At 45.2% G+C, this 72,089-nt stretch overlaps 2 protein-coding genes and 1 pseudogene across 2 annotated transcripts; all 3 read right to left on the reverse strand.

Annotated features, from left to right (window-relative positions):
• Positions 1-13,464: 13,464 nt before the first annotated feature.
• LOC124708252 (NF-X1-type zinc finger protein NFXL1-like) lies at positions 13,465-16,803 on the reverse strand. The gene has a single exon (XM_047239939.1). The coding sequence runs from the start codon at positions 16,801-16,803 to the stop codon at positions 13,465-13,467; it is 3,339 nt and encodes a 1,112-aa protein (XP_047095895.1).
• Positions 16,804-40,877: 24,074 nt separating this feature from the next.
• Positions 40,878-57,076, reverse strand: LOC124708263 (annotated as a pseudogene).
• A 380-nt stretch (positions 57,077-57,456) lies between these two features.
• LOC124708274 (GDSL esterase/lipase At5g45910-like) lies at positions 57,457-58,916 on the reverse strand. The gene is made up of 5 exons (XM_047239958.1): positions 58,667-58,916; positions 58,367-58,591; positions 58,152-58,297; positions 57,783-58,062; positions 57,457-57,689 (listed from the first exon to the last, which is right to left on the reverse strand). The coding sequence occupies exons 1-5, from the start codon at positions 58,914-58,916 to the stop codon at positions 57,457-57,459; spliced, it is 1,134 nt and encodes a 377-aa protein (XP_047095914.1).
• Positions 58,917-72,089: the final 13,173 nt, after the last annotated feature.

Genomic DNA, 72,089 nt, shown 5'->3' on the forward strand with positions numbered 1-72,089 from the left:
GCTCGGACGGAAGGAATCCGTTAAGTTGACCGTTCCGTGCTGACGAGTGGGGTCGTGTCGTTTGTGGGGTCGCGTCGTGTGGGACCGCGTCGTGTGGGGCTGGTAGGAAGGGACCGTGTGGGACAGGACGAGGCCGTGTTTGTGTGGCCGTGGCGTGTGGGGCCGTAGCGTGTGGAGCCGTGTGGGTCCGGGACGGGGGCACGAGTGGTTTCGTCTCTTTCGCCCGGATTAGCAGTTTTCAATGTACCTTTTTCCTCTCTATCGCTCGATCTCATTCATATTTGATAGCCCAAATTGGTAGCAAATCTAGAGCAGCTTCTCCTTCTGTTTTTTAACGCCATTCATTTCTTTATGCCTTCGTTTTTACCCAATCAGGTAGGAAATCTAGGGCACAAATCCGAGAGAAAAATATAGGATAAGCTGCATACAAGCAACCAACATAGCATAGATATATTCAGGACAGATCCAAAAGTAGTACCGATAGATCCAACATAAGCTACATTTTACATGAAATTAAGCTGCTCTGACGATAGAGCAGTCACATACAGAGAGTACAAGTAGGGCACGTTCAACGCCTCCGAGTAGCGCGTGTGACTCGCTTGGAGGTTGCGCAGTGAATCCCAAGTGCTTTGTGTTTGGCCATGTACGCATGCACGTTCACGGTCCTTCCAACTCTAGCGCCACATCCGCCAATGGATTCAGCATGGTTCACCAGGGAGTTGAAGTCGGTGGCGCGGAGCTTCCTCGTTGCGTAAGGGGCACTTGTAAATGCCTCGAGCAAAAGGGCCATCGTAATGGCCGGACTGCAGCCTCCCGAGGACGTGACGAGTCTTGGTGTGGAAGGACTCGTCGTCGCTCGTCGACGTCGCTGCTCCGCACTCGTCACGTAGCACCAAAGATCGTGCAAAAACACGGAGTCAATTGCAACGATGATGGAACAGAGAGTGAACAAAAAATCATGCATGATAATATGGGCTCGAAAAAAGAGGTAGCCTCGATTACATTGGACACACTTATATCCGAGGATTTGAGTCAAGCAAACCAAAGATCATGCACAACAAATTTGTACACACCAATTGTTTACCGACCAAACCCTGAATCAATTTATGCCCAAATATTCATCATCATCGGCACAAATCTTAAACAAAAGCAAATCACAAACACTAATAACACAAGATCTAACACAAAAGGATCGAACTAGGAACAGACGAACAGTAATAACGCAAGATCTAACAAAAAAGGATTGAACTAGGAACAGACGAACCGTAATAACGGTAGATCTAACACAAAATGATTGAAATGAGATAAGAACAAGGGAACAAAGGGTTACCTCCGGCTCATTGTCGACGATGGTGGTGTCGTAGGGGTTCTCCGGCGCGTCGTACCGCACCGGTTCGTACGGGTCCCAATCGACGGGGACCGGACGGTGGCGGCGGCCGATGCGCCGGCTGCTACGTTGGAAGCAGCGACACGGGCCCGGACGGGGCGGCGGCCGATGCGCCGGCTGCTACGTTGGAAGCAGCGACAGGGGCCTGGACGGGGCGGCGGCCGATGCGCCGGCCGCTACGATGGAAGCGGCGACAGGGGCCCGGACGGGGCGGCGGCTGATGTGCCGACAATGGGCATCTCATTCTTCTCCATCGCCGGCGGTTTTCTTCGGGGTTTTTTCTTCGGTTGTGGAGAAGATGATGGGACAGAGAGGCGGTTGCGGTGAGCCGGTGAGAACGTGCGTCGAGGGAGAGAAAGAGGGGCTCTATAAAGACGAAGGTGGCGTGTACCGCAACACGCGTCCGCTATGCACGGCAACACGCGTCCGCTATGCACGGGTGCAGCGTGCACCGCTACCCGAGTCTAACCCCGGGACGTTTGGTGTACTCGGTTATAACCTCGGGCCTTATACAGAAATTTTATCTCGTACTCAGTTTTCCCCTCGAGGACTTAGACCGGCAAGTGCAATATACTCAGTTTTACCCTCAAGTAGCTGGTCAACGAGAGAGTCCACAAATGAGATTAACATAGCTAATTGAGTCATTTCATGCGCAAAAAATCCAAAAAATAAAAACATAGTGGCAACTACTCATGGAGTCTTCCTACGCAACTCCGCCACCTAGAAAACCTTAACAAACATATATAAATCAAGTTTTACCACAAATTGCCACTTCTCAGAATCACTAGTGTAGCTATGAAGATGCATGGTTTTCCACCCAAACCCCTTTGCAAAACATCTTTCCCAAAACATAGATTGTCTAAATGATGCCATAACTGTCACACTCATGTATATTTGAATTGCAAATAATTTGATGTAGCCCAATATGAATTATATTGTACAAAACACACATTTTTCATTTTGTAATTCTTTTGTTTGAATCCCTTAGTCTATTTACTATTTATGTGCCCTTGGATTCTTAGTACTACTCGGTTTTGCCCTCAAGTACTCGTCACAAATGCTCCGAGAAGCCCAAACTTATCCTGATTGGTTGAGCCGTTGTCACACGGATCGACTCCACGAACCGTTGATCCACTGATCTAACGGGCAGTATACCCCTATCCATCTCTTCGTGGCAACCTCTCTCTCTCTCTCTCTTCGTGGCCACTCATCTCTCTCTCTCTCTGTCGGTGGAGAATGCAATGACGAGTTTGCCACTTAATATATAGTATTGGTATAAACATGAGGCATACATATTTGCGGATTTCGGTGATTGCATTATTTGTCAGCCCTCTAACAATTATCAACTATCTTGAGCTGTCCCTTTCTTTTAGGGAATATAGTTTGGGATATAGTATTGGTATTTTGAAACGGCCTAAAAGTGGTATAATTTTGTTATAAACATGAGGCATACATTTTTGCGGATTTCGGCGATTGCATTATTTGTCACCCCTCTAACAATTATCAACTATCTTTAGTCTGTCCTTTTCTTTTAGGGAATATAGTTTGGGATATGGTATTGGTATTTTGGAAAGGCCTAAAAGTGGTATAATTTTGGTATAAACATGAGGCATACATTTTTGCGGATTTCGGCGATTGCATTATTTGTCACCCCTCTAACAATTATCAACTATCTTTAGCTGTCCTTTTCTTTTAGGGAATATAGTTTGGGATATGGTATTGGTATTTTGGAAAGGCCTAAAAGTGGTATAATTTTGGTATAAACATGAGGCATACATATTTGCGGATTTCGGGGATTGCATTATTTGTCACCCCTCTAACAATTATCAACTATCTTGAGCTGTCCTTTTCTTTTAGGGAATATAGTTTGGGATATAGTATTGGTATTTTGAAACGGCCTAAAAGTGGTATAATTTTGTTATAAACATGAGGCATACATTTTTGCGAATTTCGGCGATTGCATTATTTGTCACCCCTCTAACAATTATCAACTATCTTTAGTTGTCCTTTTCTTTTAGGGAATATAGTTTGGTAATTTCGGTGAATGCACACACTAACTTTGAAAACAACTACAAGTACATGTAACTGAATAATGGATTTGTAACTAGGTATCCCTTGTAACAACTTCTAGCGCCTGGTGAGCAATGATAAGAATCCGATCGTAATTATACAACAAAAAAAACAACCAGCCATCAGATTAGCTTGCTTCTTCAACTCGATCAGTTGCCTTAACTCGCTTGTTCATTTTCTTCGAGTTCTCCCTTCACTTCCACCAGTTCCGCATTGGGAGCATTAGGCATAATCGGAAGGTCCCTAATCGGAACGGCTCCTCTCTCCGCCGCATTCTCTACAGCAAGTCCCCCCTCCCAAATTGCGCCCCCAATAGCGCCAATTGATTCCTGCAACCGAAGCCTCCGAACGTACACATCGATCCACTCGAAATGCCTGCATTTCTTCAAGATCTGAAAACGACAACGTGAACCCTAAATCCCAAATTCGAGGGAATAACAAGAAAATCGAGAGAAAACGAGAGAAATTGGAGCGAGATCTAACCTTATCCCCCTCTCTATATGGCAAGCTCTCGCATGCAACGAACTCACGTCCACGGTTGCCGTTCTCGTCCGTCTTACGGATCGACCGCTTCGGAGGCTCCTGGCGTGGGCGGTCGGGGCATCTTGTCAAAGGCACGGGTCCATACTGCGGCCATGAAGAACGGGAGGTCGAAGAGAAACTAGACATCACCCGCGTGCCGGAGAAGGGCTGCCGCTGGCGGAGAAGAAGAACAATGGGGCGCGGAGAAAGAAAGGGGAAGCAATGGCACGGGCACGGGGCTAGCTCGGGCTCCCATTTTGCAACGGTCACCTGGGTAAGCTGTGGGTCCGGCGCGCTCACGTGGACAAGTTGTGGGTCCCACGATGATCTAGATAAGTGGAGACGTGTCCACTGCGGGGCACCAACAGCGGCCCCACTTGCCAGCACCAACCAACGTCAACTAAACGGGATTCCTTCCGTCCGAGCTCTTTCTGCGGGTTATAGACAAGAAGTTGGGGAAAACTGAGGAAAAACTAAGGAGCTGGGGAAAACTGAGTACAACTAAGGACCCGAGGGCACGAAAATAGAAATCCCTATTATATAATTCAATAAGCTCCAAATAGGTTGTAGGTTCTCCCATAGCAACAATTTTTAATTTTTAGGTTTTTCAAATTTTTATGGATTTTTGGGTATATGAGGAAAATAAAACAAAACAAAAAGAAACTAGACAAAAGTAAACTAAACAAAATAAAACTAGACAGAAATAAACTAAGCACAAATAAACTAGACAAAAGTAAACTAAGCAAAACAAAATAAAATAAAACAAAAACAGAAAGAGAGGTAGAGTGTACTCCCCAGGTGAACTTATGAGTAGAGCTATGCCTCCCGACAACGGCGCCGAGAAAATAGTCTTGATAACCCACAAGTATAGGGGATCGCAACGAGTCTTCGAGGGAAGTAAAACCCAAATTTATTGATTCGACACAAGGGGAGGTAAAGAATACTTATAAGCCTTAACAAGCGAGTTGTCAATTCAGCTGCACTGGAAAAGCACTAGTAACAGGGGTGATGTGAAAGTAATGATGATATGAGAGCAGTAGTAACGATAACACGACAGCGGTAATAGTAGTATGAGAGCAATGGCACCAGAAAATAGTTGATAATACTTCCAATGACATGTAGAACGAGTATATGATGATGAAATATGGACCGGGGTTCCCAACTATCTTCACTAGTGGTAACTCTCCAATAACAAGTGTTGGGTGAACAAATTACAGTTGGGCAATTGATAGGATTGAAATAGCATTAAGACAGAACATCAAGATTATTAATCATGTAGGCATGTTTCCCATATATAGTCATACGTGCTCGCAATGAGAAACTTGTACAACATCTTTTGTCCTACCAGCCGGTGGCAGCCGGGCCTCTAGGGAATCTATCGGAAATTAAGGTACTCCTTTTAATAGAGCACCGGAGCAAAGCATTAACACTCCGTGAAAACATGTGATCCTCATATCTAAGCCTTTCCCTCCGGTTGTCCCAATTTACGTCACTTTGGGGCCTTTGGTTCCGGACATAGACATGTGCATACAACTTGTAGATACAATCTAAGCAATAAGTATAGAGCTTAAATCTAAGATCATGCCACTCGGGCCCTAGTGACAAGCATTAAACATAACAAGATTGCAGCAACAATAACTTCACAACTTTATAGATAGACTAATCATAACGTAACAATCCATCGGATCCCGACAAACACAACACCGATTACATCAGATGAATCTCAATCATGTAAGGCAGCTCATGAGATCATTGTATTGAAGTACACGGGAGAGATGATACCAACTAGCTACAGCTAGAACCCGTAGTCCATGGGGGAACTACTCACGGAGCATGATGGAGGCGATGGCGTTGATGGAGATGGCTTCCGGGGGCACTTCCCCGTCGCGGCAGGGTGCCGGAATAGAGATTTCTGTCCCCCGAAACGGAGTTTCGCGATGGTGGCGGCGCCCCTGGAGTCTTTCTGGAGTTTCGTCAAAATTCCGAGAATATTGCCCGAACAGCCTTTCTGGAACCAAAAACAACAGAAAACAGCAACTGGCCCTTCGGCATCTCGTTAATAGGTTAGTTCCGAAAAATGCATAAAAACATTATAAAGTGCAAGCAAAACATGTAAGTATTGTCATAAAACAAGCATGGAACATCAGAAATTATAGGTACGTTGGAGACGTATCACTTAGCCCTACTCTTACCACCAATTTGTTTTGGGGCAGGTTGTTTTGCCTTGGGTTGAGTGGTCCTTTCTTCCGTTTTATGGGAGTTACTCCTAGGTGAGGCTTCTGTATGAGAATATGGAGTCTTACTTGCCTTTCTTATTTTTACCAACCTCTCGGCCTTTAAGGCTAGAGCTTGTGCTTGATCAAGGGACCAAATTTGCTGCATCATTAAACGATCCTGGATAACATCACTGAGACCATTGATGTACCTTGCAACTTGTTGATCCTCTGTTTCAGCAAGGTTGCACCTCACTTGTAGCCTTAGAAACTCCTCTGTATATTCTGAAACAATCCTATTTCCTTGGGCACAATTCTGAAATTGAATAAATAGGATCTGATCATAATCTGAAGGCAAAAATCTTCCCTTTAAAAGATTCTTCATTTGCCACCAAGATCGCACACGAGGTTCTCCTCTTAGCATGTGGTCTTCTTGAAGGCGATGCCACCATGCACCAGCTCCTCCTTTCAGCTTGTATGCTACCAAAGAGACTCTACGGTCCTCTGGAATATTCATGACCTCAAAGAAAGTCTCCACCTCGTACAACCAATCAAGGCACCCTTCAATATCAACATTTCCATTGAAAGTAGGGATCTCATCTTTCACCTTGTATGTATCCCTCGCATACGTAGTGTTTGGTACTCTTGGATGTGCATAGAGGTCGGGTTCTTCAAGGCCCTCATCATTTTCTTCATCTTAAGAAATTTCCTCATAAGTTGGCCTTCTTGAGGTACGCTGAACAACATGTGGTTGAGGTGTTTTTGCTCCAAGATGACCTCCCTTTCTTCTCCGCTGAGCTTCTTCTCCATCCTTTGATGATTCTTCATCATTGGCAGTAGGAGGAACACCCTTTCTGATCATCTCAACTAGCTGATCAAATCTCCGGTTAAGATCTTCACGCAACGCTTGGATTTGCTGTTCTGCAGCATCCATTCTCTTTCCCAACTCCTCCATTGCTTGTTGCAGCTCGCTCTCAACGAGGGAACCAACAACTTGAACGGCTCAGCAGGGCTATGATACCACCTGAAGCAGCACAAAGTTGTGGAGGAACAGCTCCACCGTGTTGCTACAATGTGGACAGCACAAAATGTTGAAGGAACCGCTTCAACGTGCTGCGCTAGATATCGCTCTAGGGGCGGGGCTGTCAAGAGTTCAATCCAAACTCTCAACACAAGATCTAATCCAAGATCTTAAAACAAGAACAAAAAATTCTCTTTATTGATAGGTAGATGGTACATAGTCTGGTTACATATGTAGAGGCTGGACCTCTATTTATAGGCTGCATGAGCCCTAACAAGTTAGCTCTACTCACAACTAGAACATTCTAGGGAACACTACTAAAGTTAGGAAAGAGATAATTTACAACTCATACCTAGAACACTCTAGAAACCCCTATAATACATCTGACTAAAGGATTATTTTATGTGGAATAATATAGAAGTGTGTAGAAGCTAGTACTAAAGTTTAGTTATGTTTTATTTTCTCTACTGTCCTCCATCATATGCCTTCTCTTAGTCTTCTACGTCATCTAGAGAAAGCCGTAGAGATAAGTCATACAGTGCATTATTTCTTATTGTCATCCCTAGCAATTAATGATAAATAATTAATTTTTAGTAAGAAATTAATTCGCTAAGGGAAGACATATCATACAACGCATAAAATAGCCTTCTTTTATTTTCTAAGAGATGATCTCTTAGCAGGGAAAACAACCTTCTCTTTCTTATTTCTCTCTCCTCCAACTAAGCAAAAATCCTCATTGTATATGCCCTTACATGGGATTGCCCCAGGGACGGAAATCAGTACTTCCGACCGAACAGCCAACAGGTAACAAAACAGGAACCTACTTGACAGAATACTGGTCTCGATATGGGTCCTATATTAAGGCCATCTCTAACGGACTGTTTGCCTATGCGGGGTAGAAAAATATCTTCGCAAAGTGTCCGCTCGCGTCTGGCGGACGTTTCGTCAGGCCCGCTGGCAACGATCCAGACTTGATGCGTTTTCTCAAGGCGCGCTAGTACTGGCGCCGAGGCGTCGCTTCAGCAGTCTGCGGCCGCGTAAATGGCGATGCCTCGCGTGGCGCGCGACCGTCGCCTCCCTCTGCGCACGAAGTAATGACGATGCCACACACACCGCGGCCGGCGCCTGCCTCCGGCCAATATAAAGAGGGGCGTGGGTATCTCATCTCCTCCCACACAAAACTCTAGCCGCCGCACAACCTCCACCGTAGCGCCGCCGCTGCTCAACCTCCACCTTTACCACCATGAGCAGTGCCGGCCGCGGCCAGGCTGCCGCGCCTCCACCTCCGACTCCACCTTCCCCGGTGTCAAGCTCCGACGAGGAGTTCGACAACGACGATGACAGCACCGACGACCTCCTCGACCCGGTCAGTGACGCGAAGTTCCTGGCTGACGCGGAGAAGGAAGCAGAGGAGGAGCGGGCGGCCCACGCGACGTTCAGCGCCGAGATGGAACGCCGCAGGGTAGCGGCCGCCGCAGAGGACGACTCCTCCGACATCTCATGGTCTTCTGATGACCCTGATGTGTCTACCCCAGGGGAGAAGGTGGCGGCGCAGAGGGCTCTCGTAGACTCCTTCGAGACGCTCAAGAAGGCCGAGGATGCCACGAACGAGACGCTGCGGCTGTGCCTGCTAGAGGACACGGCGGCGCACCGAGCTATAGCGGCCGCATGGGTGGCGGCAGAGAAGCAGATGAGGCAGGGATGCAACGATAGGGCTGAGCCGTCGGGCATCAAGTATTCTAGGCTTCTACCAACTGTAGTTTGTATAGTTTGTAGTACCTGCAAACAGTGGCGAAGGACGGAAAAGTTTTGAGGTAGGGCAAACTAAAAAAATGATGCAATTACCAAAATAGTCGTAAGACATGAACGTCATATGTGATTTTAACGAAATAACTTAGTATGGTAAAAACAAAGACATATTTGATATACGTAGAACCCAAAAAAACATAACAATAATGCCACCTCAATAACAAAGCTTTACTTTTTTCGTAAAAAGAATAATTTTATCGATTAAGACTTTTAAATATCCATCGTGAGCAACTAGGTCTTAATGATCTTTGTCGTCAAGAAACTCTTCCAATTCACCATCTCAATAATGTGATAATGTCTTTGATGAAATCATGATGTGTCTTTCAAATATCAAGAAATCTCTAAATTTTTAACTCTACACGTTTGAATAATGAACCTGCATATACTAAGATTTATATAAATTTCTATAATAGAAATATAGAATCATTGTTATTTACAATGAACCTAAAACATGAGTCTATGTTTAAGTTCATTTTACACAATGTTCACTTAAACAAGAATTTTCTCGGTTTTCGACGCACGACCACTCAAAATATTCAGAAGAAACATCTGCATCTAAATATAGTCATCAAAAATCAAGGTAGGGTGGCTGCCATACCTTGCCCTAAGGGGAGCTTCGCCCCTCCCTGTAAACTAAAAAATAGGTCGCCCCGCTGGAAGCATATCCAGACGTAACGCACGGTCAAAACATGTTCGCGGGGTGACGCAAGCGGATGCACGCGATCACTTTTAGACATTCGATATGGGTCGCCCGCTGGAGATACCCTAATCATAGGAAAATGAGAGAAAAATGATCTGTGTTGCCCCGCTGGAGATACCCTGAGATACTCTAATCATAGGAAAATGAGAGAAAAATGATCTGAAGTAAGAAAAGCCATCTTGACCAAACCGCCTCATCACTCCGCACGGTTCTTGGCCTTGCCTTGATTCTCAATAGATTTTCTTATGAACAAAAAAAAAACTGAAGTTCATTTGCCATAACCGAGCCAAACAATCATGATCTTGTATATAAAGCTCTTAACAAGACCTCGTCAGTACGGCGAGCATGTTCATTCCGGATTAAGTGTGCCTAGTAGGACCGTGCGAGTATGTACTTTACAGTAGGCCAGAGATATTAGCAAAACAGAATAGGGAGGAGGTGTTTTGGTTCATAGGAGCATTTGCTCCCATTATACAAAATAATTAAGACGACGTGGGCTTAGCCTAGTGGTTGAATTTCGGAATTGTCACGCCAAGTCCCGCTTCTACTATATCAAAAAGTGTCTAGTTCCTCCTAGACACGGTTTCATTTTTTTTATACAAAATAATTAAAAAACAATTTTAAAAATGTTTAAAAATTCTGACATAAATTTTTTGGTGTACATCGTAACATTCTATGTTCGTACATAAGTTTTCGTGAAAAAACAACATTTTATGTGGCATGCACAAGAAAGATAAAAAAAAAATTATCCTGCACGTAGTAATATTGGAGCATCAAAATTTATCTTTTTTACAGGAGACACAAAAAAATAAAAATTTCTAAAAACTTGTGTACGAACATAAAATGTCTAGATATACATGCAAAAAATTATTTTAGAACTTTTTGACACTTCAAAATGTATTTTCACAGAACATGTTTATATGCTCCTATATGTTTATATGCTCGTGAATTTCCCAACAGAAACACATATATAATCTTCCAAAACATTGTGACTGGACTAATGTTGTGCCTTTGCTGCTTATAGATCGAATATACTCCATTATTAGCAAAAACTAAAAGGTAGCTGCATTCCCTATTTGGGCATTTGGGGATTCTATTAAACAACCATGATATACTGATGTTTGCTTACCAAAAAGTGACCACAATAACGGGGAGTACTAAGGACTGATGAAAACTCAATATAACATGTACGTTGTGGCAGCACTTGACCCGATGTTTTAATTCAATGCATAAACCTAACAGTAAAGAAAAAGTGACAGAACCAAGCTGAGATTAGTAAAGCTATCGACATGTATCCTAGCTTTACTCCCAACGAAAGTGGACCTGCTAATCATGTGAATGGAAACATACTGTGAGAATTTCACTATTGATTTTCCACAATTTTTCTGCTCATCAAATTCAAAACCTATGAAATCATCATATGTCACTGAAACTCAGAAAGCTTCAGATGACCCATGGTGATTTGGCATCATCCTGATCTGTCTGGATAACCACCTAGAGAGCACTTTTTTCAAGAACCAATCACTGCATGGACAGGCCGAAATAATGCAGGAGCTCTAAGTGGCATTGTTCGTGTTCTTACCTTTTAAGATTTCAAATTTTTCGGGAATGAACGTGGTCAATAAGACAAACCCAGCGATAGGGAATCACAACTGACATCTAAAAAACACAACTGACAATGCTTTCCCCCTGCAAAAGAGAACCTGATCAAGAATCTGAAGAAAACATGACAAAACAGTATAACAAAAACATGATAAGAGATATTATATGTTAAGAGATATTTAACATAAACATGATAAATATCTATGGATATGCGACTATTTAATAGGCACTGATATGAAGTTTGGAAGAAAAAAAAAGACTGAAATGATATGACACAATAAATGGGCGAAGAACAAGAGCAATTACCTGAAGGCTGGATTTGCAGCTGATCGCTCAACGCCATCCCTTGTGGCTCAAAGAAGTACGACATGGACAACAAGGAAGAGGCTGGACGAGGAGACTGGCAAATCCAAGGATGCGTCGCAGCCATTCAGCCATATATTAAGTACAGAAGAGGCCAGCAAGCAGCATGGTGGACCTCCGGTGGCGACCAGTGTGTGGGAGAGGCTTGAGAGCCGACGGTGACCAAACAAGAACTCTGACAGGGAGGCCTCACCTTCCTTGCCTGCCACAGCCTAGCTTGCGTAAACCAGTGCCGGGATAGCAACGATAAGGGAAATGGAGGGAGAACGCGCATGAAGGGAAAATATTGCAAATACTACCTCCATTTCAATGAATAAGGCTAATATTTTTTTTCTAAAGGTCAAACTAGATTAATTTTGACCAAGTTTTTAGGAAAAATTGTTAATATGTACAATCCAAACTCAACACCGTTAGATGCATCATGAAATATATTTTCATATGATATCTACATAATATCGTGGTTCTTAATAGTTTTTTTTATAAAAGTTTGGTCAAATTTTACTTTGCTTGAATTTTCCAAAAAATTATAGGCCTTATTCTATGAAACGGAGGTAGCATCGTTTCGTGAGCGTTCTAGATGAAAAACATGCTGCAAAGGTGGGTGCAAAGATGTAGACATGTGTTCTAGAGAACGTTCTAGGATGCTAAATCTGACGTGCATTCTGATGGAAATCATTCCAAGGATATGTTGGATTGGACTTAGTAATGATCATAACATTTGTTATTAGATCCAACCAATTGTGCAGTTGTGATGTTGAAACAAACAAAGGTAAGCACATCTATTTTGTATTTAGTAATGTTTTTCAGTTACTCAAAGTATTCAGGAGAAGCTTGTTCTCACAAGGATTCACAGAATTATGAAGAGAAACAAACATGAATATGAAACATCTAGTAGATACTTGATACATTAGGAAATGAACAAAACTACGACATCACTAACTACGATCTGTGTAACAAATCAACAGAGGAGGTGCGACTTGACCTCAGAGCAACCACGCAAAGGGACAGAGAGCGCACCTCGCAGTAAAAAAGAACATGCATCAGTGCACAGTACTGATTATAAATAAATGTCGAGGCATTCCATTGAACATCAACTGTGCGTCCTGAACAAGAGCAACTGCACATTGCAAGCAAAAAATCCAAATATCAAGGTGTAATGCTGCAAACTGAAGCTAAAGTCCCAAGGTGCAAGCCTGACCAATTATTGAATAGATGAAACTTACCACCTGCAGACATAGATGTTTTGCCTATGCAAACCACTAGACACGGTAGTAGCTTTCCGAATCTCATTAAGCCTGGCATTGCAGAGATATAACACCAATCCATCATCGGAAAACAGTGCTACGCAACGCAATCATGTAATGTTGGTGAAGAATTGGCTGTGTTGGCAATCTCGTAAGCTATATATAGCTGAATAATAGGAAAATTCTTTTTGTAAAAATTTGTGGTGGATACTGTATCTCGGGCATTAAGACCACACGGATATAAGCACTTCGGAGCTGACTACATATCAACACTTTGGAACAGAAGCAAAATCTGCACAGCATTTCACCCGCTTGGAGAGTAGAAGGCATTAAGATCACATGAAGTACCATCCAAACACAGAAAGCGAGCAGACAGTAGAAGGCAAATTTATGTCATGTTTCTTCTTAGTTCAAATGAAGGTCTGCAAAAGAAGCAGCAGTCTTACATGGGGATTGCCCCGGTGACAGAATCAGTACTTCTGAATGATATCCAAATAAAAACAAGGAATCTCGACCAAACCACCTACACCTCATCACTCACACGATTCTTCCCAGTTTTCCACTTCGAGGTTTGGCTGCAGCTTGGGCACTGCTTGCCCAGCGCTCTGTGCTCTGGACCCAGCATCAGTGCGAAGATCAGGCTTGCGTTTGTCAGCTGGCACGGAGCTTGTGCCAGAAGGAGACTCCAGAGCAGTCAATCTAGATGTACCCATGACCTGGCCAGGGGTATCAGCCTGCCTCCAAGCTGACCCTGGAGCTTGACCAAGCACACTCGTCCCTGGAGAATGCCGGTCTCCGGATGATCCAGGCTCAGAGGCACCAGCCTTCTTCAATGGATTGGCACTGCCCTGTGCAGTGGATCCTCCGTCCCTCTGTGCCCGAACCCACACATTGCCTGATGACGAAGCCTGAGTGATGCTGCTTGGGCAAAACATCGCAGCCCCCTGGTAAGCAGACCCATAGTCCAGCCGTCTCAGTGCTGTCACGGCTCTAGCTGGATCACGGAAGACCACCAAGGCATTTTTGTCATTCAACCAAACCAATTCACACTCCCCACCAAACCTCAAGACCAGAGAGCTAACATCAGCTTCCCTTGGCAGGTCCAGCATTGAAACAACGAGTCTCGGGTCCATGTCCAGCATGGGATCAAAGTAAGGATAGGAAGCCGAGACAGGGATACCAGCTTTGGAGCCCAGAACACGAGCAGGCACCTTCGACTTGGGTGTGACATGGATGGTAACAAAACACTTGTGCTCCCAACCAACAGCCTGAATAGACAGCTTCCACCTATCTGCAATGAGCCTGATAGCATCCCTCTTATCCTTCGTCATTTGACAGAACACATGGACCTTGATGTTACTTGAAGAATTTCCTCGCCCCTTCCCAAGTACAAGAAATTTGCACCGCTCCTCTATGGCCAGCACCCACTTTGGCTCTCGTCGGAGAAGATCAGAAAGCAACTCCGATGCGCTTGAGTTCTCACCGAAATGCAATGCATCGAGATTGGGTGGTATAATGTCAAAAGCTTCAGCAAGGACCCTTTTTCTCTCCACTTTTGCACACTCCTCATCACAGCAAAGTTTCCTCTGTCCAAGAGGTACCCTCATCCCGCTTGATTCCACTGATTGGAGAGGCATTGGCAGCTTCTGTATGATGGAGGTATCGAACATACTATCACCAGTGTATGATCCACCAGCACTGCAGGGCACAGTTGAAGTGATACGGCCACAAGAACAGGTAATAGTCACACGGACTTCACATCTCACGTCTGGGCAAGGAGATGATGGGTGGCATGGTGTATTGCAAGTGTGCTTGCATTCCCTCCTTGGGACACCACATAACTGTCCACATGAAACCTTGCTCCCAGAGCTTGAACTAGCATCTCCATTTGCAGGCGGCGGATCACAAGGGGAAGGATGGCAAGTCCTGGCGCAAGCGTGCAGTCCACATTGACGGTTCTTACCACAGGGTTGGTTGCATCGGATGTCCTTTGAACCACAAGGGATGTTCCTTAACATCACATGTCCCCCACTGCATTCTCTCGTTACTGGCACCACGCAAGGCAGGCAGTCTCCAAAATGGCATTGATGCGAAGCTGGATGCCCACAAGGTTGAGGGACAATGCACTGATGCGGGCATGATGGAGCTGGTGTGCCGCACGGCTGCGGTGGCAGAATAGATGTACTGCCACAGGCACAAGTGAGATCACTGAACATGGTCTCGCGGCAAGGATCGCAGTGACCGCTGTGGCAGAGATGCTGGCATCCGTGCTGCCCACACCGGAGCTTCTTGCCACATTGTATCTGGCAGAAATGAGGATCCATGTTGCCACCTTCATGCTGAGCAAATGGCTTCGACAGCGGGCAACAGCACTCACTGCACCTGTGCCTCCCGCAGTTCTTCTTGCAGCCACAAGGCTTGTTGCAACAGAACTCTTCCACCGAGACCATGTAGCACTCCACCATCTGGCCTGATGAGCCGCAGCGGCACCTCCGCTCGACGCGTACCAAGCACGGCGGACACTTCCCCTCATGACATGTAACCTTGCACCTATGCACACCACACGGCAATTTCTTGTCGCAAACCTTGTCGCAAGTAGGGATTGGGTCCAAGCAGCTCGCCCTATTCTCCTGGAGCCATGTCTTGCTGCAATGGCATGTGGTGACCTTCCCTGGCACAAGCGCGCACTCCCTGCATGGCCCTGGGTGGCAAACATCCTCGCAGGCATGGTTCCCACATGAAAGATTGCGGCCACAAACCGCAGTGCAAGAGAACACCCCATCCTTCTCTGACTTCGCCGCCATCTCGCCGCACAACAAGGTTTCTGTTTTCTTGCCACAGAAGCACTGTGCAGAGACGCTAACCTGGCAGTCCCCGCAAGGCCCGGTGTGGCAGACCTTCTCGCAACGGTGCCTCCCCCAGGTGAGCAGCTGTTGGCATTGCTGTCCACATGTAACAGGCGTGCTCGGGTCCGCGCACCGGCAAGTGATAGACTGCTTGCCGCAAGGACACGGCCTCTCCGGAGCAAAGGCTTTGCAGGGTGGACACGGCCCAGGGTGGCACTGCAGGACGCAGACGTGCGGGCACCTGGCGGCAACATGATCATCTTCATCAGGGTAGGCCGCGCCCTTGGTAGCAGCAGGAGGATTTGTTTGCCCGAGGGGCTTGGAGCAGGGCTCGCCACAGGAGTGTGGGGTGAGGAAGAGGTCGTTCGGGGGATCGCGGCGGCGCCCGCAGAAGCAGGTGTAGGCGATGTGGCGAGCGGGCAGGTCTTGCACGGACTGGCACCCCGGGCAGCGCCAGGAGGCGGCGGCCGGGTGGGAGGCATCGGAGACGGAGGCCGGGGCGCGCGCCCACTGGCGGATGCAGGGGAGGTGGAAGATGGAGAAGCAACTGCCGCAGGACCAGACGGGGGCCGACCTCCGCACCATGTCGTAGCAGATCATGCACTCCACAGTCCCCCGCGCCAGCTTATCCTGGATCTCCTGCACCAGCTGCGGCACCGCCGCTGGGGGCGCGAGCGCGGGGGCATCTGCCGATGCAGGGGCGTTCATGGGTGCGGGTGGAGCCTTCACCTGCGGCGGGCCGCGGCGGTGGTGGATGCTGCTGTTGTAGCGACTGGACGGAGCCCTCTCGTGCGGTGGGGTTTGGTGCTGGTGCGGGCGGGCGTCAGAGGCAGGGTTCGGGAGTGGCGGGTTTGGGGCGGTGTTGCGACGGTGGTGGGGTGGCACATAGGTGGGGATCGGACGGGGGTCGGCGGCGGCGGGAGTGGGGGCAGGCGCAGCGTATCGAGGGCGCCACAATCCATGGGAGGCGGGCGTGGCTGGGTTCCCGTTGTCGTTGCCGCGGCGTCGATCGGTGGAGGGCTGCATGCGGCGGCGGTGCGGGAACACGGCTGCCGAGTCCTCCGTCGGCGAGTTCGGGGTGGAGGGGAAAAGCCGGCGCCGGCGGCGAGTGGTTGCGAGTGGAGGATTGTGCCGAGCGGAAGAGGCGGCAGGAGAACCTTGCTAACGACGGAAAGTCGGCAGTGGGGAGCGGATATGCCCGCGATCCGGTCGGGTTTGGGCCAGTCCCACGTCCAGTCGGTTTACATCCTCAGGTCACCACATTTGTGTTTTCATACCGTGATTCCATTTAAAATTGGATATATTTTGAAATTAGGGAAGCTGGGTATGAGCGGGGCTCCAGGAAAACCAAAGTACTGTAGAAATTTTGGAACCAATCAAATCAAAACCAAATCCGCTCAGTTTGAACATGTCAAATTTGCATCATCAAGGGACCAAATTGAAGAAATCACGGGTATCACGCAGTACGTTCCTTTAGGAGACAGAGGTAGTCCAAAGATGAGACGGAAACTTGGGCACCACGGGTGCAGGGTGAAACAATGGGCTGCTCGATGGCACGCCTCCTCTCCCTCTGTTTCTATTTATATGCACAAGGACTTGAGGTACAAGTCAAGATTACAAGTATTGTTACACATGAAATATCCCTAACTAATCTTGGTTAGCCGCACGGGTGGATGTCTCCCTAACACACCCCCGCAGTCGGAACTCGGTGCTTCGCCGATGTGAAGACTGGATCGAAATTCATGAAATAAGACAGACGGTAGTCCCTTAGTGAAGATGTCAGCAAACTGAGAACTGGAGGGTACATGTAGCACTCGCAGAGCCCCAAGAGCCACCTTCTCACGCACAAAATGTATGTCAAGTTCGATGTGCTTGGTACGCCGATGCTGAACTGGATTGGCCGAGAGATAAACAGCGCTCACGTTATCACAGTAGACAATCGTGGCGCTGTCAAGAGGACGCCGGAGCTCCTGCAGAAGATTACGGAGCCAACAAGTCTCGGCAACGGCAGTGGCAACAGCACGGTATTCAGCCTCAGCGCTAGAGCGTGACACGGTGGGCTGTCGGCGAGATGACCAAGAGACCAGGTTGTCACCCAAGAACACATAGTACCCTGACGTAGATCGGCGAGTATCTGGACATCCTGCCCAATCAGCATCCGAGTAGGCAATGAGAGAGTGAGAGGTGGAGGAGTGAAGAGTAAGACCATGATCGAGAGTCCCTTTGAGGTAGCGAAGGATCCGTTTGACAATGAGGAGGTGAGGTTCACGGGGATCGTGCATGTGAAGGCAAACTTGTTGAACAGCGTAGGATATTTCAGGCCGAGTGAGAGTCATGTATTGAAGAGCGCCGGCTAGACTACGATAGAGGAAGGGATCGGCCACAGGTGGACCAGTAGAGGCATGAAGTTTTGCTTTGGTATCAACAGGAGTGGAGGACGGATGGCAGTCACTCATGCCGGCATGGTGGAGGATGTCTAGGATATATTGTCGTTGAGATAGGTGAAGAGAATGAGGTTGGCGAGTGACAGAGATACCGAGAAAATGATGAAGAGGTCCGAGGTCTTTCATGGCAAACTCGCGGCTGAAAGTGTTGATGATAGAATGGAGAAAGGAAGTGGTGGATGTGGTGAGAACGATGTCGTCAACATAGAGAAGTAGGTAAGCGATGTCAGAACCGCGATGGAGAGTGAAAAGAGAGTTATCAGATTTGGATTCAAGGAAGCCAATGGAACGAGCAAAGGTAGCAAATCGTTGAAACCAAGCCCGAGGAGCCTGTTTAAGACCGTATAGTGATTTGAGGAGACGACAGACATGAGTGGGACGAGAGGGATCGATAAACCCTAAGGGTTGTTGGCTGTAGACTTCTTCGGAAAGGTTGCCATGAAGAAAGGCGTTTTTGACGTCGAGTTGATGGATGGGCCAATTTTGAGACACAGCGAGGGAGAGAATAACACGGATGGTGGCTGGTTTGACGACAGGGCTGAAAGTCTCATCGAAGTCAATGCCAGGTTGTTGTGTGAAACCACGAACGACCCATCGTGCCTTGTGACGAGCAAGAGATCCATCGGAATTGAATTTGTGACGAAAAATCCATTTGCGACTGACGATGTTGGTACCAGGAGGCGGAGGGACGAGAGTCCAGGTTTGGTTTTGGAGAAGAGCGTCATATTCGTCCTGCATGGCTTGGCGCCAGGAAGGATCACGAAGAGCAACTAGATAATTGTGAGGAATAGGAGAAGATACGGTGGCGGAGAGATTGAGTTTATCGATGGGAGGTGGGAGTTTACCGGTGGTGCTACGAGTGTGATGGATAACGGGTGGTGCCGAAGGGCGGCGAGTGTACACATGAGTAATGCTGGGCCGCGGTGCTGCCACGGCAGGAGACAGAGTGGCGGCAGGCTGCGGTGGAGGCGAGTCAGGAGAAAGAGGTGCCACGGCAGGGGAAGAGGCTGCCGCGGCAGGAGAAGAGGTGGCGGTAGGCTGGCGTGGGCTCGCGGCAGCAGAAATCTCTGCCGCGGCAGGGGGTGGAGTGGGAGATGGTGGTGCCGACGTGGATATGGTTGGAGGTATTGGTAGGAAGTGGGGATCTATGGGGTCGATGATGGCAGGTGGTGGAGATGTTTGTGTGATGGAGGCGTAAGGAAAGGTATGTTCATCGAACGTAACATGTCGGGAGATTAGGATGCGTCGGGAGGACACGTCGAGACACCTATAGCCTTTGTGGCGGGATGGATAACCGAGAAAAATACATTTGGTGGCGCGTGGGGCTAGTTTGTTGGGACTAGTGGAGGAAATGTTGACATAGCAGAGACAACCGAATACGCGTAGGTGATCATAGGATGGATGTGTACCGTAGAGGGTGAAGTGTGGGGTTTGTCTACGGAGGGCTGCGGTGGGACGAAGGTTGAGAAGATGAGTGGCAGTGTGGAGAGCCTCGGCCCAAAAATTGGGAGGCAGGGAGGCTTGGAAGAGAAGGGTGCGGATAACATCATTGATGGTGCGAATGGCTCGTTCGGCTTTTCCGTTTTGTTGAGAAGTGTAGGGGCATGAGAAGCGAAAAAGGGTTCCATGGGATTGAAAGAAGGAGTTTAGTTTAATGTTGTCAAATTCTTTTACATTGTCGCATTGGATAGTTAGAATAGGGAGATTGAAGTGGGTGGTGACAAAGGCATGAAAAGTAACGAACGTGGCAAAGACATCGGATTTCTTACGAATAGGAAAGCTCCAAAAATAATGAGAAAAATCATCAATAATGACTAGATAATAGGCAAAACCAGACATGCTAAGGACTGGGGAGGTCCATAGATCACAGTGTAATAGTTCAAACGGGCGAGTAGTAGACGGGTGCGACAAAGAAAATGGTAACCTAACATGTTTTCCTAATTGACATGCATGACAAAGGGAGGGTCCTGTTTTATACGGCAAGCCGGTGGGTAGAGATGGCGTGGAGCTGTGGCCGGGGTGTCCAAGGCGGCGATGCCAGAGGTCGTGGGAGATGGTGGCGAGGAATGTAGCGGCGTAGGCAGGTGGATTGACGGTGTAGAGAGGGCCTGGACTGTTACATCGGAGAATCACGATCCCGCTGGGAAGGGCCTTCACAGAAAAACCAAAACGATCAAATTCAATGGTGCGGTGATTATCGATGCAGAATTGACGAACAGATATAAGATTTTTGATGATTTGTGGAACTAGGAGTATGTTGTGAAGATAAAGGGGTTTAGTGAGGGTGTTAAGAGTTTGGGAACCGACATGGGTGACAGGAAGAGTTGCACCGTTTCCGACGGTGACAAATTGGGATGAGGATGGAAGGAGGGAGTGGAGATTACCGGGATCGGATGCCATGTGAGAGGATGCACCAGTGTCCATGTGCCAATCGCCGCCGGGTAGCTGCAGGTTGTTGAGGGCAGCGAGGAGAGCCGGGTCGATCTGCTGTTGCTGGTGGGCGGTGGGGACGTAGGAGCCCTGGGCTGTATACGCCTGTGGTGTCATGCTGGGGCGCGGGCCGAGGAGGCCTGGGGACGGCGGCTGCCATGTCGTTGGTGAGCGCGGCTGCCACTGTGTTGATGGAGGTGGCTGCCACGGGGCCTGCTGTAGCTGGGCGCGAGTAGGGGCCCCCGTCCAGGGATTGAACTGCCAGGGGTTGTCGCGGCCGCGCCCACGTCCTCGTCCGTTGTCGCGTCCGCGGCCTCTGCCACGGAAGGTGTTGGTGAAGTAGTTGGTGCCGCGGCCGCCGGCGCGATCGCCCCCGAAGGGAGCAGGCGATGAGCCCCCGAAGGGAGCAGGCGATGAGCGGTCACCAGAAGGAGGGCGCGAGCGCTCCCATTGTTGGGCAGTACGCTCTGGCCCATGGCCCAGAGTGCGGTGGAGGCGGCGTTGCGTGCGTCGGTGCGGCGCTGAGTTTCTTCAAGGATGAGGGCGGAGCGCGTCTGAAGAAACGAGGGGAACGACACCTGAAAGGTGAGAAACAAGCGCAGATGGGCGTAAGTGTCATTAAGGCCTCGGAGGAGCGTCAGAACCAGCGTTTCGTCGCTGATGGGCTGGCCGACGTCAGTGAGGGAGTCGGCGAGGTTCTTGAGCTTGGCGCAGTAGTCGCTGATGGAGAGATCGCCCTGTGGCGTGTTGCGGAAGTCGGCCTCGAGCTGGATGGCGCGGTGCTTCTTGTTGTCGCGGAAGAGATTCTCGATGGCGTCCCAGATGGTGAGCGCGGTGGAGCCAGGACGCATGACGATGCTGAGGAGGTCGGTGTCGATGGAGCCGTAGATCCAGGAGAGCATGGTGTAGTCATCACGGCCCCAAGCAGAAGTAGGAGACGTGTCGGAGGGAGTGGCTTCGCCGGTGACGTGGGCGGTGAGACCGTAGCGGCCGAGAGCGACGAGGAAGAGCTCCCTCCAGCTTGTGTAGTTGCCGTCGGTGAGGCTGAGGGTGATCGGCACGTGGAGCTTGATGGAGGTGGCGTAGGTGGAGGGACTGGTGGTGGTGGGTTGGGTTGGGTTAGGGTTTGGGGAGGGTGTTTGGCCAGCCGGAAGGGAGGCGGCGGCTGCATTGGTGGCGGCGATGATCTGCTGGTTGATGGAGGCTTCGCGGTCATCTAGGGCTTTGGCACGAGCCTCGAGCTCGCGCTCCTTGGCTGCGAGTTCTTCAGGAGTCATGGTGGGAGAGGGGAGGCAGGTTGGCGGCTAGGGTTAGGGTTTTTGGAGAGGGAGGGAGGGGTTTAGGCGGCGGGGAGGATGACCCGCTCTGATACCATGAAACAATGGGCTGCTCGATGGCACGCCTCCTCTCCCTCTATTTCTATTTATATGCACAAGGACTTGAGGTACAAGTCAAGATTACAAGTATTGTTACACAAGAAATATCCCTAACTAATCTTGGTTAGCCGCACGGGAGGATGTCTCCCTAACACAGGGCACAACACTTTTTTAACCAGTCAATTAGTATTTCTTCTTTATTTCATTTGATAAGAATATATATGTTTAGAGATGCTAGTGGGCTAACATGAGGGCACTCTCTACCATCTTTAGTTCAACAGAAATGAATTTAGAGTACTAACTTTTACAATGACATTATATTGAAAAAAGGGATCACTCATGTCCCTATCTCGGCAATCTCATTGAAACAAAACATGAGGGCTGCCGTGTCCTCCGTCGGTGAGTTGGGGGTGGAGGGGAAAAGCCGGCGCCGGCGGCGAGTGGTTGGGATTGTGCGGAGCGGAAGAGGAGAGAACCTTGGGGACGATGGCAAGTCAGCGGTGGGGAGCGGAGATGCGCCGCGGCCCGCGGGTCGGCGAAGAGAAGGGAGGCGGTTGCAGCTGGATACGGTCGGGTTTGCCCCAGGTCCACTCGGTTTACTATACATCCTAACGTCACCACATTTGTGTTTTCATATCGTGATTCGAAATTGGATAGATTTTGAAATCAGGGAGGCTGCGTATGAGCAGGGTTCCAGGAAAACCAAAGTACTGTAGAAATTTTTGAACCAATCAAATCAAAACCAAATCCGCTCAGTTCGGACATGTCAAATTTGCATCGTCAAGGGGCTAAATTGAAGAAATCGCGGGTATAAAGCAGCACATTCCTTTAGAAGAGAGAGAGTGTTCAAAGATGAGACGGAAACTTGGGCACCACGGGTGCACGTCACAACACTTTTTTAACCAGTCAATAATTATTATTTCTTCTTTGTTTCATTTAATAAGAACCGATATGTTTAGAGATGCTAGTAGGCTAACATGAGGGCACTCTCTACCATCTTTAGTTCAACATAAATAAATTAGAGTACTAACTTTTTCAATGATATTATCTTGAAAAAAGGGATCACTCATGTCTCTATCTCGGCAATCTCATTGAAACAAAACCTATAGCGTAAGTCAGAAGGCAAACTCTAGCCCAAATAGGTCCAGAGCTCAAAATCTACAAACATAAACCAAAGTAAAAGTAAGAAACGTTTTGCTCGCACTGATGACAAAGCGTCGCAAATTAAACTCGAACTATCCTCACGCCATCATAGACTTTGGACGTAGAAGACGGAGCAAATACTACCAAAGCCAAAGAACGAGACTAAGTACATTGTCATCATCGATGATCACATGAACTCCATCTGCTTCCTTGGGGTGCTCCTTTAGATAGGCTTCAGAAGCACAACCCACAAGTGGAGAAGAGGTGGTCTTCCAGGTTGATATCGAGTTAAAGGAGGTGCAGCTCCATCCAACGACAAAATTTTCATTTTTCTGATTAGGATTGCCTCGAACTGGTCCACTAGCTCCTGGATCTGGTCTTTGAAAGAAATCCTCTAGGTCTGCATGTAAGATAGAACTAGCCCCCAAACCTTTTTTTTTCGAAATGGGGATTCCCCAGCCTCTGCATCAATTGATGCATACGGCTTCCTTTATTAAAAAATAGTCATAACAACCAGAATTCAATATGAAAACTTATTACAGCTCATGGATCACTCAAAGTTTCTACAAAAATGAGCCATCTAAACACCAGTAGCATGAAGCGCCTTTGCATCGTCATGTTAGTCTTCGATTAGCACGCCAACCGTACTGGCTGTAGAAATCCCGTGCAACCGTTGCCAGTCGGTTGCACCCAATATCCATAGCAAGGCGCTCCTCCTCTGGGCGCAGATAGGACCACATATGGATCCAATGGCTAGCCATTGGAATAACCTGCAAAAATGATGGAAATTTTGTTTTGTTAAAAATGCAATCATTGCGCACATTCCATATCGCCCATAGCAAAGCACAAACTCCAACTCTAATGTGGGTTTTTCTTTTTTTGTCTACCCCATTTAGCCAGTTGCCGAAAAGATTAGTTATATTCATAGGCGCAGTTATATTGAAAGTCATATAAACTATTCTCCAAATCATCTGCGTAAAAGGGCAAGAGATAAATAAGTGATTAATTGTCTCCTGTTGATCACAAAAACAACAATTAGTAGGACCATTCCAATTACGTTTAGCCAAGTTATCTTTTGTAAGAATAACCTTCTTGTGAAGGAACCACATAAAAATCTTTATTTTTAATGGCACCTTCAACTTCCAGATATGTTTTTTGAGGGAGACCGTGTGTCCAGATAAAAGATCATTATACATTGACTTTACTGAGAAGACTCCAGACTCTGTTAAATTCCATGTAAACCTATCTTCATTATCATTTAGCTGAACCAAGATAAGTCTATGTAGGAGATGTGTCCATCTCTCCCATTTGTTACCGTTTAAGGTCCGACGGAAACTAATATTAAGTGGACTTGCTGCAAGCACATTTTCAACCGTGACATTCTTGTGATTTACAATATTGTATAGAGATGGGTACTCTTCCGCGAGAGATTTGTCCCCTAACCAAATATCCTCCCAGAACCTTGTGTTCATCCCATTGCCAACCACAAAAGAACCTCTAGTCAAAAATTCCTCTTTCACTTTCATTAGACCTTTCCAAAAAGGAGAATCAGTTGGTTTTTCTGAAACCTGTGACAAAGTTTTCGAGTGTAGGTATTTCTTAGTGAGCAACTCTTGCCAAATTCCTTCCTCATTCAGAAGTTTGTAAAGCCACTTACTTAGCAAACTTTTATTCTTTATATCTAGCACTTCTATTCCCAAACCCCCCTGGTCTCTACAAATAATATTCCATTTAGTCAACCTATATTTTTTCTTATGACCATCGCTTTGCCAAAAAAAAACATGACCTGAAAAAATCTAGCCTCTTCCGAACACCTTTTGGGATCTCAAGGAACGAGAGCATAAACATCGGGAGACTAGTTAAAACCGAATTGATTAATACTAATATGTCTCCATAGGACAACATTTTACCAATCCAACTACTTAACTTTTTCTCAAACCTATCCTCCACCGGTTTCCATTCACCGTTTCTCAATTTTCTGAATTGGATTGGAATCCCCAGATATCTTAAAGGAAGTGACCCTATGTCACAACCAAAAAGAGTTTTGTAGTCATTCTCCATCTGTTTTGCCCGCCCAAAACAGAAAAGTTCACTTTTATGAAAGTTTATTTTTAACCCTGATAACTGTTCAAAGATACAAAGCACTAGCTTCATATTTAAAGTTGTATCCATGTCATGCTCCATAAATAAAATGGTGTCATCGGCATATTGAAGAATAGACAGGCCCCCTTCAACCAAATGAGGAATGAGACCTGCTACTTGACCATCTTCCTTTGCTCTTGCAATCAAAATTGCCAGCATATCCGCAACGATATTAAATAAAATGGGCGACAATGGATCACCCTGTCGTAGACCTTTTTGAGTTTGAAAATAGTGTCCTATGTCATTATTTACCCGAATGCCCCCAAACCTGCTTCATAGATATCCAAATTTTGCGGTTAAAGACTAAATTGTTCGTATTATTCCATATGCTCCAAACAATAGCAGCTGCAATCACATTGAGCTGCATAAATTTCTTATTGCATAACCATTTTAAGGCCAAAGAGATGAAATATGTAATCATCACATTACACACCACAAATACATCAAACCATAAGAATTTAGGAACTAACTGTGAGAGAACAAATGATTCTCTTATCTCTTTACAAAGAGTGCATTCCAAAGGTTTCAGAATACCCCTTTTCCTCATGTGTCCCTAGTTAGAACTTTTATTTGGGGAGGATAACCACAAGAAATGTTGAATCCTGGGAGGTATCTTAACATCCCAAAAGCATGCAAATAAATGGGTTGGACCCTCTAAAATTAAAAATGGCATAAAGAGACTTAGAAAAATAAATTCGTTTAGAATCATATTTCCAAAGAGACTAGCTACTAGCAACCTCTACAATCTCCATCCACTCCATCATTTGGCCACCCTTCGGTACCCGCAAAGGTTCTAGCAGATCAGGGTACTTGACACCCGCAAAGGTTCTAGCAGATCAGGGTACTTGACAAGTTCAGGCTTAGCTCGCTGACAAGCCTGACAAGTCTAAAGAGACAATTAAATGTGTTTTTTCATATCTGGCCACATAATTTATATTTTGATGTGAACCGGTGTGAAAAGTCAAGAACATTTTCTGCTTCAGTAGTTGATTGTTGCCAATCTAGATGTGCCCTTTTTGCTTGATCATTCCATTTTCAAAAGCGAACAATGAAGATTCATCAGAAGTGACAACTAGCTTTAGCGACTAATTTTCTAGCCTTCCCATCATCGGAATACCCTGAAATCACTTCTTCCATTCAGGTAGGTTGGCAAACTGATAATATAACTTATGGGGGTATGTATACTTCTTTCCCACCATAGGTACACACCCCTTTGCTAAACTTGTGAGGCTATCTTATTTGTTTCTCCCAAATAACAAAACATAACAATTAAAAACTTTGCAGGTCAGCAGTTTTTGAAAAATAACTCCAGCCTTTTTAGCTAGTCCTTGTACTAACAAATATATTGCACACTTCTTCATGTAAGGAATCCATTTTCATCATAGCGAAATGTGTAGAAACCTACTGTAGGACACATGGCACCATTAAGATTTTTAGAAAATAGGAATCAATTGAGCAGAGAACCATTTGCTGTCACAGTACAAAAGTAAAATAATCACGAAACACACATCGCAACTGTACGCAACTCAAGCCACAGAATCCACAGGCACCTCCACTTATCAGCACTTGGAACAGAGGCAAAATCTGCACAACCAATTACAAGTAGTCTTCCAGTGAATGAGCAGAGAACAAATTATTGAAATACTAAAAATCTTCATCAAGCCGAAGGACGCAATAATGGAAGGGAAAAACATTTAGACCGACAACACAAGATCGACCAACAACCACCCTATGACAAGCGAAAACATCAAAAAAAGAAGCGTCCACGTTAAACTTAGTGTCGTGGTGAACCTGAGTCAATTCGAATGCCTGCGGAGAGACTTCCCCTCTGGAGGCCCCTCCGCTGACAGAGACCTCCCCTCCGCTAGCTTGCTCAAACCAGGTTTGCGGAGAGACTTCACCTCTGGAGGCTCCAATGGCATGCTTAAAGCTGGCTTGCGGATAGACTTTCCCTCCAGAGCCTGCTCCACTGGCATGCTTAAAACTGGCCTACGGAGAGACTTTCCCTGGAGAGGCTGCTCCACTGGCATGCTTAAGGCAGGCTTGCGAAGAGACTTTCCCTCATTAGGTTGCTCCAATGGCTTGCTCAAAACTGGCCTGCGGAGAGACCTTCCCTCTCGAGGCTGCTCCAATGGCATGCTTAAGACAGGCTTGCGAAGAGACTTTCCCTCATTAGGCTGCTCCAATGGCTTGCTCAAAACTGGCTTGCGGAGAGACCTTCCCTCTCGAGGCTGCTCCAATGGCTTGCTCGAAACAGGCTCGTCCTCTGGTTTGCTCGAAACAGGCTTCCGGAGAGATGTAGCTGATCCTGTCAGTTTCCGCAGAGTCTGCTGCCTTGGATCGGTAGCTTCTACGTTTTCCTTCAGCAGAATAGCTTCCATTTTCTCGAGGAACGAATCAACGAGAAGAGGAATACTCTCCAGGCCTTGGGGGCGGAGTTCCTTCTCCCCGTCCAGACTCTTGCTCAAGTAGTCCACGGAGAATTCCATGGCTTTCCCGGTGGTGCAGCGATCGCCCAAGATACTCTCGGCGGCCTGAGCGGCGCCTTTGAGCCGCAGCAGACTCTCCATGACGACCTTGCGGTCTCTTTGGATTGACTTCCTTTCTGCTTCTGCACCCACCATGCTATTGATCTCAGCAAGACCTTCCTCCAGTTCTTTCAGCTCCTTGCCCGGCGACGATAACTTCTTGCCTGCGTACTCGCGCGCCGCCTGGATCAGCTCATTAACGACCGGCACGACGAACCACCCGATCAGTACGATTGCGGCTTCTATTACCATGGTTAATGCGCAGTTTTCACCTACCAATTCAGTACGAAATGATCAGCACAACAACTAGCTAGCAGGAGGACATGAACTAATTATGAGAGGACCAGTTCTTACCTGCGAATTCAGAGGAGCGTCCACCAGGATCCAACGTGGCTTAATCGCCACTGCTGCTGCTGCTGCAGATCGAACCGGCCGGCGAAGGTGGGGAAAGTGGAGCTCACGAAAATTATAGACAGATGATGAAGTGAAATGGTCAAAAGGTACACAACTTTCCCCTTTTTTATTAGAGTAAAATAGTCAAAAAGGACATGAATTGATTGTGAGAGGAGAAGTTTTTTTTATCTAGGCCATCGTTTTGCTTCTCCCAAATAACATAACATCAATTTGAAACTTTGCAGGCCAACTATAATACTGGAACATCGGTGTCTAAAAAAAACTCCAGATTTTCTGGTTAGTCCGAGTAACAAATATATTGTATATTTCGTTATGCGAGGAATCCATTTTCATCGTACCGAAATGGGTAGAAACCAACTGCACGACGCGTCACACGCGGTACGGTTAGCTGAGATGTTTAGAAAACGGGAATCAATGATCAATCGAGCAGAGAACCATTTGCTGTCACAGTACAAGAGTACTTCGATCAAGAACCACACATCACAACTGTACGCAGCGCAAGCCAAAGCATCCACAGGCAGCTCCACATATCAGCACTTGGAACAGAGGCAAAATCTGCACGGCAATTTCCCCATCACTACTAGATAAGAAAATATCAGCACCAGAACGGCACAGCCCAGTTATAAGGAGAATACACATGCTTGAGATTCACAAGGTACCATCCAAACCCAGGAAGTGAGCAGACGGGAGCAAATTTATGGATTATTTATTGTTAGTTCGAACGAAGGGAGTACTAAGGACTGATGAAAACTATTTGGGCATTTGGGGATTCTATTATTGTTAGTTCAAACTAGCACAGTGGCCCTCGCAAATGCGAGGGCATCACCTTTTGGTCCTTCATCCTTTGTCTACCAAATTAACCACTTCATACATGTTCACACTACAAACTTTTGATTTTATTACCCCGAAATGTGTCATATAAAATATCACATTTGTGGCAACCTCTTTATCATGCTAAATTTGTGATCGAATTGTTATTGTGAATTTTTCTAAATGTTACATTAATGATAATACATGTTATATTTATGTCATATTGTGAGCTCGCACATACTATCTATTTTATATTATATGAACATGTGATTTGTTTGTTTGCCGCTTTTAGGTGTACATTTATCTCGTTATTCAGTATAGTATATCCAAATAATGATGGGTGTCCACATAGCAATGATGGGATTGTATCTAGGTCATATTTTAAAGGGATTATCAAATTATATTAGCTTAATAAGTGAAATGAATTTTTTTACTCGTTAATAGTTAGATAGACTGCGAGAATTTTCATTTGATTAACTATCTCTAGACTCTAGACCCTTCTTTCTCTCATGTCCTCGCTCCAGTTCGAACTATGTAACGTATTATACATGGACATGGTCTTTACGATGGAACTTTGATCTTGATAAAAACAGCATCATGCTTCATAAGAAAATAAGACACCAAATATAATTGAACACAAATGTGATGATATTGTTTTACACTATTGGATGTAATACCTACATGACTTATTGGTCACGGTCTTTGATAAAGGCATGGGCCATCAAATTAATTTTGGTCGCATTGTGCATTTAATATCTAGTATAAAGAAAACAGATTAAGAACTCCATGATTGGAATTTTTAGCTATACTTTGTAAGAAATCTTTAAGTACTACATGAACATATAGACCAAGTAATTAATCCAATATAAATGTGTAAACACACAATCATGAATATATTTCTTTGGTCAACACACATTTTTTCTTGAATTACTTAATGCACACATTTGTGTGGAAACTTCAAACCTTTTCTTTTTTATAACTAATAAATTCAAACTTGAAAAAATGTTTTACTACAAAATTTATTTCGCGGTAAATTGAAAAATCACTATTTTCTTCATAGCATACATATTCATGTATTTCATAGAAAAAACACTTTTTTGGAGCATCAAGTTTGCTTTTTTGCACATCCCACACAGGTTATGTGTTTGCATGCAAATTTACATAAAAACTTAGGACAATGACATATACATGCATCACATTCTTTGATTTTCTGACACTTCTAACATAATTTTTCACTCCAAAAAATACAATGTTGGGAGATGAATTGATTATCCGGTGTTCTTTCAATGATTAATCCAAGAGAAGTAAGTTAACAGACAACCGTGAATATTTTCCTTTGATAAACACCAAATCGGTATTGATTTACTTTGCTTAAACGTTTATGTTGAAATTTCAAGTATTTTCTCTCTTAAGATTTAGGCGTGAAATGTTTTACTATTTAATTTATTCCAAAGCAGGTGCATCTAGTTTTATGTTTCGTATTTTAGTTGGTAATATTGTTTACTTTGGGCCGGTCCCTTTGGCACCAGAGCCTATGCTCCTGACTGCCTGAGATGAACAGTAAAATGTTATAATTTTTTTCACAATATATAAATTATTTTATTTTATATGTGTACGAAGGTTCACCAAGAATGAAAGACATGTCAATGTTCTGAAAATATTGGAGCATGGGATTTATATTTTGTACAGATCACAGAGCTTATATTTTTTCATGAAAAAATACATATTCACTTAGATGACGGACATGTAGTAGCATACGTTTGTTTAGATATTTAATCATCGTAATATTATAATTTATTTTACTTCACGACACGTTATTTTTTGAACGAATTTGCATATCTGTTGTCTTTTCATTATGTTGTATACTCGGTCATGTCATATAGCTTGACATAGTTTTCTACCCATGTCCTAGTTAGTCATGTGCGTAGTTAGCCAATGCCATATATACGTCTTGAGACACCAGTATGAATCAACGAAAAACTCTATCAATCAAGTACATGAGTTGCTTTTATAGTCGTGTTCACCACAAATTTCATGATCCCACACTCTATTAAACATGATTCCAATGTAATATGGTACATAAATTTGAGGAGAAAGATTAGATATAAATTTTAGTTGATTAATTTTGATACAGACTCTTCCGTTAAATAGAGTTAAAGAATTGTACGTATATTTTTTGGACTCTCCACTCTCTCTTTAAATCCTATACATAAACAATTAGTTTATATTTTATATTATACTATCACATCTTCCCAACTGAATCACCACGTCAAGTTTTTTTTTCAATCACGTCTAGCTACATTAATTAGCCGAGCAGCCATCGAGCAAATTTTTTTTTTTTGGATTGACTCTATTCTCCGTAGGATGCCCTTCTCTTAATATAATCTGTCATACGAGACTTTCCTTTGTAATCACATTAGCTAGTTTAGCCACCCAACGTGCACACCTTTTTTTTTTTATTAGACGCACTCCTCTATTTATGTACGTAACCTTTTCAATGTAATAGATCAGATTCCTTTTCTTTAGTAATCAACCAAAGCTGTTATTGTTTCCAACGTGTCAAACGGACCTACACTGTTACGTAACTAATAATCTTTCATTAAATCATAGCCATTAATTTTAGATCTAATCATTAAAATAATTAAGATGATGTGGATCAACCTAATGGCTCTATTAAACATCTGTATTTTGCTTTTAGTATATAATAGATAATAGATAGCTAGATTCCCTATCTGGGCATTTGGGGGTTCTATTAAACAACCATGATATGCCGATGTTTACTTACCAAAAAACTTACCAAAAAGAGACCACGATAACAGGGAGTACTAAGGACTGATGAAAACCCAATATAACATGTATGTTGTGGCAGCACTTGACCCGATATTTTAATTCAACACATAAACCTAAGAGTAAAGAAAAAGTGACAGAACCAAGCTGAGATCAGTACAGCTATCGACATGTATCCTAGCATTACTCCAAACAAAGTGGACCTGGTGATCATGTGAATGGAAACATACTGTGAGCATTTCACTATTGATTTTCCACAATTTTTCTGCTCACCAAATTCAAAACCTGATATCCTATGAAATCATCATATGTCACTGCAACTCACAAAGCTTCATATGATCCATGGTGATTTGGCATCATCCATGGTGATAACCAGCTAGAGAGCACTTTTAACCAATCACTGCATGGACAGGCGCAGGAGCTCTAAGTGGCATGGTTCGTGTTCATACCTTTTAATATTTCAAATTCTTCGGGCATGAACCTGGTGAATAAGACAAACAAAGTGATAGGGAACCATAACTTACTTATAAACAGCACCACTGACAATGTGTTTCCCCTGCAAAGGAGAACCTGATCAAGAATCTGAAGAAAACATGACAAAATAGTATAGTTCAGTCTGTAAAACTGTGAATTATTATATGTTTAGAGATTTTAACATAAACATGATAAATATCTATGGATATGTGACTATTTAATAGGCACTGATATGAAGAATTTGGAAAAAAAAGATTGAAATGATATGACACAATAACCTACAGGCTGAATTGTTGTTGCAGCTGATCGCTGAACACCATCCCTTGTGTCTCAAAGAAGTACGACATGGGCAACAAGAAACGGGTTGGAGGAGGAGACTGGCGAACCCAAGGATGCGTTTCAGCCATTCAGCCATATATTAGAGCAGCCCTTAAACCCTCAAACCCTAAAAAATAACTGCTTTTTTACAGTTTGTGAGAGGAAAAACGCGTAGACTAGAACCCCTAAACCCTCAAACCATCAAAAAAATTTAAAGGCCCAACCCTCAAACCCATTTTCAACCTGTAGGAGTAGGGGTTGGGGAGGCCAAACAGCCCCCAACCCGCACTCCTCTTCCTCGTCGCGCGGGAGGGAAATTTCCCCTCCCAACCTCCCGCCTCCGCGCCGCCGCCCGCCTCCCGCCGCGATTCCGGCCGGCGCCCGCCTCCGCGCGACCCCTGCCGCCGCCGCGAGCTCTCCCGCCCCCGGATCCGCGCCTCCCCGCCAGCCGCCGCCCCCGAGCCGCCCCTGCCGCCCCGCCTCCCGCACCTCCCCGCGCCGCCGCCGACCCCTGCTGCCCCGCCTCCCCGAGCCACGCCTCCCGCCTCAGCGTCGTTGCCCGCACCGAGGAGCGCGATTTCCGCCGGAATACATGCGGATGTCCATCCGGAACCGCGATGAGGCGGAAATGGCCGCCTTCCGTGCGGCGCATCCGCAGAACGTCGCAGAGGAGCTCGAGTTCTACGCGCAACTGGCGGTGAAGTGAGCTGCGGCGGCCGCCTCTCGACCGTCTTCATCCTCGGCGCCGCCTCCCACTATCGTAGTTGACGATAGCTCCGACGACGACGATCCCGATTGGATCGATAAGCTGATCGCGGAGATGGAGGCCGAGGATGACGCGGAGGAAGCCGCCAAGAAGGCCGCGGAGGATCCCGATTGGTACGACAAGATGGTCACGGAGATGGAGGCCGAGGAAGCCGCGGAGGAAGCCGCCAAGAAGGCCGCGGAGGATGGCGACAGCTCCGATTTCGATGAGGACTTCTGGGATAAACCCTAGATGGTGTTAGTGTCTACCTAGTAACTATCTACCAAGTGTCAATGTCAGTGTCTACCTAGTGTCAATGTCAGTGTCTACCTATGAACAATTGTGATATATCATGAATGTTTTTAAGGGTTTGAGGGTTCTAGTCTTTGCCCCTGTTTTTCACCCCTCAAAAGTGCCAAAAAATGCTCATTCTCAACCCTTAAACTGCTTTGAGGATTTGACGGTTTAGGGGTTCTACTTTTTTTTTTGCGAATGGGAAATATATTAATCACTCAACTCAACATGGGAACAGTCGGTGTGGCATTGAGCCAACACAAGCTCAGGGCCTGATCCAGGCCAGACCCTGAGATCTAGAACTAGTATGGCCTAAATTTGCCAACAAATGGCTTACAAGGTTCTGCTCACGACCAATAGTAGCGATTGACCCACTATGCAAAGCATCCATCAGGTGCTTGATCTCTTGGACTAAGCCTGCGAATGGCGAACGATCAAGTTCACCTGAGCGGATCATCTTCACAGCCTCGCAACAGTCCATTTCTACCAAGCAAGGAAGATTGGACCAGTCCAGAGCCAAAGCCAGACCTTGTCGGCATGCCTCTAGTTCAGCTTCAAGCGGACACATACAGGATGGCAGGTAGCTACTGGCTGAAACGATAACAGCCCCTCCGTCATTTCTTAGAATTACTCCGCTACCTCCTGTTCCAGATTTTGAACAAAACGAACCATCGATGTTCAGTTTCACATGTCCCTCCGGGGGTTTCCTCCATGGTCTCTGCGGTACGACGATCTTGGCCTTCTTCGTTGCCATGTTATCAACATTACCATCGCAGAAAACTTGTGTCTTTCCTTTCACTCGGGTCAGCTTCAGGAAAATGCTTGATCGTCAGGATTGATTGTAAGTAGCTGCACAAGAACCCCTTAGACACCTCAATAGGCGGCGCAGGTTTAAGGTGAACCACTTCATTCCGGCAGTACCAGATGCGCCATATGGTCATTAGAATCATCACCCGCACCGTCTCTGCCCGCCCATCCAATAAGTGCAGGAGCCACTCATTGTCCGAGGAAGTAAGAACAGTGAGCGATGGTAGTGGCCAGACCTCCGTCATTGCTTGCCATAGGTTCCTTGCCATAGGGCATCTGCAAAATGTGTGAAATGTGCTCTCGCATTCCATCCCACAAATAACACATGTATCAGTTATCTCCATATTTCTCTTTTTCTTATTCTCCCAGGTAGCTAAAGAATTTGTAGCTAGTTTCCATCCAAAGATGCGTACCTTAGGGGGGGGCAGGGCACCCCCAAAGTGCCTTCCAAATGGCCCTTCGGTCATTCGGTGCCCTGCTCGTGGCGCCTTGAGAAAGCCGGGTCAGCTCATCCATGCCGAGCCAATACGCACTCTTGACGGAGAACACACCCGATGGTGATGGCGCCCACGCCAGCACGTCCACAGATCGCCGCGGGCTGAGCTTGATTTGTTCGATGACCTCAACATCAGCCTGCACAAAATGTTTACGTACCAGCTGCATATTCCAGGACCCATGTTCAAAGATGAAAGCCGAGACGCGACGTAGACGGCAATCACCTGGTTCTGATATGGGCCTGTAAGAATGTGGTCTGGGAAGCCACGGATCTCTCCATACACGAATCTGCTCTCCGTTACCCACACGCCAGACCAGACCCTTCTTTAGCAGCTCCAAACCATGTTGGACACCTTGCCATGTCGGAGAGGCATTGGCCGAGAAGACAGTATCCTGCAAGACACCATTAGGGTAGTATTTGGCTTTCAAAACTCTTGCACACAGGCTATTTGGGTTAGTTAACAAGCGCCACGCCTGACGCGCTAGGAGAGCTTGATTGAAAACTCTCACATTCCTGAAGCCGAGACCTCCATGATCCTTAGACATGGTAATTTTATCCCAAGAGATCCAGTGAGTCTTCTGTTTAGCCTGGCTCGAGCCCCACCAGTAGTTCCTTACCATGTGCATGAGATCATCACAGACTGCCATTGGCAATTTAAAAACACCCATGATATATGTTGGAATTGCCTGGGCGATGGATTTGATCAGAGCTTCTTTACCTGCCTGAGAAGGGATGCCATCACCCCATACTAACATCCTTTTCAGCAATCTAGCCTGCAGGTTTTGAAAACGTCCTTTGTGCATTCTGCCTTGAGGTGTAGGTAAGCCTAGGTATTTGTCCTCGAAATCTTCAGGTTGTACTTGTAGGATTTGTCTAACTGATGTACATGTCACTGGGGGACATCTTGGTCCAAACAGAATGGAGCACTTGGCTCGATTAATCAGCTGGCCTGTGGCAGATGCATAAGTATCGATAATCTCGCTCACATGTTGAGCCTGATGGGGTCTGCTTTGAAGAATAGCAATGTGTCATCCGCAAAAAGAAGGTGTGAAACACCAGGAGCTCTTCGACACACCTTGATTGGCTCCACCATACCTGAGTTCATGCCCTGTTTCAGAAGAGCTGCCAGACCATCAGCAACAAAGAGGAATAAAAAGGGGGAGAGAGGGTCGCCTTGCCGTAGTCCACGCGACGGTGCAAACGATTCCAGAAGGATTCCGTTAAGTTTGACTGAATATCTCACCGAGGTCACACACCGCATTATCCAATGTACTCACTGGTGAGCAAAACCCAACTTTAGCATCATTCGCTCCAAGAATACCCAATCTACCCGATCATACGCCTTTGAGAGGTCTAGCTTGTACGCACAAAAACTCTTCTCTGGATCTTTCTCCTGTTGAATATGATGAATGCACTCAAAAGCAAGCATGGCATTGTCCGTGATTAACCGTCCCGGAACAAACGCACTCTGAGCCTCTGAGATAATGTCATCCAGTAATGGTCGCAATCTGTTTACAAGGCACTTAGAAACCACTTTATAAATCACGTTACACAAGCTGATGGGCCTAAAATGAGTTAGATTTTCAGGATCATCCATTTTGGGAATTAGAACAATGGTCGTGTCATTAACTCCTGCTGGCATGACCCCAGTCTGAAAGAAATTTTTCACACCTGCAATAATCTCCTCCTTTAGAGCGCCCCAGTTCCGCTGAAAGAACCGAGCCGGGAAGCCATCAGGGCCTGGCGCCTTCAGGGGACCAATCTGAAAGAGTGCATCTGAAATTTCTTTGTCCGAGAATTCTGAGCAAAGTTTCTCATTCATGTCTGGTGTGATTTTCTCCTCAAACAATCCTAAGACAGGATCAGCTACCAGACCCGGATCAGCAGTAAACAGGTTCTTGAAGTAAGATGTGGCCATGCGTCCCATACTTCCCTGCTCTGTTTGCCAATTACCATCATCATCTTGCAACCTTTTAATTTTATTTTTCCGCGCTCGCCAAACTGCCTTACTATGGAAAAACTTTGTGTTACGATCGCCTTCCCGAAGCCAAGCAATCCTAGATCGCTGCATCCACATCATCTCCTCTCGATAAAGTAGTTCATTCATCTTATCTGTGACTTCTCTGATTTCCATTCTATCTGCATTCATATTCATAAGTTGAGAAAGTTTATTTCTAGCCTTTTCTAGCTCTCGGTTAACTGCACCGAATTTGGTTTTACTCCATTGTTGCAACCGTCCCATGACACTCCCCAGACCAATCTGAATGTCACCCAATGTGTGTTTCGCTCCGGCCTCTTCCCAAGCAGTCGCCACCCTCTCTGGTAGGCTGGGGTCACGTTCCCACATAACCTCGTAATATCGCCTAGCTGGTCTTGGCTTTATCTCTGGTTCCGGCACACACTCTAGGACGACCGCGCAGTGATCTGAGCAAGGTGTTACCTTATGTATCACTTTTGCTTCAGCGAAGATATTACGCCACAAATTGCAGGCCACAGCACGATCTAGCCTCACCTGGACATTTGCTCTCCCACTTCGCTTATTGTCATACGTGAATGCTTGGCCTGAGAATCCTAGATCAACGAGTTCACATAATTCCAAAGCTTCCCTGAAGTTCCTCATCTGACTTTCTGACCGTGGAGTTGCAGAGAAGCGTTCGAATCCCCACATAGCTTCGTTAAAGTCGCCGAGAACACACCAAGGATGGTCTGATCGGGGTTTAAGCGCACGGAGCTTGTCCCACATTAGGTGTCTGTTTTCTACTTTTGGTTCTCCATACACACACGTTAGGCGCAAGGGAGGATCAGACTGAGACAGTTGGATGTGCAGGTCAATATATCTATCAGTAACTTGCTGAATATCAACGACAAGATGCTAATGCCAAAACAGAGCCAGGCCCCCACTTCTTCCTTCACTATCCATCCCAACAAAACCCTTAAGCCCAAGTCTACCTTGCAAACTTTTCATCTTCTCCGCTTTCTGCCTTGTCTCACAGAGGAAAACAATCTTGGCATCTACCGACCTGGAAAGGCCGACGATGTCGCGAACTGTCGGTTTGTTCCCCGCGCCCCGACAGTTCAAACTGAAGCAATTCATTGTCCCTGACGGGTCGCTCCATGCGAACCCGTCAGTTGACCAGCGGCCCCGTGGCTGGTTGCCTCTAAAAACTCAACACCCTCCATTGCCTCAGCCTCCGGTTTTAGGGGTTCTACTAGCGATGCTCTTAAGTACAGAAGACGAGGCCAGCAAGCAGCATGGTGGATCACCGGTGGCGAAGGCCAGCGACCAGCGTGTGGGAGAGGCTTGAGAGCCGACGGTCACCAAACAGGCATACTGACAGGGAGGCCTCACCTTCCTTGCCTGCCACATGCCACAGCCTAGCATGTGTAAGCCAGGGCCGGGATAGCAACGAGAAGGGAAAGGGAGGGAGAACGTGCATGACGGGAAAATATTGCAACTTATTGTTCTGTGAGCGTTCTAGATGAAAAACATGCCGCAAAGGTGAGTTTAGATGTAGACATGTGTTCTAGAGAACGTTCTAGGATGCTAAATCTGACGTGCATTCTGATTGAAATCATTCCAAGGATATGTTGGATTGAACTTAGTAATGATCAAAACATTTGGTATGAGATCCAACCAATTCTGCGGTTGTGATGTTTAAACAGACAAAGGGAACCACACATCTATTTTGTATTTAGTAATGTTTTTCAGTTAAGTATTCAGGAAAAGTTTGTTCTCACAAGGATTCACAGAATTATGAATGAATATTAAACATCTGGTAGATATTTGATACATTAGGAAATGAACAGAACTATCACATCACTAACCACAATATCCGTAACGGATCAACGGAGGAGGTGCGACTTGACCTCGGAGCAACCACACAAACGGACAGGGAGCGCACCTCGCAGTAAAAAGGAACAGGCAAGGAATATGAAACCGACATAAATCTGAAAATTAATACAAGTAGAATTGCTTTAGAGTATGTAGCAAAAAGTCCAATTAAAGAATTTTACTTTAGAAAGTGATGGCCTATTAATAAACAACTAAAAGATGAAAAGGCTGGCACAGGATCCAAATCAATGAACTGAAGAATAGCATGCAAGGACAAGTAAGAAAATATTATGTGTGTATGTATCTATTTCTTAATATAACCACCAAAAGCTTTGCATCATCATGTACAAGTATTTATTATTGTACATTCTAGTTTATTAAGAAGGCTAAATATGTGATTTGATGGATGAAAGCTAGCCAACTTGATGCAATACATAAACTATTCAACTAGGAGGTAAAACCCAACAAAAACAATTATGCATACAACAACTATTTAATGCATCGGTGCACATTTTTGATTATAAATAAATGTCGATGATTGTTTTTTCCAACATGAAACATAATACGAAAACACACATCCAACTGAGGCATTCCATCGAACATCAACTGCGTGTCCTGAATAAGACCAACTCCACAGTGCAAGCAAAAATCCAAATATCAAGGTGTACTGCTGTAAACTGAAACTGAAGTCCAAAGGTGCAAGCATTGGGTAAACTTCCACTAAATGTGCAGCTAACTCACTCGTTGTACTTTTTAGGGTATCAAGCCTGACCATTTATTGGATAGATGGAACTTACCACCTGCTGACCTGCAGATACAAAAAAGAAATTCCCTATGCAAACCACTAGACACAGTAGTAGCTTTCCAAATCTGATTAAACCTGACACTGCAGAGATATAACACCAATCCATCATCGGAAAACAGTGTGCTACACAATCATGTAATGTTGGTGAAGAATCGACTGTGTTGGTAATCTTTTTTTTGAGGCAAATCAGTGGGTTTCCCCACTGTGTATATTTATATATTTTCAATAAATTGTATGTACAAAAAGCATATTGCTAGAGTTAAGCAATAGCTGACTAACTAGCAGGCCCTAAGCCCAAAGGAAGAAGAAAAAAAAGAACAAACTTATCTGGAGTTATTGAAATCTCTCAACCCAAATTTTGAGGCCAGTATAAGACTTTCTAGGAGTCTTATATAGTAGAAGCGAAACTTCCTCCTTGAACTTTCTTCGACATCGGTATAGATTTGGTGGAGTACTTTTGAAGATGAAGGCATTGCGAGTAGTCCAAATGGCCCAGGTAATCAACATGATCAGCTCCATGAAGAAAGGAAGTTTGAGAGATAGCTTCAAGCTTGTAATGAAACTCTGAATATCTGCCTGTTGTGGAGGGATCCAGGTTGGACTTATGTATCTCCAACACATCTGGGCAAATGGACACTGGAAGAACAGGTGATTTCTTGTCTCCAACTCATCTTGGTCACACATAATGCAAGAGTAATTATCCATGAAGAAATTTTTCCTTGGCAGCATGGCTCTGGTGTTAAGGCGATTATGAATCAGTAGCCAGAAGAAAACCTTATGTTTCTGCTGACAACAGCTTTTCCACATCCATTTCAATGCTTGGATAGTGCCACCCTTATCCATGAGAGACTTATATGTGTTGGTAATCTCGTAAGCTAATAATAGAAAAATTCCTTTTGTAAAATTCTGTGGTGGATACTGTAACTCGAGCATTAAGACCACACGGATAGAAGCACTTCGGAGCTGACTACATATCAACACTTTGGAACGAAGCAAAATCTGCACGGCATTTCCCTTGCATTACTGCCTAAGAAAGCATTAAGATCACACAAAGTACCATAAACACATAAAGCGAGCAGAGAGTAGAAGGCAAATTTATGTCATGTTTCTTCTTAGTTCAAATGAAGCTCTGCAAAATAAGCAGCAGCCTTACATGGGGATTGCCCCGGTGATAAAATCAGTACTTCTGAACGATATCTAAACAAAAACAAGGAATCTCGACCAAACCACCTACACCTCATCACTCGCACGATTCTTACCAGTTTTCCACTTCGAGGTCCGGCTGGAGCTTGGGAAGTGCTTGCCCAACGCTCTGTGCTCTGGACCCGGCATCGGTGCGAAGATCGGGCTTGCGTTTGTTGGCTGGCGGGGTGCTTGTGCCGGCAGGAGACCGCAGAGCATTCAATCTATTTGTACCCATGACCCGGCTAGGGGTATCAGCCTGCCTCCAAGCCGAGCCCGGAGCTTGACTAATCACACTCGTCCCAAGAGAATGACCGAGTACTCGTCCGGTCTCCGGATGATCCGGGCTCGGAGGCACTAGCCTTCTTCCATGGATTGGCACCGCCCGTGCGGTGGATCCTCCGTCCCTCCGTTCCCGAACCCACACATTTCCCGATGAAGAAGCTCGAGTGATGCTGCTTGGGTAAAACATCGCAGCCCCTCGGTAAGCGGACCCATAGTCCGGCCGCCTCAAGCACCATCCATTGCTTTAGCCGGATCACGGAAGACCGCCAAGGCATTCTTGTCATTCAGGAAAACCAATTCGCACTCCCGGCCAAACCTCAAGACCAGGGAGCTAACATCAGCTTCCCTTGGCAGGTCCAGAATTGCAATAACGAGCCTCGGGTCCATGTCCACCATGGGATCAAAGTAAGGATGGGAAGCCGGGACAGGTATACCAGCTTTGGAGCCCAGAACATGAGCAGGCACCTTCGACTTGGGTGTGACATGGATGGTAACAAAACTCTTGGGCTCCCAACCAACAGCTCGAACGAGACGGCTTCCACCTATCCGCAATGAGCCCGATTGCATCCCTCTTGTCCTTCGTCATTTGACAGAACACATGGACCTTGATGTTACTTGAAGAATTCCCTCGCGCCTTTCCAAGCACAAGAAATTTGCACCGCTCCTCTATGGCCAGCACCCACTTTGGCTCTCGATGGAGAAGATCAGAAAGCAATTCCGATGCGCTTGAGTTCTCACCAAAATGCAATGCATCTAGATCGGGCGGTAGGATGTCGAAAGCTTCAGCAAGGACCCTTTTCCTCTCCATTTTTGCACACTCCTCATCACATCAAAGCTTCCTCTGCCCAAGAGGTACCCTCATCCCGCTTGAATTCACTGGCTGGAGAGGCATTGGCAGCTTCTGTATGATGGAAGTATCAAACATACTATCACCATTGTATGATCCACCAGCACTGCACGGCACAGTTGAAGTGATACGGCCACAAGAACGGGTAATAGTCACACGGACTTCACATCTAATGTCCGGGCAAGGTGATAATGGGTGGCATGGGGTATTGCAAGTGTGCTTGCATTCCCTCCTTGGGACACTGCATAACTGTCCACATGAAACTTTGCTCCCAGAGCTTGAACTAGCCTCTCCATTTGTAGGCGGCGGATCACAAGGGGAAGGGTGGCAAGTCCTGGCGCAAGCGTGCAGTCCACATTGACGGTTCTTACCACAGGGTTGGTTGCATCGGATGTCCTTTGAACCACAAGGGATGTTCCTTAACATCACATGTCCCCCGAGTGCATTCTCTCATTACGGGCACCACCCAAGGCAGGCAGTCTCCAAAATGGCATTGATGCGAAGCTGGATGCCCACAAGGTTGAGGGACAATGCACTCGGTGCGGGCATGATGGAGCTGGTGTGCCGCACGGGCTGTGGTGGCAGAATAGATGTCCTGCCACAGGCACAAGTGAGATCACTGAATATGGTCTCGCGGCAAGGATCGCAGTGACCGCTGTGGCAGAGATGCTGGCATCCGTGCTGCCCACACCGGAGCTTCTTGATGGCGTGTAACTCACACGTTCGTTGGGAACCCCAAGAGGAAGGTATGATGCGCACAGCAGCAAGTTTTCCCTCAGAAAGAAACCAAGGTTTATCGAACCAGGAGGAGCCAAGAAGCATGTTGAAGGTTGATGGCGGCGGGATGTAGTGCGGCGCAACACCCGAGATCCCGGCGCCAACGTGGAACCTGCACAACACAACCAAAGTACTTTGCCCCAACGAAACAGTGAGGTTGTCAATCTCACCGGCTTGCTGTAACAAAGGATTAACCGTATTGTGTGGAAGATGATTGTTTGCAGAGAAAACGAGTAAAACAAGTATTGCAGACAGATTTGTATTTCGAGTATAAAAGAATGGACCGGGGTCCACAGTTCACTAGAGGTGTCTCTCCCATAAGATAAAAGCATGTTGGGTGAACAAATTACGGTCGGGCAATTGACAAATAGAGAGAGCATAACAATGCACATACATGTCATGATAAGTACGAGTGAGATTTAATTGGGCATTACGACAAAGTACATAGACCGCCATCCAAGCTGCATCTATGCCTAAAAGTCCACCTTCGGGTTATCGTCCGAACCCCTCCGGTATTAAGTTGCTAAACAACGGACAATTGCATTAAGTATGGTGCGTAATGTAATCAATAACTACATCCTCGGACATAGCATCAATGTTTTATCCCTAGTGGCAACAACACAACACAACCTTAGAACTTTCTCATCATCTGTCCCAGGTGTCAATGCGGGCATGAACCCACTATCGAGCATAAATACTCCCTCTTGGAGTTAAGAGCAAAAACTTGGCCAGAGCCTCTACTAATAACGGAGAGCATGCAAGATCATAAACAACACATATGCAATAACTTGATAATTAACATAACATGGTATTCTCTATCCATCGGATCCCGACAAACACAACATAGAGTATTACGGATAGATGATCTTGATCATGTTAGGCAGCTCACAAGATCCAACAATGAAGCACAATGAGGAGAAGACAACCATCTAGCTACTGCTATGGACCCATAGTCCAGGGGTGAACTACTCACTCATCACTCCGGAGGCGACCATGGCGGTGTAGAGTCCTCCGGGAGATGAATCCCCTCTCCGGCAGGGTGCCGGAGGAGATCTCCGAGAATCCCCCGAGATGGGATTGGCGGCGGCGGCGTCTCTGGAAGGTTTTCCGTATCGTGGTTTTTTCGCATCAGGGGTTTCGCGACGGAGGCTTTAAGTAGGCGGAAGGGCAGAGTCGGAGGGCTGACGAGGGGCCCACACCATAGGGCGGCGCGGGCCCCCCCTTGGTGATGTCTACGGGAGCTTCTATTCTTGTAGACAGTGTTGGGCCTCCAAGAGCAGAGGTTTGTAGAACAGCAGCAAGTTTCCCTTAAGTGGATCACCCAAGGTTTATCGAACTCAGGGAGGAAGAGGTCAAAGATATCCCTCTCATGCAACCCCGCAACCACAAAGCAAGAAGTCTCTTGTGTCCCCAACACACCTAATAGGTGCACTAGTTCGGCGAAGAGATAGTGAAATACAGGTGGTATGAATAAGTAGTAGCAACGGCACCGGAAAAGTGCTTTGCCCAGGACGAGTAAACAAGCAGTAGTAACGCAGCGAGTAGTAACGCGAGTAAAACAGTAAACAAGCAGCGATAGCAGTATTTAGGAACAAGGCCTAGGGATTACACTTTCACCAGTGGACACTCTCAACATTGATCACATAACAGAATAGATAAATGCATACTCTACACTCTTTTGTTGGATGATGAACACATTGCGTAGGATTACACGAACCCTCAATGCCGGAGTTAACAAGCTCCACAATTCAATGTTCATATTTAAATAACCTTAGAGTGCATGAAAGATCAATTCGACTAAACCAAGTACTAACATAGCATGCACACTCGTCACCTTCATGCTATGTAGGAGGAATAATACACATCAATACTATCATAGCAATAGTTAACTTCATAATCTACAAGAGATCATAATCATAGCATAAACCAAGTACTAACACGGATGCACACACTGTCACCATTACACCGTGCAGGAGGAATAAAACTACTTTAATAACATTGCTAGAGTAGCACATAGATAAATTGCGATACAAAATACATTGCAATCATAAAGAGATATAAATAAGCACTTCACTATGCCGTTCATAACAGTGAATAAGTATTCTGTGAAATATAGCCTAAGAGACCCACACGGTGCACACACTCGTCACCTTTACACACGTGGGACAAGGAGTCTCCGGAGATCACATGAGTAAAATTCACTTGACTAGCATAACGACATCTAGATTACAAGCATCATCATATGAATCTCAATCATGTAAGGCAGCTCATGAGATTATTGTATTGAAGTACATAGGGGAGAGATGAACCACATAGCTACCGGTACGGCCCCGAGCCTCGATGGAGAACTACTCCTCCTCATGGGAGCAGCAGCGGTGATGAAGATGGCGGTGGAGATGGCAGCGGTGTCGATGGAGAAGCCTTCCGGGGCACTTCCCCGCTCCGGCAGGGTGCCGGAACAGAGACTCCTGTCCCCCAGATCTTGGCTTCGCGATGGCGGCGGCTCTGGAAGGTTTTCCGTATCGTGGTTTTTCGCCTCAGGGTTTTCGCGACGGAGGCTTTGAATAGGCGGAAGGGCAGCCTCAGAGGGGGGCTGGGGGGTTCGTGGCGAAATAGGCCCCTGGGTCTTCGTTTCGTCCAATTCCGAGAATATTTCGTTACTAGGATTTCTGAAACAAAAAACAGCAGAAAACAGCAACTGGCACTTCGGCATCTTGTTAATAGGTTAGTTCCAGAAAAATGCACGAATATGACATAAAGTGTGCATAAAACATGTAGGTATCATCAATAATATGGCATAGAACATAAGAAATTATTGATACGTCGGAGACGTATCAAGCATCCCCAAGCTTAGTTCTGCTCGTCCCGAGCAGGTAAAATGATAACAAAGATAATTTCTGAAGTGATATGCCATCATAACCTTGATCATACTATTTGTAAACATATGTAGTGGATGAAGCGATCAAAAACAATGGTAATGACATGAGTAAACAAGTGAATCATAAAGCAAAGACTTTTCATGAATAGTACTTCAAGACAAGCATTAATAAGTCTTGCATAAGAGTTAACTCATAAAGCAATAAATCAAAGTAAAGGCATTGAAGCAACACAAAGGAAGATTAAGTTTCAGCGGTTGCTTTCAACTTATAACATGTATATCTCATGGATAATTGTCAACATAGAGTAATATAACAAGTGCAATATGCAAGTATGTAGGAATCAATGCATAGTTCACACAAGTGTTTGCTTCTTGAGGTGGAGAGAGATAGGTGAACTGACTCAACATAAAAGTAAAAGAATGTTCCTTCAAAGAGGAAAGCATCGATTGCTATATTTGTGCTAGAGCTTTTATTTGAAAACACGAAACAATTTTGTCAACGGTAGTAATAAAGCATATGAGTTATGAAAATTATATCTTACAAGCTGCAAGTCTCATGCATAGTATACTAATAGTGCCCGCACCTTGTCCTAATTAGCTTGGACTACCGGATCTTTGCAATGCACATGTTTTAACCAAGTGTCACAATGGGGTACCTCCATGTCGCCTCGTACAAAGGTCTAAGGAGAAAGCTCGCATTTTGGATTTCTCGCTTTTGATTATTCTCAACTTAGACATCCATACCGGGACAACATGGACAACAGATAATGGACTCCTCTTTAATGCATAAGCATGTGGCAACAATTAGTATTCTCATATGAGATTGAGGATATATGTCCAAAACTGAAACTTCCACCATGAATCATGGCTTTAGTTAGCGGCCCAATGTTCTTCTCTAACAATATGCATGCTCCAACCATTAAGGTGGTAGATCTCTCTTACTTCAGACAAGACGGACATGCATAGCAACTCACATGATATTCAACAAGGAGTAATTGATGGCGTCCCCAGAAGCATGGTTATCGCACAACAAGCAACTTAATAAGAGATAAAGTGCATAAGTACATATTCAATACCACAATAGTTTTAAAGCTATTTGTCCCATGAGCTATATATTGTAAAGGTGAATGATGGAATTTTAAAGGTAGCACTCAAGCAATTTACTTTGAAATGGCGGAGAAATACCATGTAGTAGGTAGGTATGGTGGACACAAATGGCATAGTGGTTGGCTCAAGGATTTTGGATGCATGAGAAGTATTCCCTCTCGATACAAGGTTTAGGCTAGCAAGGTTATTTGAAACAAACACAAGGATGAACGGTGCAGCAAAACTCACATAAAAGACATATTATAAACATTATAAGACTCTACACCGTCTTCCTTGTTGTTCAAAACTCAATACTAGATATTATCTAGACTCTAGAGAAACCAAATATGCAAACCAAATTAGCAAACTCTAAGTATTTCTTCATTAATGGGTGCAAAGTATATGATGCAAGAGCTTAAACATGAGCACAACAATTGCCAAGTATCAAATTATCCAAGACATTTTAGAATTACTACATGTACCATTTTCCAATTCCAACCATATAACAATTTAACGAAGAAGAAACTTCCCCATGAATACTATGAGTAGAGCCTAAGGACATACTTGTCCATATGCTACAGCGGAGCATGTCTCTCTCCCATAAAGTGAATGCTAGGATCCATTTTATTCAAACAAAACAAAAACAAAAACAAAAACAAACCGACGCTCCAAGCAAAGTGCATAAGATGTGACGGAATAAAAATATAGTTTCAGGGGAGGAACCTGATAATGTTGTCGGTGAAGAAGGGGATGCCTTGGGCATCCCCAAGCTTAGACGCTTGAGTCTTCTTAGAATATGCAGGGGTGAACCACCGGGGCATCCCCAAGCTTAGACTCTTCACTCTTCTTGATCATATTGCATCATACTCCTCTCTTGATCCTTGAAAACTTCCTCCACACCAAACTCGAAACAACTCATTAGAGGGTTAGTGCACAATAAAAATTAACATGTTCAGAGGTGACACAATCATTCTTAACACTTCTGGACATTGCATAAAGCTACTGGACATTAATGGATCAAAGAAATTCATCCAACATAGCAAAAGAGGCAATGCGAAATAAAAGGCAGAATCTGTCAAAACAGAACAGTCCGTAAAGATGGATTTTATTAGACCACCATACTTGCTCAAATGAAAATGCCCAAATTGAATGAAAGTTGCGTACATATCTGAGGATCATGCACGTAAATTGGCTTAATTTTCTGAGCTACCTACAGGGAGGTAGACCCAGATTCGTGACAGCAAAGAAATCTGGAACTGCGCAGTAATCCAAATCTAGTACTTACTTTACTATCAAAGACTTTACTTGGCACAAAAAAACATAAAACTAAGATAAGGAGAGGTTGCTACAGTAGTAAACAACTTCCAAGACACAAATATAAAACAAAGTACTGTAGAAAAATAACACATGGGTTATCTCCCAAGAAGTTCTTTCTTTATAGCCGTTAAGATGGGCTCAGCAGTTTTAATGATGCACTCGCAAAAGATAGTATGTGAAGCAAAAGAGAGCATCAAGAGGCAAATTCAAAAACATATTTAAGTCTAACATGCTTCCTATGCATAGGAATCTTGTAAATAAACAAGTTCATGAAGAGCAAAGTAACAAGCTTAGGAAGATAAAACAAGTATAGCTTCAAAAATTTCAGCACATAGAGAGGTGTTTTAGTAACATGAAAATTTCTACAACCATATTTTCCTCTCTCATAATAACTTTCAGTAGCAACATGAGCAAACTCAACAATATAACTATCACATAAAGCATTCTTATCATGAGTCTCATGCATAAAATTATTACTCTCCACATAAGCATAATCAATTTTATTAGTTGTAGTGGGAGCAAATTCAACAAAGTAGCTATCATTATTATTCTCATCAAGTGTAGGAGGCATAGTATAATCACAACAAAATTTACTCTCCATAGTAGGTGGCACCAAAAGACCACTATCATCATAATCATCATAAATAGGAGGCAAAGTATCATCAAAGAAAATTTTCTCCTCAATGCTTGGGGGACTAAAAAGATCATGAAAACCAGCTTCCCCAAAATTAGAACTTTCTATATTATTATCAACAATGGTGTTCAAAGCGTTCATACTAATATTACTACCAGCATGCAAATAAGATTTCATAGGTTTTTTAATTTTCGCATCAAACCATCCATGTCTTAAATCAGGAAATAGAATAAGAAGCTCATTGTTGTCCATTATGCCAAACTAGTGTAAACAAGAAACAAAAAGATGCAATTGCAGGATCTAAAGGAAATAGCTTCGAGCACACACACAACGGCGCCAGAAAAAGTACTTTACCTGAGACCGGAGTATGAGTGCCTTTTACCTTTCCTCCCCGGCAACGGCGCCAGAAAATAGCTTGATGTCTACGGGAGCTTCTATTCTTGTAGACAGTGTTGGGCCTCCAAGAGCAGAGGTTTGTAGAACAGAAGCAAGTTTCCCTTAAGTGGATCACCCAAGGTTTATCGAACTCAGGGAGGAAGAGGTCAAAGATATCCCTCTCATGCAACCCTGCAACCACAAAGCAAGAAGTCTCTTGTGTCCCCAACACACCTAATAGGTGCACTAGTTCGGCGAAGAGATAGTGAAATACATGTGGTATGAATAAGTAGTAGCAACGGCACCAGAAAAGTGCTTTGCCCAGGACAGTAAACAAGCAGTAGTAACGCAGCAGTAGTAACGCAGCGAGTAGTAACGCATAGAAACGAGTAAACAAGCAGCGATAGCGATATTTAGGAACAAGGCCTAGGGATTACACTTTCACCGATGGACACTCTCAACATTGATCACATAACAGAATAGATAAATGCATACTCTACACTCTTTTGTTGGATGATGAACACATTGTGTAGGATTACACGAACCCTCAATGCCGGAGTTAACAAGCTCCACAATTCAATGTTCATATTTAAATAACCTTAGAGTGCATGAAAGATCAATTCGACTAAACCAAGTACTAACATAGCATGCACACTGTCACCTTCATGCTATGTAGGAGGAATAATACACATCAATACTATCATAGCAATAGTTAACTTCATAATCTACAAGAGATCATAATCATAGCATAAACCAAGTACTAACACGGATGCACACACTGTCACCATTACACCGTGCAGGAGGAATAAAACTACTTTAATAACATTGCTAGAGTAGCACATAGATAAATTGCGATACAAAATACATTGCAACCATAAAGAGATATAAATAAGCACTTCACTATGCCGTTCATAACAGTGAATAAGTATTCTGTGAAATATAGCCTAAGAGACCCACACGGTGCACACACTGTCACCTTTACACACGTGGGACAAGGAGTCTCCGGAGATCACATGAGTAAAATTCACTTGACTAGCATAACGACAACTAGATTACAAGCATCATCATATGAATCTCAATCATGTAAGACAGCTCATGAGATTATTGTATTGAAGTACATAGGAGAGAGATGAACCACATAGCTACCGGTACAGCCCCGAGCCTCGATGGAGAACTACTCCCTCCTCATGGGAGCAGCAGCGGTGATGAAGATGGCGGTGGAGATGGCAACGGTGTCGATGGAGAAGCCTTCCGGGGCACTTCCCCGCTCCGGCAGGGTGCCGGAACAGAGACTCCTGTCCCCCAGATCTTGGCTTCGCGATGGCGGCGGCTCTGGAAGGTTTTCCGTATCGTGGTTTTTCGCCTCAGGGTTTTCGCGACGGAGGCTTTAAATAGGCGGAAGGGCAGCCTCGGAGGGGGCCTGGGGGGTTCGTGGCGAAATAGGCCCCTGGGTCTTCGTTTCGTCCAATTCCGAGAATATTTCGTTACTAGGATTTCTGAAACCAAAAACAGCAGAAAACAACAACTGGCACTTCGGCATCTTGTTAATAGGTTAGTTCCAGAAAATGCACGAATATGACATAAAGTGTGCATAAAACATGTAGGTATCATCAATAATATGGCATAGAACATAAGAAATTATTGATACGTCGGAGACGTATCACTTGGCCGCGCGGCCCTATGGTGGCGGCGCCTCGTCGCCCCACTTCGTATCCCTTTCGGTCTTCTGGAAGGTTCGTGGCAAAATAGGACCCTGGGTCTTGATTTCGTCCAATTCCGAGAATATTTCGTTACTAGGATTTCTGAAACCAAAAACAGGAGAAAACAGCAACTGTCACTTCGGCATCTTGTTAATAGGTTAGTTCCAGAAAATGCACGAATATGACATAAAGTGTGCATAAAACATGTAGGTATCATCAATAATATGGCATAGAACATAAGAAATTATCGATACGTCGAAGGCGTATCAAGCATCCCCAAGCTTAGTTCTGCTCGTCCCGAGCAGGTAAAACGATAACAAAGATAATTTCTGAAGTGACATGCCATCATAACCTTGATCATACTATTGTAAACATATGTAATGAATGCAGCGATCAAAACAATGGTAATGACATGAGTAAACAAGTGAATCATAAAGCAAAGACTTTTCATGAATAGTACTTCAAGACAAGCATCAATAAGTCTTGCATAAGAGTTAACTCATAAAGCAATAAATCGAAGTAAAGGTATTGAAGCAACACAAAGGAAGATTAAGTTTCAGCGGTTGCTTTGAACTTGTAACATGTATATCTCATGGATAATTGTCAACATAGAGTAATATAACAAGTGCAATATGCAAGTATGTAGGAATCAATGCACAGTTCACACAAGTGTTTGCTTCTTGAGGTGGAGAGAGATAGGTGAACTGACTCAACATAAAAGTAAAAAGAATGGTCCTTCAAAGAGGAAAGCATCGATTGATATATTTGTGCTAGAGCTTTTATTTTGAAAACATGAAACAATTTTGTCAACGGTAGTAATAAAGCATATGAGTTATGAAAATTATATCTTACAAGTTGCAAGCCTCATGCATAGTATACTAATAGTGCCCGCACCTTGTCCTAATTAGCTTGGACTACCGGATCTTTGCAATGCACATGTTTTAACCAAGTGTCACAATGGGGTACCTCCATGCCGCCTGTACAAAGGTCTAAGGAGAAAGCTCGCATTTTGGATTTCTCGCTTTTGATTATTCTCAACTTAGACATCCATACCGGGACAACATGGACAACAGATAATGGACTCCTCTTTAATGCATAAGCATGTGGCAACAATTATTATTCTCATATGAGATTGAGGATATATGTCCAAAACTGAAACTTCCACCATGATTCATGGCATTAGTTAGCGGCCCAATGTTCTTCTCTAACAATATGCATGCTCCAACCATTAAGGTGGTAGATCTCTCTTACTTCAGACAAGACGGACATGCATAGCAACTCACATGATATTCAACAAAGAATAGTTGATGGCGTCCCGTGTAAGCATGGTTATCGCACAACAAGCAACTTAATAAGAGATAAAGTGCATAAGTACATATTCAATACCACAATAGTTTTTAAGCTATTTGTCCCATGAGCTATATATTGCAAAGGTGAATGATGGAATTTTAAAGGTAGCACTCAAGCAATTTACTTTGGAATGGCGGATAAATACCATGTAGTAGGTAGGTATGGTGGACACAAATGGCATAGTGGTTGGCTCAAGGATTTTGGATGCATGAGAAGTATTCCCTCTCGATACAAGGTTTAGGCTAGCAAGGTTATTTGAAACAAACACAAGGATGAACGGTGCAGCAAAACTCACATAAAAGAAATATTGTAAACATTATAAGACTCTACACCGTCTTCCTTGTTGTTCAAAACTCAAAACTAGATATTATCTAGACTCTAGAGAAACCAAATATGCAAACCAAATTAGCAAGCTCTAAGTGTTTCTTCATTAATGGGTGCAAAGTATATGATGCAAGAGCTTAAACATGATCACAAAAATTGCCAAGTATCAAATTATCCAAGACATTTTAGAGTTACTACATGTAGTATTTTCCAATTCCAACCATATAACAATTTAACGAAGAAGAAACTTCGTCATGAATACTATGAGTAGAGCCTAAGGACATACTTGTCCATATGCTACAGCGGAGCGTGTCTCTATCCCACAAAGTGAATGCTAGGATCCATTTTATTCAAACAAAACAAAAAACAAAAACAAACCGACGCTCCAAGCAAAGTGCATAAGATGTGACGGAATAAAAATGTAGTTTCAGGGGAGGAACCTGATAATGTTGTCGATGAAGAAGGGGATGCCTTGGGCATCCCCAAGCTTAGACGCTTGAGTCTTCTTAGAATATGCAGGGGTGAACCACCGGGGCATCCCCAAGCTTAGAGCTTTCACTCTCCTTGATCATATTGCATCATACTCCTCTCTTGATCCTTGAAAACTTCCTCCACACCAAACTCGAAACAACTCATTAGAGGGTTAGTGCACAATAAAAATTAACATGTTCAGAGGTGACACAATCATTCTTAACACTTCTGGACATTGCATAAAGCTACTGGACATTAATGGATCAAAGAAATTCATCCAACATAGCAAAAGAGGTAATGCAAAATAAAAGGCAGAATCTGTCAAAACAGAACAGTCCGTAAAGATGGATTTTATTAGGCCACCAGACTTGCTCAAATGAAAATGCTCAAATTGAATGAAAGTTGCGTACATATCTGAGGATCATGCTCGTAAATTGGCTTAATTTTCTGAGCTGCTTACAGGGAGGTAGACCCAGATTCGTGACAGCAAAGAAATCTGGAACTGCGCAGTAATCCAAATCTAGTACTTACTTTACTATCAAAGACTTTACTTGGCACAACAAAACATAAAACTAAGATAAGAAGAGGTTGCTACAGTAGTAAACAACTTCCAAGACTCAAATATAAAACAAAAATACTGTAGTAAAAACATGGGTTGTCTCCCATAAGCGCTTTTCTTTAACGCCTTTCAGCTAGGCGCGAAAGTGTAACTCAAGTATTATTGGAGAGTGGTGCATCATCCTTACCTTGGGCTTTACCCTTACCTTTCTTGTTGTTTTTCTTTCTCTTTGATTTAGGAAATGTATGATTCCCCCGGTATAGAGGTGAAATCCAGGATGCCTTCTCCCACATCTATGATCTGCTCCCAATAGTTTTAGCGGGGATCTTCCGAGTGTGATTTTTCCTGTCCCTACACATTCAATAACAAGATAATCAATGGATATTGTTCTTCCAAGAATGGTTGTATGCACACCTGCGGCTATTCCCTTAGGAATTATAACAGAGTTATCAATGAGAGTTATTTCTTCTCCTCCTTCATCAACTCCCCAGAGTTTCAAAGATTTATAAATGCTCTCCGGTATAAGGCAAAATTCAGACATAATATCACAGTTGGCACGAAGAGTTTGATCACCGATAACAATTTTAACAGTAGGATCCCATAATAAAGGTTTAGAGTTCACTAAAACTTGTTCAAGACGATTACGAACATGGTGATAGTTGTCATCCAGTGCGAGATGTACTTATCTCGAGATTGTTTAATCTATTATAAATGCTAATAAGGGCTGAATCAAAGTTATTAGCTGAATCATGTGATGCAACCAACTTCTTTATGGCATTAAAAGCTTGATCCCCATTGCAATGAAGGAAATCTCCTCCCACTAAAGTATCCAAAGCATATCTATAGCGAATCATAAGACCAAAATAAAAATTACTAAGGAGCAAACTTAGAGTCATTTGAGGTTCAGTTTTACGATAAGAAGTAAAAATTCTAGACCAAGCATCCTTAAAACTCTCCTCATCCCCTTGTTTAAAAGTGAAGACTAATTCTTCAGGCGAAGAAGTAACAGGTTCAGAGCTAGACATGGTAACAAAAGTAACTAATTTTTTTTGTATTTTTAATATAGAGTGCAAGACAGTAAATAAAGCAAACTAGATAAAGTAAACAAAAGTAACTAATTTTTTTTGTGTTTTTGATATAGCAAACAAGACAGTAAATAAAGTAAAACTAGCAACTAATTTTTTTGTGTTTTGATATAATGCAGCAAACAAAGTAGTAAATAAAATAAAGCAAGACAAAAACAAAGTAAAGAGATTGAGAAGTGGAGACTCCCCTTGCAGCGTGTCTTGATCTCCCCGGCAACGGCGCCGGAAAAAGAGCTTGATGGCGTGTAACTCACACGTTCGTTGGGAACCCCAAGAGGAAGGTATGATGCGCACAGCAGCAAGTTTTCCCTCGAGAAAGAAACCAAGGTTTATCGAACCAGGAGGAGCCAAGAAGCACGTTGAAGGTTGATGGCGGCGGGATGTAGTGCGGCGCAACACCGGAGATCCCGGCGCCAACGTGGAACCTGCACAACACAACCAAAGTACTTTGCCCCAACGAAACAGATGAGGTTGTCAATCTCACCGGCTTGCTGTAACAAAGGATTAACCGTATTGTGTGGAAGATGATTGTTTGCAGAGAAAACAGTAGAACAAGTATTGCAACAGATTTGTATTTCAGTATAAAAGAATGGACCGGGGTCCACAGTTCACTAGAGGTGTCTCTCCCATAAGATAAAAGCATGTTGGGTGAACAAATTACAGTCGGGCAATTGACAAATAGAGAGAGCATAACAATGCACATACATGTCATGATAAGTACAGTGAGATTTAATTGGGCATTACGACAAAGTACATAGACCGCCATCCAACTGCATCTATGCCTAAAAAGTCCACCTTCAGGTTATCGTCCGAACCCCCTCCAGTATTAAGTTGCTAAACAACAGACAATTGCATTAAGTATGGTGCGTAATGTAATCAATAACTACATCCTCGGACATAGCATCAATGTTTTATCCCTAGTGGCAACAGCACAACACAACCTTAGAACTTTCTGTCCATCGTCCCAGGTGTCAATGCGGGCATGAACCCACTATCGAGCATAAATACTCCCTCTTGGAGTTAAGAGCAAAAACTTGGCCAGAGCCTCTACTAATAACGGAGAGCATGCAAGATCATAAACAACACATATGCAATAACTTGATAATTAACATAACATGGTATTCTCTATCCATCGGATCCCGACAAACACAACATAGAGTATTACAGATAGATGATCTTGATCATGTTAGGCAGCTCACAAGATCCAACAATGAAGCACAATGAGGAGAAGACAACCATCTAGCTACTGCTATGGACCCATAGTCCAGGGGTGAACTACTCACTCATCACTCCGGAGGCGACCATGGCGGTGTAGAGTCCTCCGGGAGATGAATCCCCTCTCCAGCAGGGTGCCGGAGGAGATCTCCAGAATCCCCCGAGATGGGATTGGCGGCGGCGGCGTCTCTGGAAGGTTTTCCGTATCGTGGTTTTTTCGCATCAGGGGTTTCGCGACGGAGGCTTTAAGTAGGCGGAAGGGCAGAGTCGGAGGGCTGACGAGGGGCCCACACCATAGGGCGGCGCGGGCCCCCCTTGGCCGCGCGGCCCTATGGTGGCGGCGCCTCGTCGCCCCACTTCGTATCCCTTTCGGTGTTCTGGAAGGTTCGTGGCAAAATAGGACCCTGTGTCTTGATTTCGTCCAATTCCGAGAATATTTCGTTACTAGGATTTCTGAAACCAAAAACAGCAGAAAACAGCAACTGGCACTTCGGCATCTTGTTAATAGGTTAGTTCCAGAAAATGCACGGATATGACATAAAGTGTGCATAAAACATGTAGGTATCATCAATAATATGGCATAGAACATAAGAAATTATCGATACGTCGGAGGCGTATCACTTCTTGCCACATGGTATCTGGCAAAAATGAGGATCCATGTTGTCACCTTCATGCTGAGCAAATGGCTTCGAGATCGGGCAACAGCACTCACTGCACCCGTGCCTACCACAGTTCTTGCGGCCACAGGGCTTGTTGCAATGGAACTCTTCCACTGAGACCATGTAGCACTCCACCATCTGGCTTGATGAGCCACATCGGCACCTCCGCTCGACGCGTACCAAGCACGGCGGACACTTCCCCTCATGACATGTAACCTTGCACCGATGCACCCCACACGGCAACTTCTTGTCGCAAACCTTGTCGCAGGTGGGGATTGGGTCCAAGCAGCTCGCCCTCTTCTCCTGGAGCCTTGTCTTGCCGCAATGGCATGTGCTGCTGGTGCCAATCGTGCATGTGGGGCCAGCGGTGGAGGCGGCGGCGGTTGGAACTAGGAAGCCGCTGAAGCAGCAGCCGACGCAGAGGTCACCTTGGTCCTCTTTGCAGCGGGCGCCTTCTGCTTTTTCTGCGCTGCCACGGCCGCTGGCGCAGCAGCAGATGACGGGCGCTTGGGGACGGATTTCCTAGCCGCCACTGTTGGCGCCTGCGCAACAATTTCGGCCGCCCCACTCGGCCGGGGTGCGACGAAGAGGTTGCGCACCACCCCTACGCTAGGGTTTCCCACAGCGGCCGCGGTATTTGATGTGGAAGGCGGGGATAGTCCATCTATGCCGGCGGGATTGGGTTGGGGAGGGACAACGTGGCCGTCCATCGCCGGCGCGAGGAAGGGGAAAAGCGAGCGTGCGTTTTCACGCGCGACAAGTTGTTTTGCCGCGCGCTGGAACGGATGCGTCAAATATGTCGCGCGCAATGCCGCAATATCGCACGCTGATTTTTTTTACCGTGCTCGTTTTTACTGCTGGAGTGCCGAGTTGCACCCCCCGCGCCCAAAAAAATCGTTTTTAGCGTGCCTAGACTTTTTTGGGTGCATGTTGGAGATGCTCTAAGGATCTTGGGTACAAGAATTTGAAATGACGACCGGCCTTTTACATGCCTCCAAAAGACCAATAATACAGTACGAGAATTTGAATATAAGACGGACATGAAATAAAACACATGCAGATTCGGAAAAGCTTGGTTGTTATGGCTGGCTCACGACGAACTTGGTTTCTTGCAGCCGGCTCTCCCAAATGCGTTCATCTGGGCCAACCATCGATCCGCGACGTGGCGGTTAGCCGCCTCGGTGAGATGGACGCCGTCCCAGTAGAGCCGAGCGGATGGACGCCGGCAGGTGGTTGCAGCTGCATCGCCGCATGGAACCGTCGCGTTGACCCTGTACCTTCCGGGCCCTCCACAACACACTCTTAGCACGTCTTCCTCAAAACCTGCAATTAATGGAATCATCAAATCTATATTCATGCCTGAAACTTCTGTCTTAGTTTGAACGTAGAGCCAGTTGAGCTTGAGCTAGCGCTGACCAAACTTGCGAGGTGACTCCACCATCTCCATGATGGGGCCGAAGAAATCGGCGTAGACGACCATGACGTCCCGATGCTTGGCCCGGATCTTAGCAAGGGCTGCCTGCAGCAGCGAGTTGTGGCGCAAACCCAGCTCGTTGTACTCTTTCAGACAGCCGGTCCTGGAGTCGTACGCTGCTTGCGAGGAGTCGGCGAACTTGGCCAGAATTGGCGGCGAGCATCCTGACGGGATCACGCCGGGAACCACCAGGCTCCTGGCGCCATGCTCCATGATCAACCTCTGTACTTGACATCGCAATAGACTTAGCATGGTTACAGTGCAACACATCGATCTCCATGAATGAACTGACTGATGAGAGCAGGCAGTACCTCGATGGCCATGGAGATGGTCGCCACCACATGTGGAACGAAGGACATGGCTTCCTCTACCATTTTCTTCTGGAAAAAGAGGTGATAGTCGTTGACTCCGAACTCGCCCACCAAGAAGAGGGACTTGCCGAAGAATTCCTCGCACTCTGCACGCATCCCTATCCATCATTCCAGCTCGCATCATGCATCAAACACGCCAACAAGTAGATACTAACCTCGGGCTGTCGGGCACAAGGAGGGCTTCATCGACTCGAACCACTCCAGCTGCACGCCTAAGCTGGTGTTGAGGGGGAACTTGCTGGGGGCACCGGGAATGCCCCTCTCGTGGAAGAAAACGGCGTCCACAGCGGTGGCGGCGCCGACGGCGAAGTTGGCCCCTTGGCGGAAGCTGCCGTTGTGCGCCAGGGTGGGCGGCACGTAAGGCAGACCCAGCTTTTCAGCTGCTCCCGCAAAGAACCTAGAGTTATCGAGTGAATAGCCAGGCCGCGACAAAAACTGAAATGCAGATTATCTACCGATGAAATCAATGATCAGCCGGCCGTCGCCGTTCCGGCCCGTTGGGCGGCCGAAGAAGGTGGTGCCGTACGGAGGTCGCGTCACCGGGTCGAAGATGGAGTACCATTGGAAGACGACGGGGTTGTTGCCCGTGTCGGCGAAGGAGTCGCCGAAGCTGAAGATGGATTGGTAGCACGGGACGCCGGGGTCCCTCGCCGTGGATGACGAGAGGAGGAGGAGAAGAAAAGCAGAGCATACGAGCTTGTGCATAATGACCGGCCGGGGAATGGAAGGCAAGGGAAACCAGAAGATGGATCCTAGTTGTGTTTGCCGTGCTTATTGGTCGCCACTTGTAGTTTCGAGTCGACCATTATATAAATATCTCAAATATTCATGTCTGAGATTAAGTTCAAACGTTAGGTGATGTCAACTTGGTGAAAGTATTTTAAGACAATAAAACCTGAAAATACGTCAATATTTTGGATCTACATGTAGATGTTTGACTTTCCTCTCTGCTCCAGTGCTCCTTTAATTCCAAATTAATTGATGTTCTAGGATTATCTGTAATGAAACTATAACAACTTATTGCTCGATTTTCACAGAAAAATATATTGATATCTATAATGACAATTTAGTGGCATTAGCATTTTTTTTCTACAGACTCAATCAATTTAGATTATTTTGACTAAGGACAAACCTTGAACTTCAAGGGATTAGTTTGAAACTGTGTGAGTATCAAATACTCACATGTTCTGGATTGATATGCGGATGACATTATTGAATTGTAAGACTGACAAATCTTGGTTTTATTGGTCTACAAGTCTACTAACCATGTTCATCGTCGGCATAGTACACATGCATTCACATGGGCTTTAGCTAAGCTTGTCCTCCTTAAGCATTAGTCGGCCACTTCCTAATTAGCTAGCTTCAGGTTTCCATAATTATCCTTGTCATCTAATGAATGCATATGTGGGTGGGGGTATGCATCTAGGGGGCATGAAACTAGCTAGTAAAATAGAAGTACATGCAATGCTAACTAAGCATTTTGGAGATATGGCAAGCCATTAATTTTAAAAATAGAGTGTTGTGGTAACTAGCTATGTTATCCAAAAAAAAAATTATGTTACCATAACATCACATGCTTTAAAACAAGATGAGTCTACAACCTAATAAATAGTAGTATATGACCTTGCGTGATACCAAAAAACTATGTTACCATAACTGCACAGATAAGCGAGGAAACAGCTTGCGTCTAGAATAGATCCTGGTGGGATCTAGAATCTAGCGGCGCGATCGGAATTCTGGGTCTCTTCCCATGACCGAAGGGCGCGATGCGATGGCGATCGGAGAAGACGGCGTCGGGAGTGGGGATGGGAAAAAATAGAAAAACTAACCGGTATGACTTATAGGGCATAGTGGGCATTTTTTTCTGCAAAATTAGAATCCACCGCGGTAGAAGCAGGGGTCTACCTGCTGTGGGAAATACACTAGGAAGAGCAGGTAGATTACTGGAATCTGCTGTGAAATAATACCCCTTTGATTAGCTTTTAGATTGTTGATAGCAAAAGCAGGTTGAGGAGGCAGAACCAAACACACCAGGCGCAAAAGAAGCAGCAGCCTTAGGGCATGTACAATGCTAGAGATGAAAAAATCTTCTCTTAATCTTCTACGTCATCGTAGAGATAAGTCATACAGTGCATTATTTCTTATTGTCATCCCTAGCAATTAATGATAAATAATTAATTTTTAGTAAGAAATTAATTCGCTAAGGGAAGACATATCATACAACGTATAAAATAGTCTTCTTTTATTTTCTAAGAGATGATCTCTTAGCTAAGGGAAAACAACCTTCTTTTTCTTATTTCTCTCTCTCCTCCAATTAAGTAAAAAATCCTACGTGGCTAGACTAAAGGAAGACTGATATCACCCCATTGTATATGCCCTTACATGGGGATTGCCCCAGAGACGGAAATCAGTACTTCCGACCGAACAGCCAACAGGCAACAAAACAGGAACCTACTTGACATAATACTGGTCTCGATATGCGTACTATATTAAGGCCACCTAACGGACTGTTTGCCTATGCGGGGTAGAAAAATATCTTCGCAAAGTGTCCGCTCGCGTCTGGCGGACGTTTCGTCGGGCCCGCTGGCAACGATCTAGACTCGATGCGTTTTCTCAAGGCGCGCTAGTACTGGCGTCGAGGCGTCGCTTCGGCAGTCTGCAGCCGCATAAATGGTGACGCCTCGCCTGGCGCGCGACCGTCGCCTACCTCTGCGCACGAAGTAATGACGATGCCATGCACACCACGGCCGGTGACTGCCTCCGGCCAATATAAAGAGGGGCGTGGGTATCTCATCTCCTCCCACACAAAACTCTAGCCGCCGCACAACCTCCACCATAGCGCCGCCGCTGCTCAACCTCCACCTTTACCACCATGAGCAGTGTCGGCCGCGGCCAGGCTACCGCGCCTCCACCTCCGACTCCACCTTCCCCGGTGTCGAGCTCCGACGAGGAGTTCGACGACGACGATGACAACACCGATGACCTCCTCGACCCGGTCAGTGACGCGAAGTTCCTGGCTGACGCGGAGAAGGAAGCAGAGGAGGAGCGGGTGGCTCACGCGATGTTCGGCGCCTAGAAGGTATGCCGCAGGGTGGCGGACGCCGCAGAGGACGGCTCCTTCGACATCTCATGGTCTTCTGATGACCCTGATGTGTCTACCCCAGAGGAGAAGGTGGCGGCGCAGAGGGCTCTTGTAGACTCCTTCGAGACGCTCAAGAAGGCCGAGGATGCCACGAACGAGACGCTGCGGCTGTGCCCGCTAGAGGACACAGCGGCGCACCGAGCTATAGCGGCCGCATGGCTGGCGGCGGAGAAGCAGATGGGGGAGGGATGCAACGACAGGACCGAGCCGTCGGGCAGCAAGTATTCTAGGCTTCTACCAACTGTAGTTTGTATAGTTTGTAGTACGTGCAAACAGTGGCGAAGGACGGAAAATTTGTGAGGTAGGGCAAACTAAAAAAATGATGCAATTACCAAAATAGTCATAAGACATGAACGTCATATGTGATTTTAACGAAATAACTTAGTATGATAAAAACAAAGACATATTTGATATACGTAGAACCCAAAAAACATAACAATAATGCCACCTCAATGCCAAAGCTTTACTTTTTTCGTAAAAAGAATAATTTTATCAATTAAGACTTTTAAATATCCATCGTGAGCAACTAGGTCTTAATGATCTTTGTCGTCAAGAAACTCTTCCAATTCACCATCTTAATAATGTGATAATGTCTTTGATGAAATCCTGATGTGTCTTTCAAATATCAAGACATCTCTAAATTTTCAACTCTACACGTTTGAATAATGAATATCACAAAGTTATCCTGCATATACTAAGATTTATGATAAATATCTATAATTGAAATATAGAATCATTGTTATTTACAATGAACCTAAAACATGAGTCTATGTTTCCAGTTCAAAGTCGATTTTACACAATGTTCACTGAAACAAGAATTTTCTCGTACGAAGTCTGTTTTCGATGCACGACCACTCAAAATATTCAGAACAAACATCTGCATCTAAATATAGTCATCAAAAATTAAGGTAGTGCGGCTGCCATACCTTGCCCTAAGGGGAGCTTCGCCCCTCCCTGTAAACTAAAAAATAGGTCGCCCCGGTGGAAGCACATCCAGACATAACGCACGGTCAAAATATGTTCGCGGGGATGCAAGCGGATGCGCGCGATCACTTTTAGACATTCGATATGCGTCGCCCCGCTGAAGATACCCTAATCATAGGAAAATGAGAGAGAAATGATATGTGTTGCCCTGCTGGAGATACCTTGAGATACCGTAATCATAGGAAAATGAGAGAAAAATGATCTGAAGTAAGAAAAGCCATCTTGACCAAACCGCCTCATCACTCTGTACGGTTCTTGGCCTTGCCTTGATTCTCAATAGATTTTCTTATGAACAAAAAAAACTGAAGTTCATTTGCCATAACCGAGCCAAACAATCATGATCTTGTATATAAAGCTCTTAACAAGACCTCGTCAGTATTGCGAGCATGTTCATTCCGGCTTAGTCTGCCTAGTAGGACCGTGCGAGTATGTACTTTACAGTAGGCCAGAGATATTAGCAAAACAGAATAGGGAGGAGGTGTTAGGAGCATTTGCTCCCATTATACAAAATAATTAAAAAACAATTTTAAAAAATGTTAAAAAATTCTGACATAAAATTTTTGGTGTACATCGCAACATTCTATGTTCATACAGAAGTTTTCGTGAAAAAACAACATTTTATGTGGCATGTACAAGAAAGATAAAAAAATTATCCTCTACGTAGTAATATTGGAGCATCAAAATTTATCTTTTTTACAGGAGACACAAAAAATAAAAATTTCTGAAAACTTGTGTACGAACATAAAATATCTAGATATACATGCAAAAATTTATTTTAGAACTTTTGACACTTCAAAATGTATTTTCACAGAACGTGTTTATATGCTCCTATATGTTTATATGCTCGTGAATTTCCCAACAGAAACACATAATCTTCCAAAACATTGTGACTGGACTAATGTTGTGCCTTTGCTGCTTATAGATCGAATATACTCCATTATTAGCAAAAACTAAAAGGTAGCTGCATTCCCTATTTGGGCATTTGGGGATTCTATTAAACAACCATGATATACTGATGTTTGCTTACCAAAAAGTGACCACAATAACGGGGAGTACTAAGGACTGATGAAAACTCAATATAACATGTACGTTGTGGCGGCGCTTGACCCGATATTTTAATTCAATGCATAAACCTAACAGTAAAGAAAAAGTGACAGAACCAAGCTGAGATCAGTAAAGCTATCGACATGTATCCTAGCTTTACTCCCAACGAAAGTGGACCTGCTAATCATGTGAATGGAAACATACTGTGAGAATTTCACTATTGATTTTCCACAATTTTTCTGCTCATCAAATTCAAAACCTATGAAATCATCATATGTCAATGAAACTCAGAAAGCTTCAGATGACCCATGGTGATTTGGCATCATCCTGATCTGTCTGGATAACCACCTAGAGAGCACTTTTTTCAAGAACCAATCACTGCATGGACAGGCCGAAATAATGCAGGAGCTCTAAGTGGCATTGTTCGTGTTCTTACCTTTTAATATTTCAAATTTTTCGGGAATGAACCTTGTCAATAAGACAAACCCAGCGATAGGGAATCACAACTGACATCTAAACAACACAACTGACAATGCTTTCCCCCTGCAAAAGAGAACCTGATCACTACAGAAATGGCTCGCTGCGCCGACGGCCGTGGCGTACGCCGACGGCCAAATGTCGGGGCCGTCGGCGTACGTCCGGTCCATGGCAGCGGCCCATCGAGCCCCTCGGCGTAGACATACCCTCGGCGTAGAGAGGGCTACGCCGACGGCCACCCTCGGCGTACTAAAGGCCGTCGGCGTAGCACTAGCATGTGCTCCGGTCCCGCTCCGGCCGTGACGGCCCGGTCACGGCGTCGGCCGAGGCGCCAAGGGCCACCCTCGGCATAGGGCATCACCCACCTATGCCGACGGCCACCCTCGGCATACACATTTTTTTTTCTTTTTTTCTTCTCGGTCATTAACTTTATATTATGTTTGTTTTATTTATGTACTAGTATGAATTATGTAAAAATAGTTACTTTTTTAAAGAAAAAAATGGTAGATGGCTTATGTAGATCCCACGAGTGACGCTCTTCGTAGACGGGTCGACGGGATCCGAGAGGCCCAACATCTGCTATCGATGTACATATGTCCTAAAACAAAGGAAAAAAGTCCATTGCTAACCCTAACTCTAACCCTAACCCTAACCCTAGGGGTAGATTTGCGGGGTCCCCGCCCCCTAGGGTTTCCCTAGATACAAACCACCGGAGCGTCCGAATCGCTGGAAACTCCTGCTACGGCTCATCCGGGGCCTATTTCATTCCAAACCTATGGTTTCCATGTGCATATGTCCTAAACAAAGCAAAGAAATTAAAAAAATCCATTGGTGAACCCTCGCACGAAAAAAGCTATAGGGGTAGATCTGCAAGGTCCCCGGCCTAGGGTTTCCCATGATACAGATCACCGGAGCGTCGGAATCGCTTGAAAACTTGCATTTGTCCCTAACATATGTGTACAAGTGTGATGTAAGGTTTGTCTAACCTTGCATGTACCCGGCGTTGACGATTTCCGCATACATGGGCCCACACTTGGTAAAATCCAGGATTTGTATGTGGAAACTCCTGCTACGGCTCATCCGGGGCCTATTTCATTCCAAACCTATGGTTTCCATGTGCATATGTCCTAAACAAAGCAAAGCAAATAAAAAAATCCATTGGTAAACCCTCGCACGGAGAAAGTTATAGGGGTAGATCTGCAGGGTCCCCGCCCTAGGGTTTCCCAAGATACAGATCACCGGAGCGTCGGAATCGCTTGAAAACTTGCATTTGTCCCTAACATATGTGTACAATTGTGATGTAACGTTTGTCTAACCTTGCATGTATCCGGCGTTGACGATTTCCGCATACATTGGCCCGCACTTGGTAAAATCCAGGATCTGTATGTGAAAACTCCTGCTACGGCTCATCTGTGGCCTATTTTATTCCAAACCTATGGTTTCCATGTGCATATGTCCTAAACAAAGCAAAGAAAATAAAAAAATCCATTGGTAAACCCTCGCACGGAAAAAGCTATAGGGGTAGATCTACAGGGTCCCCGCCCTAGGGTTTCCCAAGATACAGATCACTGGAGCGTCGGAATCGCTGGAAAACTTGCATTTGTCCCTAACATATGTGTACAAGTGTGATGTAAGGTTTGTCTAACCTTGCATGTACCCGGCGTTGATGATTTCCGCATACATGGGCCCGCACTTGGAAAAATCCAGGATCTGTATGTGAAAACTCCTGCTACGGCTCATCTGTGGCCTATTTTATTCCAAACCTATGGTTTCCATGTGCATATGTCCTAAACAAAGAAAAGAAAATAAAAAAATCCATTGGTAAATCCTCGCACGGAAAAAGCTATAGGGGTAGATCTGCAGGGTCCCCGCCCTAGGGTTTCCCAAGATACAGATCACTGGAGCGTCGGAATCGCTGGAAAACTTGCATTTGTCCCTAACATATGTGTACAAGTGTGATGTAAGGTTTGTCTAACCTTGCATGTACCCGGCGTTGATGATTTCCGCATACATGGGCCCGCACTTGGAAAAATCCAGGATATGTATGTGGAAACTCCTGCTACGGCTCATCCGGGGCCTATTTCATTCCAAACCCATGTGCATTTCAGTATTGCGCGGGACCTCCGCGCAGCGGTAGGATACCTCCTACGCACCACCTATCACATGCCATATGCGCGCGGAAGCCATCTGGGAATCCCACCCGCTTCCTGCGGTGCCCCGCCGAATCCGCTGGAAACTGACCGGATTTGAACTGGGGCGACACTTTCCTTCTCTCAATAAATGGAGGGAAAAATGTTTTTAGGTCTAGGACGCGTCATTTTATGTGCTAACTGTTTTCCGTTTCGCGCGTTGGCGGACGGGTGCACGCGCGCGCCCGGTACGGCCATACCGCATGTCCCGGCGGCCCGTTTTGCGCGAGTTGGCAAAGCAAACGGAGCCAAAAAATCGAGCGGAGCCGCGTGGCGTCATTTTATGTGTCCTAGTAACCACCGCAAAAGACGGAACCGGGATACAGCAATTATCTTGGAAAACCCTTCACGAACGGGGCTATCTCGTCCGGAGTTCTATGGCTTTTAGGGGAAATGAGTAGGAAACGGCCCGTTTCACCACATAGTTTGTCGGAACGAGGCCATATTTGGCACGTGCGTGGGCCTTAGGATGGGAAGCAAGGCCCCGGTCGCGGATTTCCAATCCGAACCACGGGCGACAGCTTTTCCATTTTCGGGGTGCCGGAAGGGCTTTTTTTGTGAAGCGGCTACATGGTGCGCATTTCAGCATCGCGCGGGACCTCCGCGCAGCGGTAGGATACCTCCTACGCACCACCTATCACATGCCATATGCGCGCGGAAGCCATCCGGGAATCCCACCCGCTTCTGCGGTGCCCCGCCGAATCCGCTGGAAACTGACCGGATTTGAACTGGGGCGACACTTTCCTTCGCTCAATAAATGGAGGGAAAAATGTTTTTAGGTCTAGGACGAGTCATTTTATGTGCTAAATGTTTTCCGTTTCGCGCGTTGGCGGACGGGTGCACGCGCGCGCCCGGTACGGCCATACCGCATGTCCCGGTGGCCCCGTTTTGCGCAGTTGGCAAAGCAAACGGAGCCAAAAAATCGAACGGAGCCGCGTGGCGTCATTTTATGTGTCCTAGTAACCACTGCAAAAGACGGAACTGGGATACGGCAATTATCTTGGAAAACCCTTCACGAACAGGGCTATCTCGTCCGGAGTTCTATGGCTTTTAGGGGAAATGAGTAGGAAACAGCCCGTTTCACCACATAGTTTGTCGGAACGAGGCCATATTTGGCACGTGCGTGGGCCTTAGGATGGGAAGCAAGGCCCCGGTCGCGGATTTCCAATCCGAACCACGGGCGACGGTTTTTCCATTTTCGGGGTGCTGGAAGGGCTTTTTTTTGTGAAGCAGCTACATGGTGCGCATTTCAGTATCGCGCGGGACCTCCGCGCAGCGGTAGGATACCTCCTACGCACCACCTATCACATGCCATATGCGCGCGGAAGCCATCTGGGAATCCCACCCGCTTCCTGCGGTGCCCCGCCGAATCCGCCGGAAACCGACCGGATTTGAACCGGGCGACACTTTCCTTCGCTCAATAAATGGAGGGAAAAATGTTTTTAGGTCTAGGACGCGTCATTTTATGTGCTAAATGTTTTCCGTTTCGCGCGTTGGCGGACGGGTGCACGCGCGCGCCCGGTACGGCCATACCGCATGTCCCGGCGGCCCCGTTTTACGCAGTTGGCAAAGCAAACGGAGCCAAAAAATCGAGCGGAGCCGCGTGGCGTCATTTTATGTGTCCTAGTAACCACTGCAACAGACGGAACTAGGATACGGCAATTATCTTGGAAAACCCTTCACGAACAGGGCTATCTCGTCCGGAGTTCTATGGCTTTTAGGGGAAATGAGTAGGAAACGGTCCGTTTCACCACATAGTATGTCGGAACGAGGCCATACTTGGCACGTGCGTGGGCCTTAGGATGGGAAGCAAGGCCCCGGTCGCGGATTTCCAATCCGAACCACGGGCGACGGTTTTTCCATTTTCGGGGTGCCGAAAGGGCTTTTTTGTGAAGCGACTACATGGTGCGCATTTCGGCATCGCGCGGGACCTCCGCGCAGCGGTAGGATACCTCCTACGCACCACCTATCACATGCCATATGCGCGCGGAAGCCATCCGGGAATCCCACTCGCTTGCGATACGTCTCCGACGTATCGATAATTTCTTATGTTCTATGCCATATTATTGATGATACCTACATGTTTTATGCACACTTTATGTCATATTCGTGCATTTTCCGGAACTAACCTATTAACAAGATGCCGAAGTGCCGGTTCCTGTTTTCTCGCTGTTTTTGGTTTCGAAATCCTAGTAACGAAATATTCTCGGAATTGGACGAAACAAAGACCCGGGGGCCTATTTTTCCACGGAGCTTCCGGAAGACCGAAGAACACACGAAGTGGGGCCACGAGGTGGCGACACCACGTGGCGGCGCGGCCCGGGGGGCCCGGGCCGCCCTATGGTGTGGCCCCCTCGTCCGGCCCCCGACTCGCCCTTCCGCCTACTTAAAGCCTCCGTCGCGAAACCCACGATGCGAAAAACCACGATACGGAAAACCTTACCGAGACGCCGCCGCCGCCGATCCCATCTCGGGGGATTCTCGGAGATCTCCTCCGGCACCCCGCCGGAGAGGGGATTCATCTCCCGGAGGACTCTACACCGCCATGGTCGCCTCCGGAGTGATGAGTGAGTAGTTCACCCCTGGACTATGGGTCCATAGCGGTAGCTAGATGGTTGTCTTCTCCTCATTGTGCTTCATTGTTGGATCTTGTGAGCTGCCTAACATGATCAAGATCATCTATCTCGTAATTCTATATGTTGTGTTTGTCGGGATCCGATGGATAGAGAATACCATGTCATGTTAATTATCAAGTTATTACATATGTGTTGTTTATGATCTTGCATGCTCTCCGTTTCTAGTAGAGGCTCGGCCAAGTTTTTACTTTTAACTCCAAGAGGGAGTATTTATGCTCGATAGTGGGTTCATGCCTCGCATTGACACTCGGGACGAGTGATGAAAGTTCTAAGGTTGTGTTGTGCTTGTTGCCACTAGGGATAAAACATTGGCGCTATGTCCGAGGATGTAGTTGTTGATTACATTACGCACCATACTTAATGCAATTGTCCGTTGCTTAGCAACTTAATACTGGAGGGGTTCGGACGATAACCTCGAAGGTGGACTTTTTAGGCATAGATGCGAGTTGGATGGCGGTCTATGTACTTTGTCGTAATGCCCAATTAAATCTCACTATACTTATCATGTCATGTATGTGCATTGTTATGCCCTCTCTATTTGTCAATTGCCCGACTGTAATTTGTTCACCCAACATGCTTTTATCTTATGGGAGAGACACCTCTAGTGAACTGTGGACCCCGGTCCATTCTTTAATACTGAAATACAAATCTGCTGCAATACTTGTTTTACTCGTTTTCTCCGCAAACAATCATCTTCCACACAATACGGTTAATCCTTTGTTACAGACAAGCCGGTGAGATTGACAACCTCACTCGTTTCGTTGGGGCAAAGTACTTTGGTTGTGTTGTGCAGGTTCCACGTTGGCGCCGGAATCTCCGGTGTTGCGCCGCACTACATCCCGCCGCCATCAACCTTCAACGTGCTTCTTGACTCCTACTGGTTCGATTAAACCTTGGTTTCTAACCGAGGGAAACTTGCCGCTGTGCGCATCACACCTTCCTCTTGGGGTTCCCAACGGACGTGTCAACTACACGCATCAAGCAAATTTCTCGGCGCTGTTGCCGGGAGATCAAGACACGCTGCAAGGGGAGTCTCCACTTCTCAATCTCTTTACTTTGTTTTTGTCTTGCTTTATTTTATTTACTACTTTGTTTGCTGCATTATATCAAAATACAAAAAAATTAGTTGCTAGCTTTACTTTATTTACTTGTCTTGTTTGCCATATCAAAAACACAAAAAAATTAGTTTACTTGCATTTACTTTATCTAGTTTGCTTTATTTACTACTGCTAAAATGGCCAACCCTGAAAATACTAAGTTGTGTGACTTCATTAGCACAAATAACAATGATTTCCTATGCACACCTATTGCTCCACCTCGCTACTACAGCAGAATTCTTTGAAATTAAACCTGCTTTACTTAATCTTGTCATGAGAGAGCAATTTTCTCGGTGTTAGTTCCGATGATGCTGCTGCCCATCTCAATAATTTTGTTGAACTATGTGAAATGCAAAAATATAAAGATGTAGATGGTGACATTATAAAATTAAAATTGTTTCCTTTCTCATTAAGAGGAAGAGCTAAAGATTGGTTGCTATCTCTCGCCTAAGAATAGTATTGATTCCTGGACTAAATGCAAGGATGCTTTTATTGGTAGATATTATCCCCCTGCTAAAATTATATCTTTGAGGAGTAGCATAATGAATTTTAAACAATTAGATAATGAACATGTTGCTCAAGCTTGGGAAAGAATGAAATCTCTGGTTAAAAATTGCCCAACCCATGGACCGACTACTTGGATGATCATCCAAACCTTCTATGCAGGACTAAATTTTTCTTCACGGAATTTATTGGATTCAGCTGCTGGAGGTACCTTTATGTCCATCACTCTTGGTGAAGCAACAAAGCTTCTTGATAATATGATGGTTAATTACTCTGAATGGCACACGGAAAGAGCTCCACAAGGTAAGAAGGTAAATTCTGTTGAAGAATCCTCTTCCTTGAGTGATAAGATTGATGCTATTATGTCTATGCTTGTTAATGGTAGGACTAATGTTGATCCTAATAATGTTCCACTAGCTTCATTGGTTTCCCAAGAAGAACATGTTGATGTAAACTTCATTAAAAATAATAATTTCAACAACAATGCTTATCGGAACAATTCTAGTAATAACTATAGGCCATATCCTTATAATAATGGTAACGGTTATGCTAATTCTTATGGGAATTCTTACAACAATAATAGGAACACACCCCCTGGACTTGAAGCTATGCTTAAAGAATTTATTAGTACACAAACTGCTTTTAACAAATCTGTTGAGGAAAAGCTCAATAAAATTGATATTCTTGTTTCTAGAGTTGATAGTCTTGCCTCTGATGTTGATCTTTTGAAATCGAAAGTTATGCCTAATAGGGATATTGAAAATAAAATTGTTACTACAGCAAATGCCATCCAAGTTAGAATTAATGAGAATATAAGATTAATGGCTGAACTGCGTGCTAGGTGGGATAGAGAAGAAAATGAAAAACTAGCTAAAAAGGAAAATGTAGCTAAAGTTTGGACTATTACCACCGCTAGCAATGCTAATGATTCATATGTTGCTGCACCTCCTACTATCAATGGTAAAATAATTGGTGTTAGCAATGCTTCTACTCCTAGTGCAAAGCGCGCGAAATTACTTGAAACTGCTAAAACTGCTGAAACTGCTTGTGATAAAACTGCTGAAATTTTTTCCAACCTTGGGGATGATAATCCCATTGCTTTAGATTGTAATGATTTATATTTTGATGATTGCCACATCTCTGAAGTTATAAAGTTCTTGCAAAAACTTGCTAAGAGTCCCAATGCTAGTGCTATAAATTTGGCTTTCACGAAACATATTACAAATGCTCTCATAAAAGCTAGAGAAGAGAAACTAAAACTTGAAACTTCTATTCCTAGAAAGCTAGAGGATGGTTGGGAGCCCATCATTAAAATGAGAGTCAAAGATTTTGATTGTAATGCCTTATGTGATCTTGGTGCAAGTATTTCGTTATGCCTAAAAAGTCTATGATATGCTTGACTTGCCACCATTGAAAAATTGTTATTTGGATGTTAATCTCGCTGATAATGCTAAAAAGAAACCTTTGGGGAGAGTTGATAATGTTCATATTATGGTTAACAATAACCTTGTCCCCGTTGATTTTGTTGTCTTGGATATTGAATGCAATGCATCTTGCCCCATTATATTGGGAAGACCTTTTCTTCGAACCGTTGGTGCCACTATTGATATGAAGGAAGGTAATATTAAATATCAATTTCCTCTCAAGAAAGGTATGGAACACTTCCCTAGAAAGAGAATGAAGGTACCTTATGATTCTATTATTAGAACAAATTATGATGTTGATGCTTCATCTCTCGATGTTACTTGAGATACACTTTCGCGCCTAGCTGAAAGGCGTTAAAGAAAAGCGCTTATGGGAGACAA

Source organism: Lolium rigidum, chromosome 1 (genome assembly GCF_022539505.1).
Source record: "Lolium rigidum isolate FL_2022 chromosome 1, APGP_CSIRO_Lrig_0.1, whole genome shotgun sequence".
Taxonomy (NCBI): Eukaryota; Viridiplantae; Streptophyta; class Magnoliopsida; order Poales; family Poaceae; genus Lolium; species Lolium rigidum.

Excerpts from the sequence above, each read along its gene's own strand:
- LOC124708252 (XM_047239939.1), bottom strand. The coding sequence starts at position 16,803 with ATGCAGCCCTCCACCGATCGACGCCGCGGCAACGACAACGGGAACCCA.
- LOC124708274 (XM_047239958.1), bottom strand. The coding sequence starts at position 58,916 with ATGCACAAGCTCGTATGCTCTGCTTTTCTTCTCCTCCTCCTCTCGTCA. Across the intron at positions 58,298-58,366 it reads CTTGTGCCCGACAGCCCGAG|AGTGCGAGGAATTCTTCGGC; the intron begins GTTAGTATCTAC and ends GGATGCGTGCAG. Across the intron at positions 57,690-57,782 it reads GGAGTCACCTCGCAAGTTTG|GTTTTGAGGAAGACGTGCTA; the intron begins GTCAGCGCTAGC and ends CATTAATTGCAG.